Below are 72,089 nucleotides of genomic sequence, written 5' to 3'. Positions count from 1 at the left end.
TGTGTGTGTGTGTGTTCTTTTTTTTTTTAATCAAAAAGGATTGTGGAAATAGTATGGAAAGCTACAAAGGTAGCTGACTGGTTGTTTTCTCACTGGAAGGAGATTTGTGGGCAAACTTCCTCTGAGTGAACAGCCCTASATGTTGTTTCTTTCAGATCGTATTTTTGATAAGACTCCCAAGACAAGCAGATTTTGATTATAAATGTGCAATTAAGTCTAGTCCTAGCAAGTATGATTCAGACTATGGGTGAATTATGCAGATGAGATGCAATTCTAGCTTAAAATGGGGTCATGAAGACAGTGTAAAGAAGCTTCAATGATTCTAGGTTAAATGTACTTGGTTCTCCAGTTGTTTTGTAACTATTAGTCCTGCATATCCAAAGATCTTTTCTCTTTCAAACTCCAGAGTAGAAAGAATTAGAAACGGTGATATCCTGTCTGGTGCTTAGGTGATTTGGGGTTTTTTGTGCAYATGCCTGCTGACTTAAAACTTAGCAAGCAATCCTGTGAGCACAAGAATGGCTGGAGACCACCCAGCTTGGTGCTCTCCAAGTTGTTCTTCCTTATCTCTCCTGYGAGATTTATTTTACTATTTAATTGTAAAGGTATCTTAAATCAAACAAACTTCGTAATGCAAAGAATTTCTTTTGTGGATGGATTGTAAAAGYTTTGCTTGAAAGTTTTTTGAAACCCATGAATCACTGAAAAAGTAAGAACCTACCACGCAGGAAAATATCTTAAGCCATTAAAGAAAATCACAGTGAAATAATACTGTTTTCTTTGAGGCTCTGGGACTACAACTCATTTCTGTCACTGATGTATTTTGTTCATTGATACTAAAATGTACAAAAACAGTGTGTGGTGGATAAAATTGTATGTGTATATATGTAACAAAACATCTGTTTGAAATTTGTATCATGTTTTGGAGAAATGTGCACTTTTTAATGACTGATTGTACAGGATTTGGTTAAAGTATCACATGCTAGACTAACATTACAGCTGGTGGATGGGTTTTTTTTTTTTTTGAATGCTGGTTGTGGAACATCGTGTGTAACTGTAATTCACTCAATATAGTCAACATTTTCTGTTCTGTGTTCTGATGACTACTGCTTTGCTTGAGACCRACTCAAGCTAACTATTAAGTTGGTAATTTGTTTTAAGGAGAAACTCCATTTCCCTCTCTTGGAAGAGGAGGGGAATGCTGTATCCTTTATGAACCTATAACAAGCAATATGTCTTTATATATCTGCAAATGGGAGAGAGATTGGTACCAGGAGGGATGGACTGACAGTGTGCAGGGATCTAACGCTGGGCTAGCATTCCTCACTTCCCTTCAAGTTAAGGGGCTCTACAGTGAAAGATCTGAAAAACTTTAATGTTTAAATAACTGATAATGCTTCCTACGAAATGAAAACACGCTCCCCAAAAGGTTAAATTGAAAGAAACGTAGATCAGTAAAATTTGGATGGAATACTGGAGGTTGTTTTGGAAGGCTTGCAGAAGACTGGTAATATCCTCACTTATGAAGAGAGCAGAGAGTAAAGAGCAACTTCTAACATTTATGCAGCTGACTTCAAAAAAAAGTCTGATTTGTCTCATACAGGTTGCACAGCTGTTTGGAGTTAATCCAGAAAGCTTGGCAGTGTGTGTGTGTTTATAAAGTTAGCTTTTGGTGTGTCAAGGTGCTGAGCACTCTGGCTTTTGTCCAGAGGTGTCTTTAACCACATGCTTAATTTGGGGTATTGAAGTGTGGTTGGCTTCTGCTTTCCCAGGGTCAAGCTCAGGAAACCAAACTTGTCTAAAGTTATGCAAATACCTAAATGTTTTGCTGGGTCAGAATGCTTGGTATTTCGAGGGCTGTGTTACTACAGAGTACGGTCCAGGAGACTGCCTCAGAGAAAAGGAATATGCAGTGTAATATTGCTGCCAGTGAAACAATTACACTTGAATTTCTTGGATTGTAATCAAGGATGAGCCACAAAATAGAAGCCAGCACTGTSGAATTCAACTATTAGATGGTTTCACTTAACACACTGGAAAAGCAAGGCATCTACATTTCAAAGTAAATCACTTTTTTTTTTCTAGGATTCAATGCAASAGTTTTCTAGCAAATGCTGCTTATAGTTTTGTGTAGTAAGTAGCTCAGATGAAGGTCTGAAGGCCTTTTTGGGCACTGTTTTGTGGCAAGGGATTGGATTTTGTCTTATCACACTAAAATATTCTTCCTACAGTAAAATAAACGTGAGGTTTGTGTGTGTGTGCGCGCTCTAGAAGCRTTTTTAGAAGTGTAACTGGGAGACAGCAGATGGCGATCTTGGTCATACTTTCCTTCCAACTTGAGTTTTAAAAGGTAGAATTTAGCTGCAGGATCAGTTATGTAAAGGCAAGGCTGAATGAATGTGTTGCCCTATATTTACCACAAGCCACTTTAACTAGTGTGGAGTAGAAAATCTGAGTCTTAGTCAACAGTGTCTAATGTCTGGTAGCTGGCATAGATTGTAAACCCTTCTGGCTTGCACTTCATTTGAAAACTTAATGCGGTTGTTCGTGAAAATAATCTTTGTCAGTCATCACAACATGGTTTTTCACAGTATTGTATGGAAATAGAAATCTGGCCTGGAGAGGCTGCTGATGTTACTTCTAGTGTATTATTTTCAATTTAAAAGGCATACTTTGCTATACGTGCTCTATATTTAACAGAAAGATGGTGGTTCTTCCAACCTAAGTGGGAAAAGTATTCCTTTTTAGATAGGATCTGGATTGTGCAGTCTTCAAAATTCTTTATTTTCCTACTGTAGATGCTTCTACTTTTCTCCATGGATTAATACTTTTTTTTTTTTTTTTTTTTTTTTTTGCTATTCCATCTGACAAGCATCTTAAGCTTTGATAACTAAGGATCACTTCCTCTGTATTTCTCCAAACTTAATTTTCTGTTTCAAACAATAAAAAGGAAGGTGAAAGGCTTAGTCATTGCAAGGGAGCTCAGGAATGCTTCCAGGCCTCAGGAGGTGTTCTGACTTATTTTAAAGACCCTTACAGACAAGCTAATAACTTTGAAACAAAAATCTCATTAGAACTTTGCAACGCTATAGAAGGTAGACAGATCCGTAGTATATAGGTCTACAGCCATTCAAGTCTGTTATATCCTCAAGGCTGTTTCAGGTTGCRTCCTTGTATAAGGACTTCATTGTCTTTTATTATTTAAAACTTTATTTTTAAACTGTGGCTGCCTGCATGCCCTTTTGTGGCCAAATACTCTTTAGCAAGGTCATTAAAAGTAACAGAGGAAGATGTATGTGAAATAGCTGCTTTTCTTGTACTGTTTGTGGATAGTGGTTTAAACTCAGCAAATGTCTGATCATGTGCTCTCTTTCTAGGCTAAATTGGGGAATAAATCAATCACCTTATTTCTATCTATTTGATGTAGGCAGTGAGAGGGATTGGGAAAACTTAAGACTACTGCTGATAGTTGTGGCAGACTTTGACATGAAATACAGTGTATTTCTGTTTTTGTCTCTTAAGCAATTGGAGGAATTGTTTGTGGAAAGTGGAGTACTTTGAGGAGCTTATTATGTGTTTTTTTGTTCCTTACAGTTGTCTGGACATCCTAACCAATTCCAGCAGCACATGTAGTGAGAACTGGGATTGTCACCTGCCAAAGCACAGATGCTGGTTACTACAAGTACTGATGCTCTAAATAACAAAACTTTTTGTCACCTGCCAAAGCACAGATGCTGGTTACTGCAAGTACTGATGCTCTAAATAACAAAACTTCTCATATGCTGTCAGGTAAGGTCAGCCCCCAAGACCTAATTCCAAGAAGCAACTTAAAGCAAACAGTTAACCATTCATAATAGAAAAGAGTTGAGGTAGGGATCATCTGCACAAATCAGACCTATATAGTCTATGGGTTTTGTCYGAGCCAGCTGAGACTGTACCTCATTTTCACATGATAAGTAAGAAGTATCTGGTAGTTATAGGAACTCCCTCCCACAGCAGAGGGAGGCACCAGTCTGCTAACTTGACTTGATGTYTTGGGAGGCTGTTGAGGGACTGCTTTGCTTTTGGACTACTACTGCATGCTGCTCTTCCAGGTGGGCACCAGTGATGCTGCCAGGATTAATGTGGAGCATATTAAGAGTGGCTACAGAGCACTGGAGGCAAGAATGAAAGGGAGAGGAGTCAGGTAATGTCCTCTCCATCCTGCCAGTGAGGGGGGGAAAGACTCATGCAGAAGTGGACTCATCATGTGGGTCAAGGCTTGGCTGTGTGGCTGGTGTCACAGGCAAGGCTGTGACTTCTGTGGTCACATACTCCTCTTTGAGGAGTGAGGGCTATGGAGCAGATGGGAAATCCTTCACAAAGACACGCTTGCCACTTGGTCAAATAGACTTGCTAACCTAGTGAGGAGGGCTTTACAGTAGGTATGTGGGGGGAGGGTTACCATAACCCGAAGAGAAGTGAGAGCAAAAGGAGCAGAGCAGATATGTCTAGGAGACAGCATGACAGGGAAGGCTTTCACACTTCCCTGTAAAAGTAGCTTGACTTGGGGCCCATCTCAAGTGTCTGCACASAAATGTGTAGTGTGAGGAACAAGCAGGAGGAATTACAGTCCATACACAGTTGCAAAACTAAGACTTCACTGGGATTGTGGAGACATGGGGGGCTATCTTGTTACAGGAATGCTGCAATGGAGGGAGACAGGAAAGAAAGTGTGCAGATATGGGGTGGGGAGTAGAGCTGTACATGGAAGTTGCATGTATGGAGTTTGTCTTGGGACAGGTGATGGGTCCACCTGCAGAGAGCTTGTGGGTAGGAATCAGAAGGACAGGCCAGCACAGGTGATGCAGTAGAATGCATCTACTACAGACCMTTTGATCAAGAGGAGGGGATAGATGAAGCATTTCTTTAAGCAAGTGGAGAAAGTCTCACATTCACAGGCCCTGATGCTCATGGGGTGACTTTAACCACCCTGAAATCTGCTGGAAGAGTATTATGGCTGACTAACCAATCTAGAAAATTTTTGGAATGTGCTGAAGATGATTTCTTGATGCAAGTGATTAAGGAAGATACTCCATTGGCCTGCTACACATGAATGAGGAACAGCTGGTGCATGATGTGAAGGGTAAGAACAGCCTTGGTTGCAGTGATTGTGAAACTGGTGGATCTTAAGATCCTAAGAAAAGCGAGCAAGATTAACAGCAGRATTATAACCCTGGACTTCAAAAGAGCAGATCTTGGCTTCTTTAGGGACCTGCTTGGCAGATTATTGTGGGAAACTCTCCTGGAAGGAAAGGGGCCTGAGAAAGCTGGTTGATTTTTAAGGACAGTGTTCTCAGAGCACAGGAGTGATCTTTGTCAATGTACAGAGTTGAGCAAGCTGACAAAAGGCCAGCATGGGTGAACATGGAGCTACTGGCTGAGCTCAGGTATAAAAAGTGTGTACACAGAAGGTGGAAGCAGGGATGAGCTACCCAGGAAGAATGCAGAGACATTGTGCACATAAGAATGGAGACAGGAAAGCCAAAGCTTACCTGGAGTTGAAATATCAAGAGAGGTGAAGGGCAACAAGAAGAGATTTTTTTAAGAACATTGGTAGCAAAAAGAAAGGCTAAAGAGAAGGCAGGCCCATTGATCAATGGGGAAGGGAAACTAGTGACTGGCAACAGGGGAAAGGCTGAGTCATGCTGCCTTTTTGCCACCAAGCTGGTCAGATGGCTGGAGAACATGACATAAGAGGCCAGGCTGGGATTTGTTCAGGATTACAAAGAGAAGGCTCAGGGATACAGAGACAGTGGAGCTAGACTCTTCTCAGAGGTGCATGGTGGTAGGAGAAGAGGCAATGGACACAAGTTGGAACATGGGAAATTCTGATGAGGTGTTTGGAGTGGGGGGAAGATATCGTAAGGATGGTAAACACTGGAACAGGTTGCCCAGAGAGGTTCTGGAATTTCTTTGGAGGTGTTCAAGACTTGAATTTGCATGACCCTGAGCAGCCTGACTTGATTGGATCTGCTCCAAACAAGTGTTTGGACTAAATGACCTCTGGATCATGGGTGCATCCCATCTGGGCACATGGGGTTTGTGGATGTCTAACCTGMCCAGAAGGTCTCTAATCCTGTCCTCCTCAACCAAAGGAAAATTTTCCCYTCTCCAGACTTTCTTCCYCATGTCCAGCCTACRGGATTCTTGGGGGCTGCCCTTAGCAGTGAAGACTGAAGCAAAGAAGACATTCAGTAACTCTGCCTTCTCTGTATCCCTTGTCACCAGGGCCCCTGCCCCATACAGTAGCAGGCCCACATTTTCCCCGAGTTCTCCTYTTGCTGCTGACGTATTTGAAGAAGCCCTTCCTGTTGTCCTTGACATCCCTTGCCAGACTCAATTCCAGCTGGGCCTTAGCCTTCCTCGCCGCATCTCTACATACGCTGACTGCATTCCTATAATTCTCCCAAGTAGCSTGTCCCCTCTTCCRCAKTCTGTGTATTTTCTTCTTCYGTCTGAWTTTGGCCAGGAGCTCCTTGCTCACCCATGCAGGTCTCCTGCCCCTCTTGCTGCACTTCTTACTCATAGGGATGCACTGCTCTAGAGCTTGGAGGAAGTGATGTTTGAATACTAGTCAGCTCTCCTGGACCCCCCTTCCTTCTAGGGCCTTAACCCATGAGACTCCACCGATTAGGTCTCTGAAGAGCTCAAAGTCTGCTCTCCTGAAGYCCAGGGTTGCAATCCTGCTTGTTGCCTTCTTTCCTGCAGGATCCTGAACTCCACCATCTCATGGTCACTGCAGCCAAGGCTGCCCCCAACCTTCACACCTCTAACCAGTCCCTCTCTGTTGGTAASGACAAGGTCCAGCAGGACACCCTTCCTTGTAGGCTCCTCCACCATTTGTGACAAGAAGTTATCATCAATGCATTGCAGGAGCCTCCTGGACTGTTTGTGCCTTGCTGTGTAGTCCTTCCAGCAGATTATTATCTGGTAAGAGACAGTAGGGGATTCTTTATAAGGCCTGTATTATGTGATCAAACATTATTTGGTGGTAAACTAACTACAGTAAATGTCAAAACTTCTTTGAGTATTAGAAATGAATTCAAGACCACTGTTAGATATCTTCCTTCTACTGTGGAATAAGAGCATCCTTTGTTCTTTTTCCTCAGTTTGTCTGCCCCATTATGTGAAATCCAAGAATAAAAGGGATAAGGTCTGTATTATATGTTGGATTGTTCTAGGCAGGACTAGTGTCCTGAGCCTCTAATTCACATTCTTAATTACTCGGTTTTYCATTTAGACTCAGAATTACTGCTACTTGTTTGAATATGACATACCTCCTAGTATTTCAGCTTGAGATGCTAGTATAATGTTTTCACAGAGAGTTCGTGTGTCTAGTCTTCTAATTTCACGTACTATCAGCCTTTCTGCATTCTCTAACCTCCCAGTTTGTCAGGATCAAAGATGCATGCTGCTTTATTATAGCAGTAATGACAGGCCATTAGAGCAGTGGTCTTACACTGCTATGTTTGTAGTAATGCAAGGGGAAGTCCCCTGTTTACAGACACTATCAAAACAGMCAAATAAAGTCTACTAATACAGTTACCACTGCTCTAATTTTCTCACCAACTAGCCACAGTTCTGCATACAAGTCATCCCCTCTGCCTGCTTCAGGAACAAGACTGAAGAAAAAACTGTATTGGCTGCTATCAGACACAAAGCTTTGGACTTGGTTATTTGGTCTGAGTATATGCTTGCACAGGCGGCATGGGTGTTGTCTGAAATAGCTCTTTGCCTCTGGAATCTCCAGGGGCTGGGTGCGTGCCAGCTGCCTGCCACAGGATCCACKCTGGCATCTACTCCAAAAGAGAAAGTGTCCTCTTTAGTTCCCAGCAATGGTAGGTTTTCAAGGCTTTGTATTCAAGATGGATTGTGGGATGTGCCCTTCATGTTCAATTTTCTGAGTCCTAGACTATGCYTTGTTGTGAATTTCTATGTAGCTCAGGAGTTTGTGGGGTTCTCAGCTCCATGGGCCTTCATAAGATAGATGAAGAGATTAGGACTTCAGCCAGACCCATCAGAAAACGTTGCATCATAATAAAGTAGAAAACTATCCACATTCAGTCTTGCCTGTGTGGGGTAATTCAGGCTGACTACGATACCAGGAACAGGACTGTCTTGCAGCTGGAGACTTGCAATGATGCCACCTTAATGGAAAATTTTAGAAAGGAATAATGAAAAAGCTAACTTACTTGTAATGTTTGGAACTGCTAGGAAATGTAGTGCGATTTCCCAGGTATTCCAAAAACTTGTAAATTATTCTATATAGAACTTAACTTATAGGTACTGCAGCAGTTCTTTAGACATTATGGCAGTGAAGAGACCTTGCTTTGGATGGCAGGATTTTAATGATTTTTTTTAAATGGTGCTTGTTTAACCATTAGAAAGAGTGGTCCTGCATTCCTTTCAAGCACCATGCACTGCAGAGCTGGAGCTGGAGAGTTATAACTTGATAAAATAAGAAAAGAAATCAGTTCACATAATTTCATTCTGCCCAACTAACAATATATTTAAGAATTTTTTTAAGCATCGGCAAAAAATTCTCAGAAACTTCTCATCCCTGTTCTCTATAATACCATCACTTGGAAGGGGAAGAGGAAGGGAGGGAAAAAAAAGGAGAAATAAAAGGCAGAGACACTGTTGAGAACTTCTTCTTTGTGTTTGAAGTTTTATCAGTTCTCACATCAGAATGACAGAAAAAGAGAACTGTGATGGAGAAAGGATGATACATATACAAAATTGCCCTAGTGGTTAAGTAGTTTCAGGGGAAATTCAGACCACAGAATCTGCTCTGCTGCACTTCTACTACCCGTTAGAAGGATTTAAGATTTGTAAGTATTGACAAATGAAAGCTTTGAAGTCCCAAGTCTAATGCTATTGTAGGGTTGCGCTTAGTTTTTAGAAAAGAGCCTGCTGTGGCTATTATGCCAACATAGCTATTTATGGGCATCCCCCCCCCCCCCAAATAGAAACAACAGCCTGGCAAAGTCATTGCCCACCTTTCTCTGCTGCCAGTATCCAGGCAGAGTGGCTTGCTGCTGTGAAGAACGTGGTGGAAATAGTGTGGTACCTTGGCATATTTGTAGCACCAAAACTGTTTTTAGATGATATTTCGTTTTGTATATATTTGTAACCAAGTGGCACCTTTTGTCTTGGGTTGATTCTTTTTCCAAATGAATCGTAGAAGAACTTGCATTGGGAGAAATTCCTGGCAGCCACTTTGTCCCACTTCCCATTACATATCAGCAGAAAATAGCACTAAAATGTTAAGTTAGAGAAGGGAAATTGAAATCCTTGCTTCTGCAATTGTAGCCACATGGGTGAAGCTAAGCCTATTCCTTCATTTTTCATTCATTTTTAGCAGCCATCTATTTTCAGTGAATTGTGTTGCTTCATTTACCATTACCATTTGCTCTTGTTCCTGCCTACTCTGAAAATGACTGTTCTCCAGGTTCAGAAGACTGTTTTAAGCACAGATTCAGATCCTTCCTAAATCAGGGCCTGTACCTAGTAATTTTTTTTTTCTTGCTAAGCAGAGGTGCATAGAAATATCTTCTGATCTTCAGAAAGTGGAGCAAAGAAATGTGCTTCCACTGATGAATCTTTTTAAATATCTTGCTGCTGTAGCACCATTTGATTCACAGGCACTCTTTCTTACCTACTGGCTAAGTATAATTGGCTGTCATTTGCTACAGTGGAGCTTTCTTGTTAATTAACATATGATTAGAATTCTAATTTATTTTTAAAATGTCCTTTCTATACTTACATTGTTCTTTTAAATGCCTTTTCCTTAGGGTCAGAGCAGATGTACCACTTCCTGAACCAAATCAGCACTTAACRTGTTGCTCAGTTAATGTATCCCTACATAATTAGCTGTTTTAATCTCTTCTAAGTATTTGGAATGAGGTGGTAGTGATGTTTTTCCCAAGCACAGTTGTCTGAAGAGCTCTTGCCAAATCCTGCTGATGTACAGAAAAGGAATATCCAGATCATGGAAAGAGTTTGCCTTGTGGCAAAACAGAAGCAGCAATAAAAAGCAATGTCCCAGTATAGCCCCGATTATTCCTGTGTGAGATATATGTTGCGTAGAAGGCTTATGAGGAGTAGGACTTGCTATGCTGTCTCTTTTCCCTCACTCAGATTTGGATGCCCCATCTAAAGAGAGAGCTGCTGTCTTCCCAACGTGACCTTCAGCAGTCAGCTGTTCTGTGGTCCCAAAATGGTACATTGCAGTGTATTTATTTCTTTTCCTCAATTGTGCACACRTATGGAATCAGATGCGATTTTTTCCCCCATTGTGTTTTGATCTATTCTGTTCCTTTGCTACCRTTTGGCAAGAGGTGTAACACTTTGTGCTCAATTTGCCAATGAAATTATCATTCATGTTATTATACCATTTTGCTTGCATAAATGCTCAGTCTTCCTGTTAGCTGCAAGGACTAATTTGCACATGTGGTTTTTGTCTTATAAATATTCAAGGTCAGTCTTATAAATAGTGAATCAGGTCATTAGTGTGTGTTCTGAGCAAGACTGCTCATTTAATTAGGCTGGACAAATGTTCAGCCAGCCTTGAAGCTGCAAGTTATACTGTGATGTTTCTTTCATTTTTTAAAAAAAAAATTCTTAAACTTGCACATTCAGATAGAAACCTAGTGAAAATAAAGTCATGGGGAAGAGGAAGTGAGGACTGCACCTTCATGTCAGAGGAAAAAAAACCATCAGTGGATATTTACTTCAGCAGAGCTGCTTTTCCTATCCAGGATGCAGTCACAATTCTTATGTGAATTAGGACAAATCACAGGAATGCGGATGGGTAGTAGCAAATCAGCTGGTTCACAGGTACACTGAAAATGTTTTCCAGTTGTTTCAATACCTATGATATCCTATTAGATGGCTTAATATGCTTCTGATAAATATATTCTTAAAAAAAGAAAACATAYGATGACTGTAAGGTTGAGTTTGATTGAATCAGATTTAGTCTGCAATGCAATAGTTTAGGAAACTTTCCTGTAAATAGCATGAATGACTGGCATCTCTCTGCTTCTGAGCGTAAGTACAGATAGAGCCTTTGTATACTGCCGTGGTCATAATACAAAATTAGCATAAGAACTGAAATAGTTCCTTAGGACTGCATGAAATAATACAGCTGAGCTTTTTCCTGAGCTGCTAACCAGAAAGTCTGAGGGACTAAGAAATTACATTTATATAATGCAATTACTCCACTTACTTTAAAGTGACATACTTACGGTCAAATTTTTGGTATCTGCCTCCRTTTTGGAGAGCCTCTCTCTAGAAATGTAGAGAACTTTCAGATGCTATTTCATATGGACTTTCTGTGCTGCTATTTCATGTGGACTTTCAGCTCTGAGAATCATGTACAAGGTAGGATGTACCAGAAATGAGGCACCTCAGACTGCATGTCCTTTGTAAAAGCACTGCCTACAGCTTTTGCTGGCCCTTGTATGGGATTTCAGTGAATTCTAGCTGTGAATAGAATGTAATAGCTCCTGGCAGTCACRTGCCAGGTCTAAGTGATGTTAACCAAGCTGTCTTACTTCCACAACCCTTCCTAGTGCCAAAACTAGAGAGGAATATTCTGGGAAGTGACATGGTTTTATAATTTTCCTACACTCCAGGCAAATCTAAAGATCATGAAAACTTGAAAATTTTTCAATTCCAGCACAGTTAACCTTAGAAACATCATAGAACCCAAGGTGTTTGGATGATACAATAAAACTGGCTTTGATTTACAGTATAACTTTTCCGATTACAGCATTGCAATAGGCTATATTCAGATATGTGGAGCTCCTTGGATTCTGTRGAAACACACAATAATATAGAAGCCMGTACTCCACTGGTATAAGTTATCGTATGTCACTTAGCTTCAGCTGAACTAGGGTTATTTCTGCTATTAGAGTACTTTCTCTGGAACACCAGAGGTAAGCCATATCAAACGAGACTTTATAAATGTGGTTAAAAGKGCAGCACAGAGAATGCTGTTGTTTAAACAATGAGCAGAAACATAATAAGTGAGAATGCTTCCTGTTCCCCTAAATGACCTTAAGGGAAAAAATGAAGGTATAAAACTGAAAATGTCAGACATATTTTAAAAAAGAGCCCCCCCCCTTTTTTTTTTAGTAATAGAGCCAGATTCAGTCCATAAGTGTAGAAAAACCCACATCAGATTTGCAATTTATGGCACACCTATGTGTGCCACCTATTTTGGTGGTACACACCATGCACCTATTTTGGCCTTGTCTAATTTTTGTTCACTGTATGAATTTTTGTATGGTTTCTGTCTCATCATTGGCAAGGTTATTTTGCATAGGTGCACACCATGCACCTATTTTGGCCTTGTCTAATTTTTGTTCACTGTATGAATTTTTGTATGGTTTCTATCTCATCATTGGCAAGGTTATTTTGGTATTCCCTGACCTGCCAGTAAACCATTTGCCTTTTATTGATCTCGATCCATGCAGATGTATTTCTCTTTCTCTGGTAGTGCAGTATTGCTGCTGGGTAGCTAAGCATGCAGCTCATACTCTGCAAGGCAAGGTAAGAAGAAAAGCAGAGACCTTTTCCTTTGTTATAAACCTATCTATCTTTCTCCATCCGATCAATACTACTGCAACGATCTTTGCTGCTGCTGTTTTTACACTTATGCAATAAACCAAGAATCTGAATTTACCATTTCTACAGTGAACCAGTGACAAAAATGTCTTACTAAATCTGGACTCACCTATGTCATTTTGGTGAAGATAGAGTGGGACCGCAATTCTTTTCAGTGATGGATTAAAATGTTCGAAAACTATGAACTTGAAAGTAAGGTCAAAGAGCTTTCTGAGGAGAGAAAATGTTCTACTTGCATRGTGTATTGGAACTGAAAACCAGCTGGTATTTTGTGCACTTCCTCTCACTAATGATAAATGTGATACTGCACTCCTGGCATTGGACACATTTTTGTGTGCGTAAACTATGTATTGTAGCTGTAAGCTATAAATTTCAGCTGCATGGACAGAAACTGGGCAAATAAACAGAACAGTATTTTGCTGCTTCATAGGACCAGGTAGTCAYGTGCACTTGGAAGCAAGGCAAATGAAATAATGTGAGATTGGCTCAAAGTATTACAAAGCATTTATTGCTAGAATCAGACCTGGTATTACAGATGACTGTTGGTTCTCATCATGCTGAATAAGCAACTGCAGAAGACAAATGAAAGTGGGATAAAGCAAGAACTGTTCAAGCTTTACAAACAGAGCTGTATCTGAAATTCTAGTATGGTGAATATAGAGCCACAAATTCAAGCAAATTCTATGTACACAGGAGAAATCTTCTATAGCTGTAGATCTAAAGCACAGATGCCAGTTACGCTGGATATTCTACAAAAGAAATTCTGCAAATACTACATAAAAAATGAATGTACTGAATAAAATAAATTCCTTACACACTGTGGATGTAATGATGTGTTCAGTTAAAGTTTCTGTTGTATTAGAACAGCTGCAAGTTTGTCATTGACTGCAGAGGCATTATATTGCCTTAGATCCATCTACTTGCTTTGTTTTAGACACTTTCAACATAGTTTTACTCTATGTTCAATATCTACAAGACTGAATTTCTCTTCAGGATTCCTTCTAAGGAAATGACTTGATTCATACTGCATACTTGCTGAATTCTTTACTGTGCGTGCTGTCATTCTTATTTAGAACAAGTACCYGCTGGCTACACTGAAGTTGCATGTTTAAAAGATGTATTATTTCAACATTGTCACCATCTTTGCAAAAGTGACTYTCGTTTCAGCTGTCATACAGATAATATTAAGGAAACAGCTTGTTCTGCAAAATGCATTGTTCATAGAATTAAAATTTGTCTTATCGTGATAATGGTACAGTAAAGAAATATACCCTTTGTAATGACAGAGCATGAAATGCTGACTCTCAAGAGGTTCAAAAACTCTAATTCTATCAAAGTGATTGCATCCTTGGAATGGTTTCAAAGAATAATGGAAATACAGAATAATGCTAAATTTATTTATTTATGGAGGTCATGGCGACCTTCATCCATTCAATTCTACACATAAAAGAACAATTAAAAGAACTTTGTTGTGAAAGATATTTCACTGCACTACTTCTAACTCACATCATGTTTGGACAAATAATGCTAAATCAGAAACAAATACCTCACCATATTTATTAACAATGATGGCCTTTTTTTTTGAATGTATGTTAAATGTTTTTACATATACATTTACATATATATGTACAAATGCATTTACATACACAGGAAGAGTGTCTGTAAATGTATTTACATCATGAGCAAGGTGAATACATTTTGCCTTAAGATGTCTGTGAGCCATAGTGTTTTGAATCTATGTCACTTTGTACCAGGGCCCACATCTGTTTATCCTAAGTCACAGCTCACCTAAATGTACCCTAGTTATTTCACACATGTAATTGCAGAGTACAAAAATGACATCAAAGTAGGAAGGAATTGAGGGAGGAGTAAGGAACTTTATCTCCTCTAAGAAAAGAGAATTGTGTGGTATTGCTGTAGTGGTGCTAAGCAGTGAAGGATACTGCTCAGGCAAGGTAAAGTGAGAAGTGAGGCTCTTGTGTTTCACTGAGACTGACCTATCTTTGTGCACATGCTTGGTACCACTGTGTCATATGCAAGGGCCACATTTTATTTCTATTACTCCTTTTTCTCCTGAAATAAAGTTTTTAAACCTTGTCCTCTTAAAGTCATTCCTCTGGAGTATGTTGTTGGATGGAGTATGTTTTCACTGAAAATAAACAGCTATGCAAAATAAATAGCTATGCTTTTTCAAATAAAACACAAATAGGCATGTTGACTGAGTTCTGCTTGCATCCACAACAGAAAATCATAAAATTCTTTGTTATACCACAGAATTTTTAAAATAAACCTTGTTATACCCACAAATATTGTCTTTTCTCTTTTTTCCTAGTTTCCAGGCATGCTATCAGCTGTTTATTATACTATTTAGTAGAGATTACTAAGAGTGATTTCAGTTCTTTTGCAGCTAGTCAATAACATACTTCTGTTAYGTAGTCTTAAAATCAAGGTTTATTAGTGGGATTACAATGGACGAATTTCAGATCAATTTAGCGCACAGAATCCTAGAAATGTAAGCTGGAAGGGCCACCGGAGGTCATTTATTTCAGTCTCCTATTTGAAAAGAGACTATTGCCAGGACTAGGTTATGTCAGCCCTAACTTTTTCTAGCCAAGTCTCAAAAACCATCCATAGGCAGAGATCCTGTGAGCTCTCTGGGCAACCTGTTCCAGTGCTGCACTGATGTGCTGGCTGTGCCTAATGTAATCTAGCTGCGTTTGGCGCCTTTGCAACGGAGTGCTCTAAGCCAGTCCTTTTCCAGCCTGTACCCACCCGTGGGGTTCCTCCATCCTGGTGCAGAATTTTGTACTTTTCCTTTCTGAAACTCATACGCTATTCTTTGGACCAGTCCTTAAATTTATCAAGTSTCTCTGGACTAAATCTTTACAATGCATGTCAAAAACCCCCACAGCTCCGTCACTAGTGTTTAAGCCTCCTCCCATCCGTGTGGTATATTATCCTATATAGATAATCTTATATATAGGGAGACTGGATAAACAGAAACTTTAAACCATTTGTGCTATTGCTCTGCACTGATTTTGTCAGTGCTGGAGAAAGAAACTAAATAACATGTTTCCTATTAGGGAATTGAGTAAAATAGGAATTAGATGTAGACCACATGCAGAAAAGAACAGGTATCTGTAATTTATGGAAAAAAACTTTTGATACTGAGAGTTGGGTTTTTTCTATAGTAAACTCAGGCACATGCTAACTCATTTATTATGAATGTGTCTTTCCAATATACATTACTGTAACTTCCTTCATAATTTTTGAACTCCTTCACTTTTCCTATATGGGAAAACAATAGCAGGAAGGAGAAATATGTGTGTATTATTTAAACTAAGGAAGGGACAGGTGAAAACTAAGTGACTTCCAATTTAGTAGTGCAAAATGTTTATACAAATTCAAATGGGATATCTTCCTAGATATCTGCCAGGAAGATACTTGCGAGAACTGATGTTATATAAGGATAATGTTACATGAACTAGTTTTGCAGTGCTTTGACTTTAAGGGTACAAGGAAGTGGCTATGATATCCTGAGAAAGAATGTGTGGAGATTTGTTAGAGCACATCAGGCACTGACAAGGTCACGTGGATGTTGATGCGGACAAGGGAAACAGACAGCCGTAAAGCTCTGAGATCCAATGAATCAGAGACACTGGACAATTATTTTACTTGGTTCCCCAAACATCACACAATTATTGTTAACATTTGTACATATTTGTGGCTTGCTTTCCATTATAGATATGTGGTAAGGAAATAGAAATAGAATATCCACGCTATCCTACATGTTTTGTATGAATAATAAATTTATGTTACCAAGGCTGCTGCTGTTGTGTGCTCAGTTTGGGCAGTTAATTTGAATAATTTCAAAAAAATACTTGAATAGAGGTTGCAAACAGGCACTTTATTATTAGAGTGAATGTGATGAGTTTACAAAGTGTACATGAGTGTCCTTAGCTCTATCTCTACTCATTGAATGCCGGGACTTAATTTTCAGCTAGTTTCCAGTGACTCAGTACACCTAGTCTGAGCTGRCAGAATGGAAATATTTTCCAGCTAGACTGCTCTTCAGTAGAAAGCTAATTTTTTTGACTAATTTTTTTCCCTGCAGATTTTMTGATTTCCATGAAAAAGAACAAACTTTCTGTCAAAACATGGAATGCCTTAAAATTGGAATAGGTTTTCTTTGTGGCTAAGATTTAATATATTTCAGCTGAAATTAGGTATTTCTTTTCTGCAAGGTGTCTTTGTGAAGTGCTGTCTATCAGCAATGACTAAACTAAATCTTCTGTCATACCTCCTGGCCATGCAAGCACAGTACACAGCCTTCTCACTTGTCAGAGAAGGAAAGGCCATAGTGAATTCCCAGAGCACTGAGCCAGCTAGGGATCCTGGCCTGCAGAGAAAAATAGCATTCTGACTGAAAAATCTAGGTGTCAAATATGAGTGTGGTGTACTAGTTACCAAGAGGCTTAAGGTCTCCCTTTTTTTTGCCTCTTACCCCTCTCTTCACTCACTTCAGCTGCCATATAGTAATAGGTCAACTGACAAATGGAAATCAGAAGTTTTAACTGAGTAAAAATAGCAGGATAAAAACTACTAGATGATAAGACAATCACAAATCAACAAATCAATATGAATCTTTAGGAGCTCAGAAGTCACTAACACTAAACTAACTGACTTCTACAATGCAGAGGAGGGCACAGCCAGTGAACGAGGAGGGCAAAGCTTTGGATGTTGTTTACCTGGACTTTGCCTCCAGCATGGTCTCCCACAGTATCCTAACACACAGATTAGTGAGATATGGGTTGGATAAACAGATGATCAAGTAGATGGAAAGTTGACTAGGCTGATGGGCTCAAGAGGTTGTGTGATTGGAGGTATGAAGTTCGATTTTTGGCTGGTCACTAGCTGCATCCCTCAGGGACTAATACCGAGACCTTAATATCTTTATTGATGATCTGGACGATAAGAAAGAGTTCACCCTCAGCGTGTCTGCAGATGATACCAAACTGGGGGGAGTGGTTATTATGCTAGAGAAAAGGCTTCTATTCAGAGGGACCTCTATTTCTCAACAGGCTGGAGAAATAGGATGACAGAAGTCTCGTGAAGTTTAACAAAGACAGATTCAAAATCCTAGGATGAAATTAGCTCATGCAGCACTACAGACTGAGGGCTGAGTAGTTAGAAATGAGCTTTGCAGAGAAGATCTGACTGCTGTCTACAACTCTCTCATGGGATGGTATAGAGAAGACAGAGATAGATCCGTCCTGGAGATATACAGCAACAGGACAAGAGGCAAAGGACCTAAGTTGGAACATGGGAATAAGAAAAGATTTTTCACCTGTGGTCAAACACGGGAACAAGTTGCTCAGAGAGGCTCTAGAATCTACACCCTTGGAAATACTCAAAACTCAGCTGGTCAAACAACAGGTTGGACTAGATGACTGCCAGATATTCCTCCCAACCTTAGTTATTCTGTGATTTTCTGATTCTATCAATATTGTGTCCTCCCCTGCTGCCGAAGTTATTAATAAAACAAATCTATTTTCCTTTGTCAGTCTGCCAAGTTGAAATTTCCATGGTAACAAGGGAATTCCTCTTTCTCAATTTTTCCTACTTGTTAGATTAATTACCATATTAGTAAGAAGGAAGACCTAATTGAAGGTGGAGAAATCCCTCCATACACAGGATTATCTTTTCTTTACAGTGCTGTACCATTCAGTTACTCTATCAGACAGAGAAGACATTGACCATGAGACGATGGTCAGCAAGGTAACTGCACAGGGGCTATTAGTGTTGGAAAGAAATGTGAAGAGACATTTTATCTTCTGCTTGTTGACCAAAGAAAAGGAAAGTTCTCTCATCGGCTTTACCAGCCTCTAATTAACAACCTTGCACATTGGAACAATAACCCTACGTCAGATGAGTTATTTCTGGTTTACACCACAAGAAGACAATCAAGTTATATTCCTAGATCTGAAACTTCTAATAAGAAAGGCCTATAAACCAACCAATACTTAAACCTTTGAGATATCTTGCTGTGAAGAAGAGCAATTAGGTTTTAGATATCTCCTGAAATCTCAKACCCCATTGCTGTGACTTTGTGTTGCTTGTTAACTGATTTCAAAAGATACCCAGTTTGAGCAGAACATCTGCTGTGCTGTAAAATGAAGGCTTCACTAACTGCTATTTACCTTAATAGTTTTCAGATTGCATCCCACATGGCTACAAAAAGGGAAACATCAGCTATATTTACAATGTCAAGAAAGACAACATTTTTTTCCTTAAGCTTTCATCTTGTTTGCTCCCTTAAAAACACTAAAAATGAATAGAAAAGAATTTCCTGGGGAAAACTCTGAAACACTCAGATAAAATAGAAGGAAATGACAGTGAAAGAGAATGACAGGCCTGTGTGTCATGGATGGGGGTGGGAGACTTCGAATTATGAAGCAGAGGGTAAGAAGCAAAGTGTTCCTTAGTAGTCAGTGGCTTAAAAGTCATGACATTATTAATCATTTGTATAGGACAAGAAATGTGCATGGCCCTGTACTGTGAAAGATAAACAAATAGATGGATCTGTCATGAGTTTACATTTTAAAGGAAGGGGAAAAGCCAAAGGAACACAGTACGGCATATATAACYGTTAGAGCTTTCAAGTTTTAGAGAATAGCTGAAGTTTTTATAAGGTCAGGAGTAGCTACAGTTGGGAAACACTTTCTGAMTAACTTCTGTCAGAAAAAAAGCTACTTCAAGTCAAATTATTCCTTTCCTACACAGTTGTATTGACTTCAATTAAAATTTCTACCAACAAAAAGAGTTTCACTTCAGAAAAGTGGAATCTATTTGGAATCTATTCTAATTTTTTTTTTTTTAATTCTTTGCTCTTATTCGATGATATCGCATAAGTAAAGTAAGTTACATTTGCARATGTTTCTGGGCATTTGCTAGCTTGTATTTCTTGACTCTTCTAAGTCTTCATTTTTTTAGAGTAAAATAAGACTTAGGTTTTGGGTTATATGGAAACATTTTGGGGAGAAATTTGTATTTATACTATTAACCTTCACCCTGGTAATGTCGTTGCTCATTAGGAAACCAGTCTCCATGCATAGTCAGCAGGGAAGGAAAGGTAAGTGCATTTATTTTCTCTGAGGCTTAAGGATAGTGATGCTGAGAATAAGTAGAGTGAATTTGGAGGCTGAGCCCTCCACATGCTAAAAGGGAATGCTACAACAGCTTGAGTTCAGAAAGGGTTTTTCTCAGATAGTGCGATGAATTGCTTCTCAATAACATAGACAGGACTCATTACACTAAACAAAAAGTGTTTCGTACCACTAATAAGCAGATTTCATTCATTTTAAAAATTAAAAAGTAATATTTACAGTATTGTATCATAAAAATGTGAAAATATGATAACAGCACCATTCATGAAACAAGTAATGTMAAACAATGTTGTAACTGAAAAATAATTTCAGAAAATGCAGACAGTGAAAAAAAATTGGATTTTTTTTTTACAGGACCATGATTTCTATAGTTTTAATTCCACAAGTATTTGCTTTCCTTCAAATTAATAATAAAACAAATATCAACTTGTCATTCGAATTAAGCTGGGTTCTAAGCTTCAGCCAACCTTTGGGGCAACAGAGCAGTGTGCTCATGCCACTTTCCCATTGATGGATTAAGTGAAATCACCCATTGATTCCTAAACCTGACAAGGGATATGTCACTCTACCAAACAGCAAAGCATTTTCTAAATGGCAGCACACATGAGTCACATCTATCAAACACTGCTGCTAAAAGCAAATTTGGCAGAGGGACTGCATTGTTATACCCTACTGTTTTGTATATCATTATATCATCAGCTGGAGTTATTCTTCAGAACAATGTTGAATTCCTATTACATACTGCTTCAAGCATGTCGGTATATATTAATATTACACTGACCAGCCATTTTTCATTTTCATGGATGTCATGGAATGAGTCAGGGAGGTAATATTTATGTTTTAGGCATACAAGGTGACCCTCAAGAATGTTAAAACAAATTAATTTTAAAGTAGATTAGGTAAACTACATTTAACTTCTTTTTAGATAGCGTCTTTCAGAATTAAATTTTATGTAGCTTAATTCAAATTCTAAAGGAATTTAATCAGATTGAATTCAGGCTACCTTCGTACCTAACAATCTAATGCTGTTTGAATACTCCACTTTAAATGCACATCTTTAGTTAATTCAGATTCATTTTCTCAATTCMAATCACGTTATCAGCCTCCCAGCGGAATTCCTGCGTATCCTAACTTGTTTTCTTATAAAAAACACAACACTACTAGGCTGGGGGATGCTAGTAGCTGCAGTACTCTCAACTTTGATACATTAGTGATCTCAAACTTCACTATRCTGACCATCTGGCTAGTAAACTTCCACTTAACCTCATTAAGAAAATAATTAAATACCCTTTTGGTTAGCAATAAACGCCAACACTAGACACTGCTCCCAAAATCACAGACCAGTGAGGAAAACCTGGACTCTACCAATCAAGATTTCTCTGGGACACTTTGCAAAGGCAGAAGATGGGTTCCAATTAGACCACACGACTGTGTATGTGTGAGTGAGAAGTGAACATAAAAAAATTGCAGTTAAAAAAAAAAAACAGGGACATCCAAGGAAGTACTAGTAGCATGGCCCTGGAAAAAATCCAAAGAGAGGGAAAAAGAACTAATTTTGGACAGAATGCTGGCATAGAACWGGTTTGATTTTTTGAACAAAGAAACTGCCTCCTGTTGTTAATCCCCACTGTATTCAAGGAGACAGAATTCTATGTATGTTCTTTGTAAATATAGAGAAATACACCCCAAAATCCCAAACTCTTCAGATGTAACTTGCTTTATGTCAAGAGTCTTAACTGAACACAGAATTATACGCCTGGGGTACTTGATATTCAGTACATATCTTCTACTTTTGTAAAATCTGCTGCCTTTGTTAACTCTACTTCTCAGCTTCTTTTGCACAGATATAAATGAATATTGATCTTTGGGAGAAAAAACAGTCAATTCAAGAATCTAAACACTGCTTGCATTTCTCCTTGCATACTGTGCCCTGATGTAAATAGTAGAGTAAGTCACCTTAATTTTCTCTCTTTGTACCTCTCCCCGGCATGATACAGCACCCCTCAGGAAAAGCACGGCCAGCACAGAATCCTCACCGCCCCCTGGGAGAGGGGTGGCCACGCTGGGGGAGGCTCTCCAGGTGGTAACCTCTGAGGCCTGGACTGTTTTCAGGCAGTGTGAACTGATGTACTCCCCTGCAACAAGGCAGGTCCAGGAGAACAYTCCTTGTCTGAGCTTGCCTCTCGGCCCTCTTGGTCTTCTGGAAAACTAATACAAATGATCAGCAAGAGGTGTAAGATGCTCATGGGGACCTGACTTAAAAATGTTATGGTCTTAATGAAGAAGTAGCTTGCGGGATGAGGGGGCATGAATTATGCTATCTGAAGCATRGTATTCTTCTATGAATACTGTTAAACCATCCCTGTTGCAGATTACTTATCTCTCTGGCTTAGAAAAATGCTCTATACCATAGATCCTACAAATGGATTGCAACCAAGTTCTTGGGCTTTTAATTTCCCTAAGCACTTCTACTAGATCTCATCACTGACTTTGATTTCTAATTACCCAGTTGCATAGTACATTAGATTAGATTAGATTYGTACATTAGGTTAGAAGATTATCCCCGCAAAGGTGCATTCTAGCCAAGGGTTTCCAGATCATATACTTTGCATCTGTATGTGGGATGAGTGCTGGTATAGGAACTGTAATAGCAGTTCTCCACGGCAAGAAAGACAATTGCTTTCTGTGTTGCCAGGATTTGCCATGCACATTTTGCACTGCTGGGTAGCACAATGAAGCTGAAGAATAGCTTTGGGTCAAGACCCATATCTTCACAAGGTCAAATTGTTCTTTATCTAACTCAGCATCTTTGCTTGCCTGCACTGCTGCTCAGGCAGAAGAAGAAGGAAGTTTGCATGTCAGGAAGATTGCTTCCTATTGCAGCATGAATAACCCAACTGGTAGCAAATTGGCTGTGTGCCATTCAAAATTGAACAGCCAAGTCAAACTGGGTCAGATTTATGCTTTACTGGGGTAATGCTGTCTAGTCATACGCTGGTGCAGGAGCATTCTCAGATCAGAGTCAGCTCAGTCATGGGAGGGGGAAGAGAGAGCAAAGGAAGTTTGGCTGTCAGAAACCTTGTTTTATCTTCTATTGTAAATAGCCAGCTGGCAGCTGGTCAGGCATTCAAAGTTTAAAGGTCTAGTGACACCTGTTTTAGGTACATCCCTTTGTCAGTTAACGGGCCAAAAGTGTAAGCATCGGGCAGCAGCCTGAGCTGTTAGYTAAAGCTGTTTACAGTTTCAGCAGTGCAGTGGGCTCCACTGAACTGTAAGTTCTGCATGCATTTCTTGCCTACGGGCACACAGCTCAGGTTGATATTATCTCTGGTGGATAAGGCAACTGCTGTTCCTGCCATCAGCCCCGATCTGCTGCCTATTTAAGACCTGGGCTGCAGTTTATGCATGCTGAACTGCCTCCATGAGGTCCTCTTTCATCTCCTATGTGTCGCAGTTGGCTAGACTTTCACTTGAAAGGTAGCAAGTGTARTCAAACCTATCACAAATATGAAGCTACTATTATTTTCTTGCACAGTGAACCTGAACCTGTGCCTCAGCTGCACAGGTAGGGCAGCACGCAGTTTTGCACGACATTTTCGTTTGGCTTTATAGTCTGACTTGCATAATCACCTGCTACTTTCTGCCGGAGGAGGAGATGTTACAAAGGCATCTGCCTAGAGGAAAGAAGAATAAGTAAGTGGAGGGAGAAAAGGACAGAAGGAATAAAGATTGCAAGAAGAAGACACAGAGCACAGTATGATGGCAAATGAGGCGAGTGAACTGTWACTGTTCCTCCTCTCCCTGAGGAGAGGTCCACAGCGACACAACGGACACGCTAACAGGACCTAGCCCGGGTTGCAAAGTGAAACGCTGAAGTTAGCRGAAGGAAAAAAAAAGAAGAGCTGCGCTGAGGTGGGTTCTGACAGGGCAAGACAGGGCTCGAGCACCGCCATCAGCATGGAAACCGCGTGCCCGTGCCAGCTTGCCCAGGGAGACGGGTCAGCCAGTGGTCACAGGGGGGTCTGGAGGGAAGAAGTTCTGTTTCTGTAGTGCCTGGAGAAAAATTGTGCTTTAAACCCATAACGAAAAGCGAGCAGAGGAGCGTAGGCACTGGTTACCCTCGTCGGAGCGGTTCGTGGAGCCGTTAGGCCAAGGGCTCGCAGCTGGCAGCGGGAAGCACCTCAGCAAATGGAGGTAGTACCACGCSCGGGSAGAGGCTGTGGGAGRTGAGACACGGCCGTGTTTTAGTTAYGGCTGCRYCCTYCTCCTCCGGCCAGCTGGTACTCAACAGAGCTTTCCCGTCCTGAAACTACTTGTGCTCTCCTGAAAGGTGTGTTTATCTTTAAATAACTCCTCTTGACACCTAACGGTCCTAACAAATCCACCTGGGGTTAGCTTTGATGGAGGGGAGGCCAGTCAGTTACTGCCGGGAGAGCTGGCACACCAGTGTCCCTCTTCGCGACACGGGCAAAATATCGCAGCGCCTCAGTTGGGATTGGTGACAACTTTAAAATCTTGCCGAGGGGATTCCTCCCCCTCCCCAGCCGGGGCCTCGCCGCCCTCTGGTGCGCTGCGCTGCGCTGCGCCGCGCCGGCGGCCCCACAGGCCCCGAGAGAAAGCTGCCGCCCACGTTCGGCCCACGGGCGCGCCCAGCACCCGCCCAAGGGCGAGCAGGTGAGGCCGAGCACCCGCCCGGGGCCCTGGTGCGTCSGGGGGGCGGCGCGGGGCCTCGCGCCTCCCCTCTGCAGGGCCGAGGGGCCTTCGCTCCACAGAGCGAGGCCGGGGCAGTGCCTCGCTCCGCGGCCCCGGCGGCCGCCCCGCGGTGCGCCTTGAGACGCCCCGTGTTAAACCAAGCGTCCCTGMAGAGGTCTCAGATCCGGACAGTCTGAGGGAGCTTTCTAGCTGCTGGGGAACTGGGCCTCATCTGCGCGTTAACATCGTGAGGAGGCTCTCGAATCGAAAAGTTTAGGGAGGTTTAATTAACAGATAGGAAAATGCTTAATATGGRTGCAATGACCTATTTTTTTTAGGAACCTAGATGTCCAAAATAGCAATGCTGTCTTTCTTCTCACCCCCTAAAGTTGTTGTATGACTCAGGGCAATTCAGGTTGAAACTTTGAGGTAGAAAGCTGTCAACGGTGGAAAATGGAGACTCAAAATGGAGAAAATGCTCAGATGTACGAGGGAATGCTCCCTGCCTTTGACAGCGTTGTGACTGAAGTGCCTGAGCAGCAGGAAGGAGCAGGTGGCAGATTATTTTTAGGGAATGGAGCTTTAACTGCACTCACAAGCTCACACACACGTTTGCATAGCAAGAGCAAGTCCAGGTTTGCTGACTTTGCTGCTTCAAAGCTGTTGTTTTGGGATGAATGTGAACTGGATGAGACCATCCTTCGTAATCCTGATTGGCAGAATTTTATGGTTGCTGTCAATCTACTGTGATTTTTTTTTCAAGTGTCTTTGAAAAAAAAAAAAACCCATATGTGGAAACAGTTGCAGTATAAATATATTCTGTCTGACTAGACCATTAATTCCTGGGGTAGAAACACAGAAAGATAATAGAGAGGTTACCAATCTCTGTCCACCCTGAGTTAATCAAGGGATTCTCACTGTCTGCTAGTACTCATATGTTCTGTCTTTAATCTGAAAAAAAGTGCAGACCTCAAAACATGAAAACATTTTTTTAAGATTTACCTAAAAATGTTGAAGTCTTGCTTAGAAGTTAGGACAAACGTACTGTACTCCTGGTACTGGCTCTTGGAAATGTTATTAAGTGCACCTGGCTCTGTCGTTCTGCTCGCCTGTCTGTCCTTCTGGGCTATTCCCTTTCTGTTAAAGTATTTCACAAGAACAGACACGGCAGTGCAGCAGTAGTCTCAGAGCAGATCACCCTGAACAGTTACAGTCTCCTGTAAAAAGCCGCCTCAGTGTTCTGTGCATCGGGCTCCTAAAGAGTTAATCAGAGAAAGTGAAATGGAAAAAGAGGAAATATTTTTTTAAAATACAAAATAAAAAAGCAGAAGCATAAGAAAATATAATTTGCTAGTTTGCCACCATCTGTCAAAAATGCATGCAAGTAATCACTTTAGCTACTCACTTTCCTCAAGATGCATGGTAAGAGCTACATAAAAATTGCTTCTATGTGGGAGCATAAAAATACAGCACTAAAGCCTGGGACAAATCTACCTGAAAGTATGTCATTATAAGAAGCTGAAGAAATAGGTCAGCCCACCTGCAAGATTATTCGACTCCTACAGTGAGAGTGCTGGGGCAAAGAAAATGAAAAGTCTTGTATTATCCAACAAAGTATGAGTAGTAGGGTTGGTTCGTGCTGCAGAAGAATTGAATCTGTTTATATAATTCAGATAGAATCACTCACTGAACGTATAGCTGAACTCAAGGCTGTGAGTCTGTGTCCTCATCAGATGTTCAGTACTGAAATGAGTGCAGCCACTTAAAACATTTTGTGCCACAGCTGCTTGTTACAGAAGCATGAGTTGAACAGGCTGCCTGAGTACTCCTCGTCCACTTCAGTGTGAAATTAGACATGTTCACTTAACCAGGAGAGGATATAACCAAAATAGACTAACTTTGCATTGGAGTGGATCACCCTTGCACAATCCCTTTGTGTGGTCTGTTTTGATGGTTAGTGGTGGGGTGGCTGCCTCCCACAGGATGATGATAGCAAGCAGATATGGGCTACTGTTACTGTAAGCAACTTCGGCCGTTTCTGTAGCAATTACTGGACAGTGCTAGGAGTTTTGCTAGTGCCTAGTCCCAACTAGTTGCTCATATGAAGTCTGACTCATACTTAACCGTAGAGTCAGAGTAGAACTTGGAGTGTAGTTAATCAGGGTTTAATGAAAGTTCTCATTGGGGATAACTTTTAATTTTTTTCCCCTCGAATAAGATCACATTTCTTTTCAAGCTCCCAAGTGGTATTTGCATGTCCATTTATGAGACCTATATTATCTTGGACCTTGCTTGCCTTGGTGCTGCTCTCATAGATTTCCAAGTACTAGGCACAATCCTGTTTAAATTTTACTGTAGCTCTTTTCACAGCAGGACTTTGTCATTGTTGTCAGTTTTCATTATATTCATGTAGCTGGCTGACGAGTTAATTCTCCGTCTTGTGCAAATGCTTTATATACTGATTTTAAGAAATCATCTTGTCCTATAAATAAAAGATCAATAGTTACATGCTTATAGAAAAGTCCTATACTATGTAGTAGAAAATGGCAAGGTTTGTGAAGAATTAACTAGTCTGCAGAATTCTGTGGAAATATATCATTCTGTACTGACTGGTATTTTTCTGAGATCCTATCTGCCACTTATCTCACTAAATTATCTATATTTCTTTTGGACTCATTTCTGTGATACCCTGTCATCTTTATACTGGGTTCATCTCTATTAAATTATACAGTAACTTTCCATCAAGTAGAAACACATTTCTTGTTTTCAGACAGCTGCATCATTCTCATTTTATTACATTCTGTCTCTTAGTAGTTTAATTAGTGTTTTGATCATGGTTTATTCTTATTTTCCATTGAGAACTGTAAGGGTACTTAAGTACATAAAACGAGTACAATGTAAATAAACCATCCCTTTTCCAAAAACATAGGCCCACATTCTCCACTGGTATAAATTGGCAGAAATCTGTTGAACTCAAGTGCTCACACTATCAGAGATTTTTTAATCCAGGAAGTAATTCACTGAAAGAGAATGGTGCCTGGTTCCATCTGAATTAGATTTGTGGGAATGAACTGAATAGACAATATTTTTTCATACAGAATAAACAGAATGATTGGACAGCAGAAGATTTGTTTGCAAAGTGGATGTTCTCTGTTCAGTTGTACTGTGTAGGCTGATCAGTAGGGAAATTTACGGAATATGATCCAACACTCCATTGTATCTGAGAACAGCCTTAACAGTGATATCTATTTAGTGTTTCATCTTTGCCCAATGCTGAAATGACTGCCATGTGTTTTGGATGAGATCTTTGCATCATGAGTCAGTGGGTGAACACAGTTAGCTGCATCACACAACACAAACCACAGGGTGTATGAATTGGACAAATCTGGCTTTGGACTGTGTATGCAATGTTGGTATTTCAACTAGGATTTTTATCTGTTGAAGATCTAACACATTGCAGTTTGACTGTGTTGGTATTCATTGCTCCTGTCAGAGATGTCCCATCTCACTTGTAGCTAACTGAGGTTGTTTTTTTTTTCCTTTTTAATGATCCTTCTTTTTTTTGCAAAGCATCTGTATGCATCTGACAGTACTGTAGATACACTGAGCCTCTCTCCACATTTTGCTACAGGCTCAGCAATTCCTGCAGAACTATCTGAGAGACTCTCCTTCTACTTCCTTTCTATTTGCTTGAAGACTTAAGTGAGCACAGTTCAGTTTTCAACAAAAATGAAAAGGAAAATTGTGAGAAGGACAAAGCATTTTTTTTCTAATATATATTGTTGCAATCAGCAAAGAGGAAATGTTGAGAGTCACTGATACTGAGTCACATGGGAATGAATTAGGTCACTCCCCAGCTAAAGTAGTATATCTTCCTCCTCATGTAGGACTAGTTTATAATATTCATAGCGGTTGCTACCTGCAATCAAAAAGGGAGAAGGCAAAGAAAAAGGAGAAAACCGAAAAGGTTTACTTCTGTTCAGTCTCTTACATGCATTTCTTGTATGTGTATATATAAGCATTCTAGTGTTTGTTAAGGTATAGCCCTCTGAGAATTAGAAACTATGTATCTTTATTTTATTTATTACTTGAAATATTTTATAGCCAGTATTCCAGATGTTTTCTTTATGTGTTTCAACTTTAAATGGGGTCTGTGAAGCTTGATTATGCCAGTTCCATCAGGATCTCGTTAAAACAAACAAACAATCTAAGAACTTACTCATCACTTAAAAGTGATGCTCTCCATTAGAAAAATAAACTTTGAACATTCAAGTTCTGGATCTTTTGTGTAATAAGAACCCAAAATTACAAAGGTATCTCTACATTCTTAATTACAAAGGTATCTCTACATTCTTAACTTTAGTTTTATAAAACGTCTGTTTTTTTTTTTTTTAACTGGATGCAGCTCTTTCTTTGAAATTTACTTGAGATAGAAGTTGTATCTTTCTTTTTTAGCTTGGGTGAGGCTATATTAACAAATTCCATAATCACTCCAGGGCATTTTTTATCTCCTTGCTGCAGTCTCTCTATCTCAGAGAACCTGGCAGCGCTTTTCCCCTTGTCTCCTAAGCAGTCTTCTACCACTCCTTCAGGCTTCCTTTTACGAGAACTACTCTTCAGTGATGCTGAGTGAAGTATGACCTTGTCTGACCAACCCCATGCATTTATTATGTAAAATAGTTAGGATGTCAAGAACTTCTGATCCATTTCAATAGAAGGTAAGGAACATCTCTAGTATATGTTTATTTGTTTAAATTAATACAATACATCATATGTACTAGTTTCAGGAGAACTGCTTTTACTACTGAGATAGAAAGCCAGAAACTAAATATTCACAAATAGGTTGGTCCATTTTTTGAGTTGGGGTTTTAAATAGGAACCCAGTGTTCTGTGTGAAATAAATATATACAACATCATTGGCAAAATCTGTTAGGAGTACAAAATGTTAGCTCTGTTACATCTTGTTCAGCTAAGCAGACACGACTTATTTTCMAACTGTTAATAATTATTATTAAATACTTCTTGGAATAATAAATATAGTACTTATATTACTTCTTAACTGTACACACATAACAGCAGAGTCCAGCAGCACCTTATGAAGAGAAAAATCAGAGAAAAGCCTCTAGACCAACAAGGAATTATAAAAGGAGGAGTACGGCAACACTGCTTCATCTTTCTGATAAATAACCGTCTAAGAGCGTAGCAAATTGAACACAGCACAGGATGAACCTCTGTTACAATATTATCATAAAACATTCTATCCTTTGAGTTACTGAGCACATAGCACCTATCTTTGCCATCACAGACTGGAAGCTGCCTCGCAGGCAGGAGAACACAGGTTCACAAGAAGGTGGCTGAGTCCTGGTAGCCAAACTCAAATCATACCAGGGTTACCTACAACACAGGACACAGGCAATATCTCTGTAGGACTTCTGGGCCTCTGCTCAAAGCAAAATAAGAAAGCTGATTCCTTGAAAATTAGAAATGGGAAATAACTTAGTTAAGAGAACAAATTTCTATAAAGCATTTTCAAAGTTATTAAAAAGCAAAGGCTGTTACTGTCTCTTCCCAAAACAGTGCCAATGTAAATAGTGTGAAAATGACTTACGTTGGAAAAGCAAGGTGCTTCACAATGAAGACGGTTATTTCACAATTAATTTGTCCCTTAGGGCCTATATATAACACGTCTCTTGGACCTAGCTATACTATGTTCTGCAGTAGAGAGATGATCATTCTCGTAATCCCTTTGCTTGTGTCACTTGGTACTCATTACTTTTCTCAATAATAATTTTGTTTGCAGTTCTTCTGACTGGTGACTTATGGTGGTTTTTAGATGCATTCTTTACAGCTCTAAAATGAATTACCTTTGTTATGTTTGAGTTAGGTTTGTGACACTATGTGACTAGTAGTGTCCAAGCTTCATTGTAATGGAGTATCCTCTGCTTTCTAAGAAGAATTCAAGAAAAGGGAGTTACACTGGAACTAGCATTGCCATTCTGGGGACATCTACTCCTTCCAGCCTGGCTGTAGGTGTCTGGCTATTGCTTTTGCTGCAATGAGAAGTGGGACTGTACAAGCAGATAAATCAGCTGCAGTGAAGGTGTGGTTGAAAGTGTTTTGGTTAACAGTTCAGACAACCAGATTTGTCTGCAGTGATTTCCTTTCCTGATGACGCCTCTCGCGTTTTCCCTTACATGGTCTATAAGGGAATTCTGGAGAGCCAGTAATTCTCCTGCATACTTTTAGTAGACATTGTCTTAGTGGTTATGATATTATCTACTGCAGATGGATTTTCCACAGAACTTAGGACCAGGACCTCAGATGTATAGTACTCTCAACTGGAGGCAGACTATTCAACTATACTGAGCATTTCTGAAAACTCTGCTTGGTAGTTTGGATCCCAAACGGGACCTGATATCTGCTGAAAATCTCTCCTCTGTTGCAGAGGATTGCTCTGTCTTTTTGTCTGGGATGTTTTTGATATGTAACCATTTGTCTCTGTCTTGATAAAACTCTCTCTCTCACCCATAACACTCTCAAATTTACAGACCAGATCTTTTCCCCTCTAATCTGAGAAGGAATACAGTTACTCTTGAAAGAATACATTACTCTTGGAAGTTTTCTGATTCTTCTACTTAACCACCTTGACTGCCTTCCTTGAAAGATGGCTTCTTTTCCAACGGAAGATATCTTGCAGTAGAAGCAAGGGACAAATTATATGTACGTGATAAAATAGTCCATCATTGAAAACATAAGGTCTGTGAACCTCTGAAATATACCTCACGTTGAGGGACGCCGTTCATTTTAGTCCCAGTGACCTACATTGCACTTCAGCTTGGTATACCCTCTTTATTGTAAAAAAGTACATACATCAGCTGTGCAGCAAATTACATTTAGAAGAACGACCCGTATGTTTAAGCTTCTTATGTCAACAATTTTTCTGCTCTGCATTCAGCATCTTCCTTACCTATTATGCTCTGTGTTTGAACCCTGAAAAGTGAAACACCTTCTGCAATCTCAGACTGCACAAATGTGGTTTTATGTGATGAGTAAGGAATGTTGTCCTGTGGATGCTGATTCACTGGCAGGTGTGAGAATTATTTCTACTGTAAGGTGAGAGGTTTCTTATAATAGCAGAGAGCTGCAGCTACAGGCCTTTAGCCTTAGCAAGCCATAAGTATGTGACTTTATATTTGGTAAAAACTTATTATATATTGAACATGATAACAAGGTATTTTAAATCAAGATCATGTCAAGTAAATAAAGAAGGTAGTAATATTTGGAAATGATGTACATATATACGGAGTTTAACCTGTTGAGCTGGGGTATCAAAATGGAATAGGAATATTTAAAAGACCTTTTAAATCTTTATTTCCTTCTGAGGCAGTGGAATGGCAGCAGAATGGCTTGGGGCTGTTTGTCATATATCTTGAAGATGCAGGAACCAAGACCTTGATCAAATAATTCATGTAATTAATGGAATGTGCTTAATGAAGTGTGCTTTTAGCAACTTATGTCACGAACATATGCTTGTATGGGAACCAAAGGATGAAAAGCTGGGAAAATAGCATTAGTAGAACTCTCTTTTCTTTAATTATTTTTCTGAAAGGCCCAGACCTTACTAGTCAGGGGAAGGAAAATATGCGATGCCGATAATAGGAAGTCTAAAGGCTAGTTTTCTCTGTGAGGTATTGCTCACCTTGTAAGGGCTCTTTTTTGGTGTTCCTTCTAAGATAAAATCAGACTTTGGAATTTCAAAATCATTCTTGCTAGCCAAGACTAACTGAAGAGATAAATGGCAAAATTATATCATTTTCTCAATGAAATGACTCATTGCTTTATGTGCAATTACAAGAAGACTTGCAAATGCTATGTGCTGCTGCTGCTCATTAAATGTATTGATCTGAACAGAGAGTAGAACAAAATGTGAACACAGTCCAGCATATTTCACTTGAAGAATTGTTAAATACTCTCATACTGATAGAAATGTAACAAAACATGAGCATCCCTTGTGCCAGAGGAAAAGATTCTTTGACCATAACCAATTCCAGTCTTTTCAAAGTCTTACAGAGTTGCACCTTGCCATCTCACAAGACATTTCCTCTTACTGTTTTTCCTATTTCTCGTTGTAAGTGGTTGAACTAACACAGTCATTTCAGTAAACAAAATATTTGGATTGCGTTAGTTCTGAGACTGACAGCGCTTTCATGCGTGCCGTATTTAACAGTACTCTTGCGTATATTGTGAAATGCTTAGTATTTTCAGATTTTTCTGAGCCTATGGTTAGAAGTGCTCTTACGTATTTAGTCAGATAATAAATCGAATGCTAAAGTATGTTGCTTTTTTGATAACTAGAAAACTGCGTATAACTCTCTGCCACCCCAGATAAAGGAAAATAATGTTCTGAACCCACCCCATTGTCTCCTTATACATCAAATGAATAAGTATCAAAATGTTATTGTTCCATACCTATTGCATTTCTTGGTGCCCTTGGACTGCTTTAGTCTTTGAATACACATGTTTTACCTTAAATTATCTTTATTGATTTGGCTTGTTCATCTCTAAAGACTACTACCAACTTCCAGTCTCTGGTAAATTACAGTTCTTGCTAAAAGATGTCTGGTTCCCATTTTCCAGCTGTTTTAAAATGTTGTCCATTTAAATGCCTATAAGCATTGCTTGTTTTTCCATTTTTCTTTCCAGTAATTCTTTCAAACTCTTGTTCCTGTGCTTGAAATACAAGTAGTCAGAGAGAGAATGGCCAAGCCTGCCCTTTTCAAAGGAACAAAGGCTGAGGTGTTCTTTGTTGTTCACAAGGTCTCTCTCTCCCTGGCTCTCCTGCTTGTCTGAATTTCCAGTGATTTTCTCTAGTCCTCCTTCACTTATCATTTCCTCCTTCTCATTGCAGTAGGACTCTCTGAAGTCCTTCATCACACACTCTGGTTTGCCGGACAGATCTTGAGGCACGTACAGCTTGCTGTTGTCATGATGGTACATGCTGGGGCTGTACCGCTCTGCCTCGTAGCAGTTGTCTTCCTCTTCTTCCTGGCACGAGCTTCCCTTGGCACTCTCGCCATCTGAATGAAATGAGATTCCCTTCCCTTGGCTTTTCTGGGAAAGATCAAAGGGCTCTTCCTGTTCCAAACTTCTTAAGACATTTGTCTGGGACAGAGCAATTCTTCCTCTTCCAAAACCTTGTAGTGGTTTAAGCAGGGAGAAAAGGTAAAATTTATATATAGCAAATTTTACTATATAATATATGGTTAAAAAATAAAAAGTGAGATGGCCTTCTATTTAATATTTTACCTTTGTCTTCCATCCAGCTATCTCCAAGCACTTTAATGTTTACAGCTTATGACATCTCCTTTGAAACACTGTTGAAAGGAGTACTATGGTATCCACTTTACGGCCAGGTCAGGAACAAAACATGTGTTATACATGCCAGACGCTTGACGAGAAAGCTAGGAATAAAAGTGAAGTGTCCTGGCCTCTTGCAAACTATTTTTGTCGGCGAACCTACCCGCTTCCTCTTGTTTCCTATTTTTTTTAAAAATCAACACTTTGATCTGTGTGATTCTGTGTGTGTGATCTAAATCATCACACGCCATAATCAAAGTCCTAGTTTTTGTCCACTTTTTTCCAGGGGAGTGGAAAAGATTAAACATGTTAACATGTTTGTTCTGGGGACACTCTAGGGCAAAGTTGCTTCTTTAAAAATAAAGATACAATCATATCTGATCGTTCTGCAATCTCCATTCTCCCTGATTTTTACTTTTTCATCTAGTGCCTCTGCAGAGCTCTATATACTAGTTAGTAATAGTGCAACAGCTTGAGGAAATCATTAAAACCAAATGATGATTTTGGGCTGTTCAATGTAGGTCTGAGTGTGGTCCTGGACCTAGTTTGTCCTAATATTTAGCACAGCGTCTGCTCTCTATTTGTCTTCTATTCGCTGGAAACCCAGGAGGCCTCCATGGGCTCAGATAGACCCTAACCATCAGGATGCACAGAGAAAGATTCAGACACAGTTCATATTAATTAAAAGAATAATGGCAATACTGGGGTGAGGATTTCATCCAATAGCAAAAATCTATTAGGGCCACTATTTTAGTTGTGTCCCACCCTCCACCTGTTTTTTTCCTCTCAATAATTGGATCCAATTTCTGCAGGATTTATGCAGCCTGACTAGATACAGCTGCTACACTGCAACAGGTTGTGTTTGTTAAAATGCTTTATGAGCAGGTGGCAGGCCTTAGAAGTTGTCTGTGTCTGATGAGCCTCAGGGGCTGAAGAATCTGTGTACACTGAAAAGCATTTAGCCTGCCTTCAATTACGAGTAATTGTGTAGCAAGCATAGTACTGTAGGAGGTTTACAGGAAGAAAAAAAAAATCATATTATTACCTTTTAGGAACCATGTAAATTTTATCCCAAGTGTCATTCAAAGACATCTCCATTCGTGCTAGGCTGCCTCAAAGCCTGAATTTGAGGAACACCAAGATATCTTACCCATGAAAGAGTTACTTATCCAGAAAGTCTTAGCAAACAAAATCTCCTCGATATTCAAACTCTCAAAACAATCCTCCCTAATTCCTCCACTTCTTTAGATAGCATTGGCATGTGTGCACACATGAGGCTGATTTTAGGAAGTATATATGGTGGGCAGAAGATAGGAAATGCTTTGCAGGATATTCTGAGGGATCAAAAATCCATATACTTTGAGATGGGGGAGGAGTGTCTCCCCTCATCTACTTGCTTCTTTGTAAACTGGGTCTTGAGTTCATGGTCTTTGTCTAAAGTCAGCTATGTCAATATGACATAGAATAAATGTATCTTGAGCAGAAAGGCTCCTGAACTTGTAGTCATTTGGGCTTATGCTCCAATTCCAGACTGGAATCCAGTAAGTAGTGAGCAAGATTGCTGGTATCTCATGATTGCTGTGAAATTTTCTAGTTCTTTTTGCTTCTTTCAGCTCTGAATGGATTTAAGAGTTATCCTCGTGTCTAAAATCATTTTATTAATCTAATCTTGAAATGGCAAAGATATAGAACATGATAACATGCCTCAAGAATGAGAGGAAAAACTATGAACTCCTAACCAGGAGAGGGGGATCAGGGGAAGGAAGCCTGCTTATCCATGGTTGCTAGGCTGTGGCCTGCCAGCGTCTGGAACTGAATCTCCCCAGACTGTTGAATTTATTTAATAGAAGTAAAATTACATGCTTAGTCGAGAAGATCAATGCATTTTCATCCACATCCTCCAATAGTTTTCCTCATCTGCTACAAGTGCCACAGTCCTTCTAAGGCTGAGTCTCCACTGGCTCGCTTCTGTTTGCGTTTCAGAGTTACCACACGTCAGGAGAAGTTCCTCAGTGCTGAGGATATTGCATGTTCCCTACAGTGAGGGGATACAGAGGCCTGAGCTAAAGTACAGGGATATTTGTACAGCTTGATAAGTCCTCTGCTACCACACTACCACGTGTGTCTTCTAAAACTTGACAACAATGAGTCCCTGTGCTAGAATTACTGTCCCTTGTGCTCACAAGTACTGTCTCATTTTGTTTTCTTCTACTACTCTACTTTGGTCTGTCCCTCTGTGCCAGAAGATACCTGACCTGAAATATCTCTGCGATAAAGGCCAATACCTTGGGGATCTCTGATCTATAGCACTAGAGTAATACAGATAGTGAATACAACCTCCCAGGCTTATGAGATTCAACCTCTTCCAGTATCATTGGATCTGTGGCACAAGATCATAGATCTGTGGTACAAAGCCCGTTAAGGTGGTACTGATGCACATTGTAAAGCCTCTCAGAGAAGAACATTACTGATGAATATTACCTTGAGAATGAAATCCTCTTTCCATGACTCCGTGTTTGACTTTCATGTGCCTGGTTAGGTTTCCCTTCAGGGTGAATTTGCTGGGACAGTAGAGGCACTTGAAAGGCTTACTGTCTGAGTGCAAGTGCATGTGTCCCATTAAATTGTGCATTCTGTTAAATTCCTTTCCACACAGCTGTCAAAAGCAGTAAAAATGAAAATTATTTGTAGAGGTACTTTCAAGGTGAACATTTTAGAAGAAAATAGAACCTACCCTTCTAACTTAAGCCCTGGCAGATTTCTGTTGAAATTTATTTTTCTATCATAGACACAAAGAAAATCATACAGACAAGAATATATGGTTGAGTTTGTCCTATCTAGGTCCTTCTGCACAGCTGCCAWTTTAAAAAATTTGTAGGCTAACAGAAGACATACAATCAAGAATCCCACCCCCCCACTCCGAGATCAGGGAATGTTATTGTAGGGAGAGGAAAGACATAATTATGTAACCTGAGGAGTTCTTAACTTGAATGAAATCCAAAGTATATAACTTACTGCTCAGGTGAACCACTTACTTTATAAATCTAACCTTTAATCAAGAGGAATGCTGGGCAGAGATGGAGGTACAAGATACAACCAATGAAAGTTATCTGTGAAAGCACAATATCACTTCTCCTTAAGTGGAATTGAAATGACTGCACATTCTGCTTAAAGCTAGAAAAAGCAATTCCTTTTTAATATGTTTTTTTGCTGCCCTCTTTTTCTGTGCTTCTCATCTTCTGTTTATGAACTTCTGTGTTTTAGTGTCTCTGGTGAGCTAGCTGGAATTTAAAAGTCATGGGACTGCGACAGTGACTCAGCTCTCCCAGGAGCATGTTCCTGCCAGCTTGAGCCATTGATCCTGTGGGTTTCCCTTTGCTGAAACAATAAGGGTTTTTTTTCATTGTTGTTTTTCTAGATGAGTCCTTTTATAGTCTCATCCCTTATAAATAAAATGTATTCTCTAGACATGAAAGTTTGACATCACTAATATAAGCGTTTAGTCTTACTCGTCTTCTGCTCTTTCCTTATCAGGAATTATAATTTTCTTCACGTTCAAGTGGCTATATCCACCCTCTGTAAACTTCTGTGTTTGCTTTCTATTTCAGCTCCTCTTTGGAATAACTTTAGACAAATACTTCTGGCATCAGAATTATTTTATTACAATCTTCACTATTAAAAGAGCCAGAATCACCATTACTGAGTAGTTGAAAATTACATCAAGCAGTGTAACTCATCTGGGAGAAAATGCTGAAAAAACAATTTCTGAGGTTTGACCAAAGTTTTGGTCTAATCTGACTTTTCATTGAATTTATTTTGGTAATAGAGAAGATGTACTACATTTATTTCTGATTGAAATTCACAAAGCCATCAACTGGAATATCGGGATGAGATTTAGATTGTGGGACTGATCCCAGGTGAAATAGTACCATACCCTTTTCTGCTTAAACCATATCTTGAGGGGAAAACGGAAGCAGTTAATTAATGTAAAAACTTACAGGGATATCATTTTTAAATAAAAAATGAGCTGGGTGAATGCTTCAACAAGAAAAAAAATATTCTCTTGCTTTTTAAAAATTATTTATTTGAACTGCATTTTTTTTCTTCTGTGATTTTTTTGTCTATACTTTTGCTAGAATGAACATTCTAGCAAATGAATTTGTCAGCAAAAGTGTTCATAGAAAAAGTAAAGAAAAAAGAAAGGTCATGGAAAATGAGTTATTAACTTGTAAAGTATTCATGAAAGCCATTTGATTCCAAGGGTCATCCATCCACTTAGGAAAGAGGATCGTCTCTCCTCTGTATTCAGAGAAAGCTAACCTGCCTGGTGACTTATATTCAGTGAAATGAATGCATGAGAAAACATTCTGAAAGTGCTGGGAGGAAACAAAGAGGAGAAGAAGCACTGATGAGCACAGTAAACTCACAGGGAAGAACAGCAGCTGATTATATCTTGACAGCAGCTGGAATGCACTATGGTGTATCAATATTTCTCTGTCTATAAGAATACCAAATCGTCCCTCACTAATATGCTCTCTAATACCTCCTGGCAGGAGGCTTCTGGTTATCTACTTGTATTATGGCTTATCTGTGTCCTCACCATTTTTTGCTTTCTGATAGCTCTGTCTTTACCTCTCTATCGAAACTGATAATCAAAGAAAATTAGGCTGAATAGTTGAATGGTTAGAGGACTTCATCCAAATCTGTATCTTTGTAAGGTACTGAGCATTAAAGTGGACTGGCAAGATCATTTCTTTCTGGCAAGACAACGTTTTATTTCTCTTTCATCATAAAAAAAAGAGATAGGACACCTAAAGGATTGTTCCATACAGTGTAGCACAATTTTTATTCTCCGAGTGAAGAGCTAGGTTTTCCATTTCCCAAAGTCATGCACAGTCTTAGGGTTGTATGATGTGTTCCTGTCCTGAAGTCTCCTTGGGGGGACATGAGAAAATGGTACCAGAGTGGAGGGGTGTGCCAGGAAAGTTAAAGAAATGCAGATATGAAAACTCTTTTTCAGCATGATGACTCTGTGTGGCATGGTCTCTGGGTAAGCTCCCCTTTCAGAAGGCAAAAGCCGAGTTTCAGATGAGTCTCTGTGATTCGGGGGGTGAGGGGAGTTGGTCCCAGGCTCATGTTCTGGAAGATAAAAGGCTCAGAAGTAGCTGGGGTGCAAAGCTAGTGCTCAAAAAGTAGCCTGAGTCTGGGGAGCAAACTAGGACTAGGAAGGCATTTGGGATTTTCTTCCTCTCTGACAGGACAGGGGTGCGAGCACTGACGGAGCTGACTGGGAAAGATGACCCAGAGCCCAGGTGCATGAGAGAGCGCTCCAGCGGAAGTCAGCAGAGAGGGTCTTAGCACCTAGGAAGGTGGAAAGCTCATGCAAGAGATGTAGAGACAGCAGGAATGACATGGTTCACATGTGGACCTTTTATTAGGCTCTGTAATTTAGACAAAATTGAATTCAAGCCCTGAAGATAACAACCTCAGCTGTAAGTCTGCTGAACATACTCTGATGCACTAGCTGGTGAACAAGACTTGGTGAATTGGACTTCAGCACAATTTCTTAGGGCAATTCTTAATAGCTCTGCACTAGATTGTGTCTTCCCAAGCCACTGCATGGAGTATCACCCTTCTAGATTGGTCAGTCTGTTCCGTTTTTTCCCAGAGTACTTATAGCTCAGTTTCTTTTTTTTTGGACTCCTGATCAAAACCATGATTTTATGTGCAATGGGAAAAGTGGTGTAAATTGGCATTGCTGTGAGGAAAAAACAGTGCCAAATGGACATGGAGACTGCATTTATGTCATAGGATCTTCTACACAGTAGCAGGGCCCAGTTCATCAATAGTATGTAAGCACATTCCTACATGGCAAAGGACCTCCAGAAGAGCCTTTGACGAGCAATCATAAACCAAAGCTGTTTAGATCCACTTTGAACTGTGTATTTGCAGGAGCAAGGGAGTTCAGATCATCTGCTGCAAAGTGCATTAGGCTGGGCTGGAGAAAACATYGTTATGCTCTCTGTTACTAGTCTGAAACACTATTGACTTCAGCACTAAGAGCAACTATAAATTTCAGTAGGAGCTTTCTCTACAAATCAGAACTACACTGGTAGTGCACCAAATGGTGCAGCTCCTTCAGAACTCTCCAGTGTTTTTGTTTAAAACAAAATTAAACAAGGAAGCATGGGCTCCGGCCTTTAAAAGCTGCAGAGGTGTTCACTGTTCAGAGAAAAATCTAATGCAGCTCCAGGCTGCAGCTGGATGAGGAAACAGAAGGGACAACTATTTGCTACTCACTCACTTCAGATAGTCTGTGCTTAGCTGTGATTAGACACATAGGAAAGCCTCATGTTTTCTTTTGCTGTGAGAAAAAGGTAAAGAAAACCGTGGCATGTGGTGAAGTAGAAAGGCTACTGCTGTGCTCCCTTTCCCTTGCATTCTTCTTCTTCTTTTTATTTTTTCTTCATAAGAAGGGTGTTCCTTTCCTCAAAGAGAGAGGGAGAGGGAGAAAGACTGTAAACTGTCCAAAAGGACCGTGAGAAAACAGGAAGCTTTGAAAAGTACAAGAGAAAGCAAGATGAAATCTATTTGCAGGCGGTTCCCCAGGGACATGTGAGCCATTGTTAAGCAGCCTGTTCATACAGCTATATCCTTCCTTCTGCTGAGGAGGAGCCTGGTGCCAAAAGGCTGCTATCTGGTCATTGCCTTAACCCTCTGAATACCAGGCAGAGAAGCTCGCTCGAGTCTTTGAAGGACCCCGTCGGACAGGCAAAGGAGCTTCCGAACACCAACGCGCGATTCCTGATTCTCCTTTTGCTGACACCTGGGATCCCCGCTCAGTTCAGGGGTTCAGTAATATGTTGATTCATACCCGTCACGCACAGGAGATGCTGGTTCACTGGGCTTACTTGTTTCTGTTCTCCTTGGGTGGGGTGGGGACAGAGAAGAAAAAAAATAAGAAAAACRGGTGTTCCAGTAGAGCTTTACCGGCTGGAAAACATACTGTTGGCAGTCAGTGCCTGGCTTACACTGTTGGCATCTCAAAGTTTTAATAGTCTGTCATCATCAAATCTTATCCTGAATATGAACTGCCAGCTAATTGGAACATATCTCAAAAGCAATGTGGGTCCAGATATGGCATCCAGAATGGCTGATCAAATGACTGACTTTATTTTCTGAAATTTCAGGAGTCAGAGGAGGACTTTGTCTAAACGGGAGCAAAAACACAAGTTTGCAGGTATTCTCAAAGAATCAAAGCCTCCAGCAGACTTGATGTGGAAATACCCAAGCATTTCAATAATACAAATTATTTACCTATATAGAATAATGTAAGCACTAGTATATGAAATAATATTTTACTAAGACATAGATGAAAAAGAAACAAAACGCTAAAACTGAAAGCCTTTGCTTTTTTTTTTCGAAGTGAAAAGCTTCAATGTTATCAAAGCAAAATGAAGTCAAGAGGATTCATTTTGACATTTTCCTAAAAAAAATTTATCAGTGAAAGCCACACTTTCCTATGAGATTTTGAAGTCTTACATTTTCCAAGAGAAAGTAATTCCATTTTAAAATTTTCATCCAGCTCTACTTCTCGKTGAAAGGTTCTTTTTAAGAAAATATTTAATTCTATGAAGATGTTGGATGAAAGAGTTCTAGAAATTGCTTCCAGATCAATCTTCAATTACTTATGCATAAACTGGATAATATGCTGCACTCCATATTTATAGTCCTCTTAGAGCAGATCAAAGTGGGGAAAAAACTACAACCTTTGGCTTCACAAGGTATGACTGCACTAATGAGCCACATAGGCAGCAAAAAGAGCAGATGTAGTGCCCAGCACTGGGTAAGAAAATGAACATTAATGATTCATAAGGAAGAGGCTGGAGATGAGCAGAGTCAGGAAAGCCAAAGTTTATGGGGAGGGGAGAGAAGAGGGGACGGAAGGAGAATGTCAGCCTCTGCTGTGCGAGAGGGAGGGAGCAATCCTGCATTCCCGGGGGATCCTAAAAAGGCAGGATACATTTCTCAGAAAGCCATTTTGTTAGGATACTAATGTCTTGCCCTGAATTTCAGTCTGGTAATTACATTCAGCCCATTCAAATCCCTTCTGCAGTTCCATTTTGCTGCGGCTCTCTCCGAGTCCTTCCCCGAACGGCTGCACGGCATCACTGCGTGAAGTCGGGGCTGCTGCTGTTCCCCTGTTGCGCTCTGTGGGGTGCCCAGACTGATCTATGTGTTTAGTCAGTGTTTCAACCTATTAAGCACTTAGATTTCTGTTTGGATGGATGTACTAAGCAAATGTCAGGTATGTTTGTTGTCCTCAAACGACAGTGGCATTTAAATGCTCGCCAAGCAGAGAAAGTATTTCAAGATGAAAGTTACTGATATTCAAGGGGAAGGGAGTAAATCACAGATATTACCTCCCTTCTTTTGGGCTGAGAGAAACCTAGACTAAGAAAAGAAGCCAGACTACTATTTTGTGCTATTTTAAATACAATTTTAGAATGCGTTTTGTGTTTCTAGTCCTACTATATCACAGATGATAACATCATGGAAATATCCAGGRGGCTTATGACTGCCACCAAAGGAGATTCACTTACCTTGCACTTAAAGGGTTTGACATCAGAGTGAACAATCATGTGGGCCTTGAGAGTCTGCTTTTGCACAAAGCTCTTGAAGCACAAATGACATTGATAGGCTCTGATATTGGTGTGGATGAGGACGTGTCGCTTCATGTTGGCCAGCAGAGTAAATTCCCGGCCACAAATTCCACATTTGTGCTCTTTCACGCCCTGTAAGGGAAGAAAGAATAAAAAAAACTCAATAAAGAGAATGATTTCCTAATCCATTTCATCTTGAGTGTAGCCGTATATATTCTGCACTGCAAAAGCAGGTAATAACTTATTTTGGTTATAGCATCATTTGCTCAACCAATAGATATTTTTGTATTTTTTTCTTGGCAATTTCTCCTAAGAATCTGAGAAGCAGAAAAGGCAAACAAAATGTAAGCTTAATGAAAGAATGAGTTTTATTTCCATCAGTATCTTTACAAAGCAACACAACACAGTCAGTAACATTCTCTGTTGATGACCTGGCATCCTCTCTCTTCTACTGTATTGCTTATGTAAAGGATTGGTCAAAGGTGTACACTTCTTGACCAAGAATGAAAGTTAACTGGTTAAGAGACTAAGGCAGGACTTGCTAAGGTAATTGAACCTCACAGGCTTCAGTGGTATTCTAACAAAGTCCTGTCCCTGTTCTGAAGAAAACTATAGAAAAAAATCTGAACTAACCAAAAATTATATCACATAGTTAAGCAATGACACCAAGTAAGAACATACATGATATATTCAGTGAAAAAAAAAATCCTATTTATTCTTAGTGGGATTTGAGCTAACCCTAGAGGAGTGACTCCGCTTTATCTAGTGTTTGCAGAGCATGTCTAGTATTCCGTATGCCATCCTGTCAATTTACTAACACCTATTTCAACGTACTCATCACACCCACATGGTCTAACAGCCAGCTACTCAAAAAGTCATTTAAATGCTGTGAAAATCAATGAGTTTGCCACCAAAACACTTCAGGCATTTGAGTGTAAGTTGCTGCAGGTAATGAAGATGTTCTAGTTAACTGCCAATAACAATAACGCCTCCTGTGGGCCCCATTTACAAAGACGACTGGTAAGGATCTCTCCTTCTGGGCCAGTCCGTTGTTTTCATGGGGTTCATTGCGCCATACAACTGTGAACACCACCAGCAGCTTCTAAGTGCCTACCTGTCCGATCTGAGGCTGCGTTTGGGCAGCTGAGTACTGTTAATTATGTTCACAGCTGAATCCACCTGCAGGTGTGGACAAAGAAGCAGAAGCTCTTTAAGGGCTTGAAGGCATTGCATTTCCTCTGACAAAAAAAATTAGCAGGTTTTAAGCTGGCAGAATTTTGTATGGTAAATCCAAACACCAGGGAATCTCCAGAAAGAGCAGAAATGATAGTAGTGTAAAGGGAAGAAAAAGTGAATATGGAAGTAGAGGCTGTGTTTTTCTTAAAAAAAAATTAAAAATATATAAAAAAAAGGAAAATGCTGTAGCTTTCTTTATTCTTAACACTTTTAATATAAAGGCAAAAATTCAAGCATTAAAGGAAAAATAGGCAAAATTGGAAGAATTTTTACTAAAGCTTGGATTGATTTTGTTTATTTGATTTGTGTTTGTAATATTTTTTGAAAATGGATAAACTTATTTCAGATGATCTTGAATGAAACTCTAGTAATTTCCTGTTTTGCAGTGATCTTTTGCATGCGCTTCACAGTCTGCCCCTAGTCTGAAACTTACAGATCGCAATGATGAGATTGCCACTTGATATGAAAGTTATGGTCCTGTTTGTCCAGTTCTACTAACAGATATTCTGGATAACTTATGCAGAAAAGGGAAATTTTGTTGTTTTTTTTTTYCCTAAATATCACATTATAATGATTCTTCAGAAGCTGATGACTAATAATATATTTTCTTTTACTGCATATATACAGCCTTCTGCGTATCAACCTGCTTTCCAGTTAAGGGAAGCAAAGGAATAGATTTGCTCTTCAGTAGAAAATTCTTGTTGCTACTTCAGAGGGTTTAGACAGTTCTACAAAATTATGTTATTTTACAGAAGGTTATTCTGAAGACAAAACCCAGAAACAAAGAGTCGTGATTACAGTTTTGGAAGGAATGCAGGTGGTGTAGTGGAACTCCTGTTTCTAATAAAATGTTTGTGTGTGTACTTTCTTAAAACTGACGGAGACCTCTACTTTCGACTATTGCCAGTACCACTGGGGCTTTTGCTTTGGGTAAGATTCTCCCGCTGGCAAAGGGCCAGCACAATGCTCTGTAGGCTGATGACCTTCTTTTTGAGGACCTGTGCTTATTCTTAATGGCCTGTGATCCTTGGTCTGCCTTTTGCTGCAAGGACCAGCGCGATGCGTCACGGCTTACCTTGTGCGTCAGGGAGTGTTGTTTGAGGTGGTGGGGCTGCACAAACTCCATGCCGCATTCAGTGCAGATGTAGGGACGAATGTCTTTGTGCTTCATCATGTGGTTTTGCAGCTGGCTGGGGTACTGGAAGGTCTTATCGCATTCGGTGCAGTTGTACTGTATAGGGCCACGGTGGGTTGTTAAATGTCTTTTCAGCTGGGCCAGGGTTGGGAAATCCAGCCCACACTCCACACAGATGTTCTCTCGGCCACTYTCATGCTTAGACTCATGAGCCTTCAGCTCACTGGGATAAGCAAAACCTCTGCCACAGATCCTGCAGTTGTAAGGCTTTATGTCACTGTGTTGCATCATGTGTCTCTTAAGGTGACTGGTTTGAGTGAAAGCCTTATGGCACACTTGGCACTTGTGTGGCCTAGTGCCCTGGTGTGTCAGCATATGTGTGTGCAAATGGCTCAGCTGCTTGAAAAGCTTGCCACAGCGAGTGCAAGCGTGTGGCTTAATGCCACTGTGCCCCAGGATATGGGTGACCAGATTGTACTTGGATGTGTAGGACTTCTCGCACATTGGACATTGCCAGCGTTTCTGTTCACCCCCGACGTCAACATAATAGCTGTCATCTATCTGAAGGTTGACATCTACTCTTTCCACTTTCTGTTTATTTTCACCATTTTCTCTTACTTCAGCCCTCCTGAGGGGTGGCTCTGGAGGTCTTTTCATTTGAAAGGGGTTCCTGAAATGAAAGTTTGGGGGCACAATGAAAGGAAACATTAAGCCAGGATGGACTTTAGGATAATAAGAGTAAGGAGCCTGCATGAATGGCGGGCTACTGGGCCACACCATGTTAGGCTTTACAGGTTCTTGCTTGATGGGTTTGGCTCCAAAGTGCTCCAGTGTTCTGTAGAACTGAAAACCAAAGTTGCAGAGGTCAATCATCTGGGAATTGTATTTGGGTTGTGCTGGCTGTTGAAACACCAAAGGGAGACTGGAAGAGCCTATATCATGATGGTCTTCAGGTCTGCGGGGTGGTGATGAGGAACCTTCAAGAGTGATAGAAGGAGGCATTTTTGTTGGCATGCTCTTGCGTTTCCGAGACCCTCCTTCCAAGGACCCCTGGAAAGTTTCCATGTCTCCAAGAGGAGGTGGACCATAGCGGAAATGTGACAGGTGTGGTCTGAATTCCTCACGAAATGGAGTTGTTCTGTGGGGTTTTGTAACAGGGCTCAGTGGTGGCAGGCAGCGGGAAAAGGGAGATGCTCGTGTACTGTCCGCATTAAAACTTGTTTCTTTAGTCTTCATCATATTTAATTTCTTCTGTGTTGTCCAAGTTCCTTTAAACAGACAAACAAATCTCTTTTATTTCTTCCTATTCTCTTGGGATTAAGACTTCTACTCTACAGCTTTCAAGGATTTTTTTTTTTAGTTCAGTGGAACTAAGGAGGTATTAGGCCCGTGCACGATGTAGGCCTTTTAAAGCAGAAATAAATTATAAATTGGCTGGCAGAGAACAAAGAAGCTTTGGTCTTCCTATGGTAGAACTGGTGTTTTATTTCAAATTTGACTCCTACAGCAGTTTTGCAATATAAACATGCTGTACCTGAACACACTACTTAGCAGCTGAATCTGTATGGCAACAYTTGTGCTTAATTTAATTCAGCCGGGCTATTTGTGGGCAAAATCCTGTCCTTGACTGTGCCTGCACAGGCTCTAGAAATTGGCGTTGCATCTGAAGGATATGGCAATACAAACAATAACGTGCACATTTATTATGGTTGTGACATAAAAAGTCAAAGCCAAAAAAATTTAAACTTCTTTGTATCATTAACATGTGCTGCTGTGAGAGAAAACAATGGCCAAGTGATCTAAGGACACTGTGTACCATCAGGTTTTGCGCCGTGTTTCCTGGCTTCTCTCACTCTGTATTGTAATAAGAAGGTGGAGATTAGTTTATTTTCTTTGTTTTAAGCCCAGAGATATTTACCTGGTAGATTTGGGGAAGGAAAGGCCTTTAACCACTCTCTGAACTCCATTCAGTTTTTTAGACATAATCTAAAAAGGGGGAAAAAAATCACTGCAAAACTAAATATAGAATCATTTCAACAACCTCTCAGCTCTCCAGTGTAATTAACACCTGAGAAGTCCTGGATCCTTTCTAGTGATATCCTGTGACAAGGCTGAGTAATAAAGACCTCTAGCAAAATTTTGTGTTCTGCTGATCRTACAGGGAACTTCTGCTGAATTTGGGGTTCACCAGTCCTGAAGTATTGATTAYAAATTTTGTTTCATCTTAAATAAGGCTTCTGCCTTTTGCCTTGGCTCTCCAGTGTGTGCACATCTCTGTGTACATGCATCTGTGCAACTGGGAGGAGGTTGGGTTGGAAAACTAGGCATATTTTCCCTCTGTCACCTGTGACATATTGGTGCTATTTATAACATCATTCTTGGAAAAATTGGGTGGAGAGCTTGAAGATGGTTAGAATACTAAAGACACTCCTGTTTCTTTTTGCAGGAAGCACCATGCTGGATAGACCTGCTTCTAAAGATAGATAAAAGAAGATCTCTGCACCCTAGTTAGGCTGTGGGCAAGAGAAGGGACCTTAAAAACCTACTTGCARACAGATTACTCCCATTCAGTAAGATAGATTCTGGAATTGCCTTTGAGATGCTGTGTAAAGCCGAGGGTTCAGTGACAAAACTTTAAGATGGAAGCTTTTAGGCAAAGGAATAGTAATAGGAATCAATCAATGCACAAAAACAGAATAATAATTGGAGGGAAAATTGTAGGATCTCCAAAATTATGATTCCAAAGCATTTGTGATAGTGCAAAAGCCTAAAAAAACCTCACTTAAAACTGAGATAATTGTCTAATAATTATGTCAGGACGTGACTTTCATTCCCTAGCTCAATGATTGGCAGTAGTAGTTATATATATGTGTGTGTGTGTGTGTATACGTACATATACACACATATGTATATATTTATATACTCATAAATACACACATACATAGGAATATGTATATACATATATATAYACACACACACACACGCACACATACATATATATACGCATACACATTTTTATGTATKTTCCATTAGGAAGAATCATTTCAGAGTATGCATTCTGCTATATTTCCCTGTCACTCTAACTTTCAGGCAAAGTAAGGAGCAGTTAGGTCTTGAAAACTGAGGAAGAAGGCTTGGCTTATTAAAATGAGTAGAGGGGAAGGGAATCCTTTGACTAGCAAAAAAGACTTCCGTTCTTTCCAAAAGGGAAAAAGCTTTTTTCAAAATTAATTTTAAGCAATGTTAAACTTGGACAATCTGGATGTAAAATGTACCTGTATGTCCAAATCCTCCCTTAACAATATGGTCCTGTCCCTCAAATGTCTTTCATCTTATGTATTTGATTCTTTCTCAGCAAAATGAGTGTGAAATGCTTCAGAAAGCCCACAGCAATTGAGAGACAGGCTATGTTTTTTACTGGCTTTGTTAGATTATTGAAATGCTGCCAAAATACACAGAAGTGACAGTGAGTTGTGGCTAATTGCTCTGTTGTCCCTTAGCTGCTGGTTCCTCCCTTCTTCCACAACCCGCTTTATGCAAGATTTCAATCTCTGTGGAGCCTGGAGTCATGGCAGAGGCTGTAGAACTGCTTGAAATTGCCAGAAAGAAATAATTTCCTTGCAGCACTAACCTTTGGTTGTTTTTATTCCACTGTCCTCGGCTACTCACATCGTGGTACTGAGCCTGCAAGGGAAAGAAAATGTTAAATAGTCAGTGACCAGCACAATCTCAGAGCTGCTGTATAATCAGACTAAAGAGAACCTAAACCGAGGGAAAGTTTAGATTTACCATCTAAATATGGATCACCTTGCTGCTTTTTATCTTTTCTTCAGTCTGTCAAACCCAATAGTATAGAAGTTAATTGAGGAAGGTTAAATCTAGCCTCTCTTCTAATCTGCTTTCATGTTGGTATCAAACCTGTGATAATTTCAGTGGAGGCACGATCTTCGCCTTGATCATAACTTTATTCCATAAAAAGAATGAGTCCTGAGAAAACTGTAGGAGAGACTCTGGGTTTGACCAACATGCATGAAATAGTTCCCTGATATATAAGTAGTCCCTTCTGCTTTAAATAACTTCAGTAGAGAACTTTAACACTTTTAATAGCACAGATCCCTATTAGTTTTGTTCCATCTGACTCTGGAGTAGCTGGTCTCTTASTACTCAGTCATAAGTGAGGAGGGGAGAAAGTGAAGAATTTTTATATTAAATCTCTCCCAGGGACATTTTGCCTTTTTTCTATAAGACCTTTAAATTTTTCCTTTTCCAGTACCTAGTTATTTAAGATGGAAATGGAGAGCAGTAGTGTGTGATTCTGAACACTGAGTCTACTTGAAATCTGGATAGACATTAAAAATTTTGGCTTTCATCAGATTTATTTCAGCTTTTCAGTTTTGAAAACTTGGTCTAGAAAGCTCACTGAGACAGAACTTTCCACACTATTTTGGCACTTAAACWGAAAAAAAATCCTAAACCCAGCACTCCAAAGGTTATAAAAAGGTTAATTTCTTCAGAGCAGACAGGCATCCCCCAGTTTCTTTCCCTTTATGTAAATAAGTATATTTGGAATATGGACTGAGTTATGTCAAAAATATAGAACACAAACTCTCTCCCTCTCCTTTCAGGAAAGAAAAGAAAGACTATAGTTAGTTCAGATAGTTTCTGAAGTATTTCCAGAATAGAATCTTTATGCAGCAGCTAATAATTGTATAGAATTAACTTCCATGAAAGAGGAAGAGAGTTTAACACAGAATATGATTCACCATCAACTTTCTCATTTCCAGTCATCACATTTCATGTTCGTAAGTATAAATAAAACATGCTCTTCACTCCATGAGCATTCACATTGTTCAAGTTTCCTGTTAGCATTCCCTACTAAAGTCAATGGCAAAATTTCTTTAGACTTCAGCAGCACCAAGATTCTGCTTCATGTATGGAAGTGGACTGAATAATAATAATAAGTGCAGCAATATGAACATGAGGTTACTCTTTAGCTCCAGCTGAAACACCAGCCCTGCTGATTCTGCTCTTGGGCAACACAAAGGTGAAAACAGAAATGAGACTAAAGTGTGAAAGCGATATGCACCCTCCGACAAGGGGAAACAGGCTAATTCAGTACGAGATTTGCGCTTGTGTTTGCTRTTTCAGAAGAACATGAAATAAAAGTATCAGCTGAGCAGTTCAGGTGGAARAGAAATTCCACGTTTAAATGACCGTATATGACCTCAGAAACATAGCTATTTGCACTGTAAGACTGCATTTCTGCTCTCCTCTTGGGGCCTGAAATATTGGCATCTGTACGGAAAGAATTTATGTTTCTTTATTGCAGCAATTGCTTATTTCTGTGTAGGATATGCTGAGGACCAGTGACAAATGGCATACTATTACACTTCTTGAGCCAAAGCTGAGAGGTTGGAAAGCTTCACTGTCTTACTGAACAACCAGCTGCTTTTTCAATAGCTGACTTCTATGAACTGTTTAGAGGTAGTTATGGTTGTCTTTAATAGGTTTTATGGGATCTCCTTCATTCAATTCATCCTTCAGTTCAGTTTTTGTTTTCAATTATGTTCAGTCATACAGCTGTTGAGTTAAACACTGAAGTCTATACTTAGTTTTTATTCATTCATTGTTTATGGGAAACTTGCATCAGTCTGAAGATCTGACTGAAGGGGCTTTATTATGCTGAATTTGTCTCATTTTAGTAGTGAAGCACTGCTCCCTACAGAATCCAGACTGTTTTGAAGTATTTGTCAGACTTTGAAAATCCCAGGAATAGCTATACAAATATGAATGTATCTATTGCTGGTAACAAAACAATTTTCAGTTAATTCGTATCTGATACTTTCCTTCAATGGCAACATGAGCCCTCTGTAAGTTCCTTTTTTTCCCCCTTCCTCCTCTTTTCAAGTCTTCTTTCATGCTACCTCCTACATTAGAGTGAAGTCCCACAATGTTACCGTTCCTCATTTCCTTTTCTTTGGGGAGTTCCATAATTTCAGACTGTTGGAAAATAATAAAGGGGGCTTCTTTTTTATACCTCTAGTTTTCAAGTGTATCTTGTCTGACTTGCTGGCTTTATAGCCTGTCTTGAATAAGAAGTTAATGATAATGATCACATAATGATAACAGATAATGATAACATCTGTAAAATCCATGCATCTGCCTGTTATTTTTACTGTCAGGCTTCTGTTTTRTTTGTTTTGTTTTTGTTTGTTTTGCTTTCTAAATATTGATTACAACTGAAATTGTTGTTCAATACCTGATTTTTTTTTCAAATTGAAACATTTGATTTTCTTTAGACTTGAGTGCCTTGAGCTATTAGACGAGGGCAGGAGGCACAAAGATCCCATTCAAATCCAAACCAGAATGTCTCTAAAATCAGTGTCAACCCGACTGCCTTATTCTTTAGAGAAGCCTATRCAAAAAAAAATTGTTTTCCATCCATGTTCTCCAGCCATCAGTAGCCACATTTTCAAGCATATGAATTTGAAAAGAGCAGTCCATTAACATATACTTATGATTTCCAAATCAACCTTTAAGTCCTTATTCTGTATTGTTTGAAGTTGACCTGAGATCTGATTTACATTTTAAATGAAGAAAACACTTTCTCTCCCACAATGTGGAGCTGGTAGCAGGCAGAAATGCAACTACCTTGCAAAAATAAGCATGKATTTAGGGAAAGCATCCAAAATCAATGGCTGTAGATACTGATTAGGGAGACACAAATGTTAGAGAAGCCTTATAAAAAAAATAGGTCAGAGCTGGAACTTTGTGGAGATTAGTCAAATCTTTTTCAGTATCACTTCTACAAGCAATCTTTTCTGTCTCACATGCATGTAGACCTGTGTCAAATGAAGTCTATGTCTTAAGCATCAGCCTAGTTGCCTTCTCAGATAAAGCCTCTTGTCTCCTATCTTTATGAGACAGATGTGTCTCATAAAGAAATAATGGAGAACATTATCAAGCTAAACATATTGCCATATATTTCTCTCTTCCCCTTTTTGGATTACCATCATAAACAGAATTGGAATTGGCAACAAGTAAACAATTATTTGTGGAAATGATCTGGAATGACTGAAATTGAGAACTAGACAAGATCAGGTTTTTTCTCCCTGCATTAGTATGGTAGTACTGAGGAGCTGGGTGTCTTTTCACTTCTCCCTGGGAAATTACCTTTATATGTTGATATCAGGCTTCAGGATAAAACTTCTTCTTTCCAACAAAAAACGTTTTTTCTCAGCAAATATGTAGTGAAGTTGATAACACTGGTAACATTACTAAGGGCATAATTCAGAGCTCATTAAAAAATATGTAAAGTCACCCATTAGAGTCTGAAACAAACCCTACATGATTTTCCATGTAATTTGTTATGGGCTTGGTTGTCCAATGAGATATAACCCCATCTGAGCCATAATTTGATACTTTGGACAGATTTATTGTACACATATGGAAAAAAAAATCTGATATCCTGGGACAGTAAGTTAACAGATGGTAAACTTTGTAGACAAACTTAATCAAAAACATAGAATTAGACTCCTAGTAAGCTTAATTGATTAAAAAATCTGATAGATTTAAACAGCTTAACATGACGCAATAAAACAGTTGCAACAATGARCTTTCAAATATCTCATATTGTTAAATAACCCTTTCACTGTGTCTGTTTTGAACACATGCTTTCCTTGCTTCAYGTTCAAATATTAAGCATTTTGGATATTCCTTGTGCTCTGCGGACTTCTTATAGCAGTGTAGCTGCAATTTTATGATCTGAGAGATGATACCAATATGAAGAAATGGGTAAGAAATCTTTCCAAGAGAAATACCCTCCCACTGCATTGTATGAGCCCCATCTTTGCTATTCTCAAGTTTTAACATTTTACCTTGTATCTTTTTTTTTTGTTTGTTTTATTTTAACTGGGAGATAAAAATGTTTGGGAAACCCACCCACTTGCCTGTATTGTCTGTAGAGTTAGCTTGATTTGGGGGTCACCCTGGATCTATGTGAAACTTCTATTTTTACACATTTTTCAGGGAGCAAGTATATAGGGGGCAGGTTTAGCTCAGTTGGTTAGAGTGTGGTGCTGCTAATGGGTTCAATCCATGTATGGGCTATGCTAAGGGTAGGACTAGATGACCTTCAGAGGTCCCGTCCAACCTTACCATTCTATGATTTTTTTTCTCGTGACAGAGAAAATGCGTAAAACAGTATCAAAATGAATGCATAGCCACCTTTCCATTACTTAAACATCCTTTTCATTTTGATAATTATTGGAAATGTTAAACCAGACTCTGAGATTTCTTCTCTTGAAAGTCTAGAGCCATCTTAACACCTTCCCTAACAAACTTGGGACACTATTGGCTGCATTGGATGTGTTTATGGAAAGGATTATGGCATAATTTGCTTTTGCAAAGTGACATTGATTAGGTGTAAAGAAAATTGTCTGGCAGCATAGTCAGGTAACTTTAGATTGTTTTGTCTCCTCCACTATGAATGATCTGTCCTCGTGTTAAGTAAAATGGTTTGCTACCACTCTCATTGTTTGTGTGCATCCTAACAAGACGGTTGGGTGGTGATCGCGTGGGACATCTGCAGCAAGGCTTTATTGGAACTGCCCCAAACACTATTTTGCCCTCATGGACCATCTCTAAGATTTCAGTATAGGTTTGACATGACCTTTGAGTGCAGTGTAAGGTTGCTGCTTTTTGGCTCTTTATTTCTCCTCATCCTCCCTTTTCTCTCTTTTTTTCTTCCTCTTTGTGAGTTTCTTAGTTCTTCTCTTATGTTCCCTTCCCTCTTCACTTCTCTGTTCTATCTGTGGTTCTCTCCCTCTCTGCTTCCCTATTCTATCTGCTAAAATGATCAGCAACACAATAGTTAACCTGAATAATGAAGTGTCACTGTAGGTCCTCTTTGAAACCCCACGGAAGTCTAGGTGCTTAGAAGGATTTTCCAGAGGCTCTGAAATGTTATCTCTTTATGCAGACTTACTCCCAAATCGCGGCTCCTTATGGAGGGAGCCTGCAAGGCACAGCAGRCAACCTGGCCTTGCAGTATCTAAGGGGACAAGGATTACGTGTCTTYGGCTGAACATCTCCACCTCCTATGTTCTCTGCTACCACCAGGCAATTCAAGGCTACTTCAGGTTGGGGAGGAAGKCGATAGCCATTTGCTGGCAGATGTTTACCTCTGGGTCTGCATCCCAGCCCTGCCCTATCTCTTCCCATGAGCATAGGCTCAGCTCCAGCCTCTTGCCTCTCTCTCTCTCCCCAGCAACCTGTTAGGTGCAGCCTGAACAGGCACTGCCAGTGAGGTCAGGAGGATGTAAAACCAGCCTTATCAGCTCAGGCTGTCATCTTTCTTGGCCAAGATACTGTCTGTGGCAAGTTACGAATGGAGGCCTTGAGGAGAATACAAGAACTAGGCAAGAGTATAGTTATAACTTTCTGGACTGGTTTTCAGACCCCAGCTGTCTGTGGCTCCGGGGTTTCCARAGTCAAAGATGTAGTCTTCTGGTTTCTTTTTCTTTTCTTCCATAAAGGATGGACTTAGATAAAAGGTAGGTTATATAAAAATCCAAGAAGGTTGAGGGGTGTGCACAGATAGGTAGCTGTGCCTAGGGGAAGTGAGGTATCTTTGAGAGCTGTCATGAACAGGTCTTGTACCTCCAGAGATGAAGAGGGAAGTCAGAGCAGTGAGAGCTGTACTGTGGAGGAGCAGAGGGAAGAGAAATGCCCATCTACACACTTCCCAATCTACTTCACCCTGAAACCTTTCTATTTCCTCTCCTTAAAGTCCCCTGAAACTTGTGTTTACTCTGAGCCATTTCACTCATGCACAGTCCCCTGAAATCTCACTACTTCCTCACTGTCCCCTTTCCATCTCTCTTCCACTCTCCGAAGAGCTGACCGTGCCCTGCCTCTCTTTCTCCTTTCTCTACAAACTGATATTTTGCCACTGTAAAACTGCATAATCTTTGCTGAGAACCCTTGAATTGGTTAGGTTTGTTTTTAACTTACAGTAACTGTCCTTTTGTTTACCAAAACAAGAAAACTAACTACGGTCATACTCTAAACAAAAGCTCTGGGTGTTTGCAGTCTGAGAGTCTCCTTTGGGTAGTGGACTGTTGCCTGAAGCAGGCTAAATAATGTGAGATATTCAGCCCTTTTGGGAGGCACTCTCGTATTTACATCAAGAAAAAGTCATCATTGGTATACTGAATTAGTTTTGTGTGTTTTAAAAAGAAAACAAAAATGTAAGGCTGAGCGCTGAGAGCTGTCATCTTGGTTGTGCGTATAGGTCTGAGTTTAGGCTCAGGATGTTCTGGTCCTAAAAAAGTCCCTTAACRGATTGCACTCACCCATACTAGACCTTGAGTCCCTTCTTCCGGAGCTTTATCACTGCAGAAGAAGGTTTATCAGGGAGAATAAACTGAAAGGAGCCTGACTGTAGTCCAGTGGTAAGYACAGTCACTCAGGAGGGTGAAGCACCTTTAACTTGGTATTTTTCAATAAACCTGTAACAACAACATTTGGAGGAGAGACCAGATCTCCAGACCTGTCTCTAGAGTGGTTGGAGTTTACAGCCTCTAACTACCCCATCTAACTTTGATCTGCTTGCTTTCCTTTAGGCCCCTTGGCACTTGTGTTCTTGGCTGCATGATGGCCCAGCTCTAGCTGAGGAAACAGGGTTATCTGCACTGCCTTGGGTGAAGGCAGGCTCTTGAGCTGCTGGAGATGTGAGTTTGAATCCCTTCAGGGGAGGAGGAAATGAATCAGTCTCCCACTTTGTGGCTGTTATTTTTTGCACTGAATTTGATGCTATTCAGCTTCATATAAATACACTTGCAGGACTGGGTTCCCAGGAGCATTTGGGCATAGGTATACCGAGCATCTAGACCTTGCCCAGGCTTTAGGGCTGGTAAGACCAGATCAGCCAGGAGCACATATGGTATCAGAGCTTCAAACATGCAAGCTTAACTGGTGCTAGCAGACCAGCTGGAAATGCAACCWGGTCTGCCCTTATTAGAAATAATGATGGGTCCTAACATCTGATTTAGTAATTTAAACAATAGCAGTTAAACAATGGCAGTGATTCATCCTAAGTAACTGTCCTCTGTTCCTGTTCTGTTCCTGGTATCATCCACCTTGTTCTACTGAAACTGTCATGGGGAATCTGGGGGGTAGCTGAGAACAGGATCTGGAATTTGGCTATTATGAAGTGATGTCAATAAGATACATTTCTTCCTTTTCTTAAGTGGAAGAAATGAGCTCTCGTGTCAGAGCGTGGAACCATGAATCTGCCCCTGCCTTTATGAAGAATGCAGAGTCTCTTTAATCATTGTTTATAGAAGTCCTATCACTCCATCCCTGTTTCCTGTCTACTTCCATATCTGCTACTGCATTTTAAAATAATGTATTTTTGGCATCATAGGAATCGCATGTATTAAATATTTTTTTGCTCTGGAAAATTATCAGATTAGACTAGTGTAGTTTTAGGAATTTGTTTTTCTCAYCTTCCAGATATTACAAGAGAGAGGGTGAACAGAAGAAAAAATAAACAGTATAGATATAAGGAGGGATCTAATGGTAAAATAGCAACACTTGAATAGTATGGAGTCTTTGAAAGAACACTTTGGGCAGTGTCTCTCTACCTCCAAAGCACAACCATTAAACAGTAAACGGTGAAGTAGGGAGAGAAGGGTATTGAGCTGTGTAGTAGTATTATTTTTAAACAAATAATGGAGCTTTACAGAACCTCCAGAATTAGAACAAACAAAGATACCCTTCCATAACCCTCATACTGTCCTGCCTGGGGTGTTGTTTTGAAAGTAAACCTTTCACTGGCATTCATTTCCTTTAAAAAGGAAATAGATTGAGTTTTCCTTCCTATTGTAGCCCCAACATCGTTATCACCTCTTTGGAGGCTAGAGAGATGGCTTGGTCTCCTCCCATCTCTCTATTGTCTTAAAGGGTAGCTGAGGGGCACCTTCAGCCTTGGTTCTTCAAGCTGGCCCACTGGCACACTTCCAGATCATTAGCAATTGATGTATGAGGAAGCAATTGCACCCCCTAAACAATGTATATGTAAAGCAACAGGTATCTCAGAAAGAAACTATCAAGTAAAATATGTGCATATGCTTTGAGAAGTGCAGAGAAGACCATTGTATGGGAGAGTTTTCATATAAAGTCTCCAAAAAATATTAGGTTTTTAACGAAACTCTAGTTTTATTTTAACATGGGAAGTATTGTTAGCCTGCAGCAGGATCAAAATTTTGCTTTTTGTTCTTTTTGTATTTTGAATTTTTTGGTTCACATAGTTCAAAACTCATAGTGAAATTGAAGGTTGCTAAAATGGTAGGTGCCATGTGTGCCAGTAAGAGACGTTCTATACCACAGGAACTGGAAGAAGAGGATTTAATCCAGAAATTGGCAGAATTAGGAAAAATGTGTCTGCCATCATCTATCTTGGTGTGCAGTTCCTTAAAAGTTATTACCTGATGATACTTTCCTAGACATTTATGAAATCCAAGTAAATTTGGTTCTGTATAATATGTTAGTCAGGAGTACAAGGCTGAAGTCTGAGCAGGCTTCTTCTTGCTACAAAATCTGCTTGGCTGAAAAGACGTTAATCCCTATTAACTTCTCTTCTTGTATATTTGCGATTAATTATATTTGCACTTGCAATTACCTGGCTCAGTAATAACTTGGCCATTTCCCTCTCAACAAATGTTCCACAGCAGAGGAGCCAGAGATGGCAGCACCGTTCCTGGGACACTGCTGTGTTTAGTCCCACTGGCACCCAAAGAGCAGGAGAAAACCTAAGGTTCAGGCACAGTGAGACAAGCTCTGAAGGCAAATTTTGGGGGCACTGAGAGGAAATGCTTTTGGTATGTCTGCATTACAGTTAGGGAGCTCTGCTTTCCAGACTGCCAGAGCACAAAATGTGTGTTAAAGCATTCATCTTGGGCTAAACTAAAATATTTATTCGTTATTCAGAAAAAGATCACCTTCAGATTCATCTCACAATTGCATTCAAATGAGGGGGCTCATCTGATAATCAGTTTAGTTGATTTTGTTTAAAGAGCAATGTGCTTAGTTCTTTAGATCCAGCTTAAAATGGTATTTTTGACTGATCATATGAAATGCCCGCAAGGAAGTAATTTAAGATAACTTCCGCTCTGGCTTTGCACTTCCCCTGCAATGCCAGACTTGAACTCTGTCTTTGACTTAAAAGCAAGAGAAGCAAATACTTTCCCTCTCTGACCCCCTAAATGCATCCTGCATATGCACTTAATTATTTTGCTGACTTCCAGAAGGTTCGAAAAATGGGTGCTGGTTAGTTGCTATGAATAAATGAAATCTGAAATTTGCTCAAAGTTTATATGGCTTCTGTGCTTTTGATCACTTGGAGAGCAAACCTCTATGTAAGTTAACTAATAGGGAAAAATTCTTGAGGTCAATTATTTTAAACTGAAACAGATTTAAAATGCTAGCTTTACTGAATTCAATAAACCAGCCTAAGGAGTGGGAATGCCAGGTCAGACTTAGCCAAACATCATCAGCAGATACTGGAACAGGGAAAAGAGCTACAAACAAATAAGAAATTATTTTTGATGGAAAAAAAAAGAAGGAAAAAACTCATCATTTTTTGTAATCCAGAATTCTGAACATTTCTCAAATCTCTGCTGAAATAATCTTTCTCTGTTAGTGATGCCAAAGGCTTGTTTTGAATACTAACTCTATTATTATTTTAATTCTAAGAAAAAAGAAACAAAAAAAAATCAAACCACAGATTCTACCCCATGTTTAAGAATGCCCAACTAGCATTATAAAATAGTTTTGTAAGAGACACCTTGTATATTTATATGTCCCTCTCTGTCAAAAATCCCTACCTAAATAAATATCGAAAAAGTCATTCCATGCAGAGATTTTACCCAGAAGGATGCCAAGTCCCCTATGCAAAAGCCTAGAAGATTAGATAGAAGTTATTGTTTTGTTTTGGGGAGGCATAGCAGCGAACGCCGCTCTGTGCTCGGGGGACAGCGTCCAAGGTTAATCGCTTGTGTGGATGCTGTTCTGACTCCCTGGACTAACTGCCTTCGCTGCCTTCACAGGGGTGCTTGTTCATGCAGTTTTTTTCTGTTTTCAGCAGCAAATGAGCTAGTGAAAATCTTTACTGCAGCCAGCACAGGGAATCCCAAGTCCTGACTCTTTGCCTATAGAATCCCGCGGCTTCTATTTGACTGCATTTCCTCACCTGTGATTTAAGCTTGYGAGGGTTTCTCCTCGTGTGGCACAGGAAAGAAGAAATTAATATATTTAGGGTGAAATGGCTTTGATTAATGTTTTGATGTTTTTGGTGGGAAAAGAGAGGTATGGAGGAGAGGGCTGTCAGCACTATTTCTCTGACACCTGGGACTACATCCATAGCATCTTGATAAAATGCTACCTACAGGCATGTAGTGGTTCTGGGAACCTTAGTGGCTTCCTATTGAGTTGAGCATTACACAGAAAAGCTGTTTGGTAAAACTCGTGCTGCTGTGATTCCCTGCTGTGGTGCTGCCGAAGAGTTTTATGTTCCTGCATCTTATACACATGGATGTTTTATTTTCTGGTATATCTAAGAGCACATTGTTGGCAGCTTATTCACCCAGGCAGTTCTCTATAGATTTCTGTGATTCCTTGGACAGCGCAATCGACCTGGGCTGAATACCGGAGACTCTTCATGGCTTCAGAAAGCTGCACTGGGGAACCAACTCGGTGTGGGTTGGGCCCACCAGATAGTTCAAATAGTTATTTAGAAGCTAAGAAATGCTCTGAAAATACATCACTTTCCTTTTCATCTCCTGATACTATTTTCCTTATGCTTTTATTCTAAATATTTATAAGAAAAAGGATACAGGTAGAAAAGTATCCTGTTACCTGAAAGTGTTATATGAAAGACACATCCTTTCATATAATGCTTCCAAATAATTTTTTTCTGGATCCAAAACACCAAGGGAATAACTGCCTTAGAACGCACCTCAGAAGGATGACTAAACCTGAAATAGTGGTATCAGTGTGTTTCTCTTTGATATCTTTAAAGTAGGTAGGTTTAAGTTTGGTTTAAATCTAGTGTATTGGATGTTAGAGCATAGATTCCTTCCAATTTAGAAAGACCCTTGAAAACCTTTGGATTTTAATGATTGATTTCCAGAGGAGTAGTAACAAGTCCAGCACGGAGCCCTTCAAAAAATGATAGATCTTTCATTGCAGCAAAAGAGTCCAATAACTATACTGCAACTTTGGCCACAGAAGGCTAAAACATAAGTGACTTGCACATCATTGGGGAATAGCAATGAGTTGGTGAAGAGGAAGCCTGGAGTCATCTTGTCACTCCAGCCGACCCACTCACTGCTTTTGGGAGCACCCAGCCTCTACCCGGGGAAGACCGAACTGCTCAGAAAAGGGGTACGGCAGTTTGCTCCCGTCCTAGAGCTGCTGCACCTGCCTCTCTTAGTTCCTCCACACYGGGAATGCCACGCTGTCAAATTCTGTCTATGCAGAGAAAGTAGATAGCTTATGTTCTGCACCAGGTCTCTGAACACAGGACTGTGTAGTTAATGCCTGTTTGCTGTAAGTTAGTATTTCTTGTAGCACAGCATCACCTAAAAATACAGCTAAAAATGTATGACCCTTCTCAAAGCCTTGCTTTCAATTTTAAATCATAGAATCATAGAATCAGTAAGATCAGTTGTATCTTTTTCTAATTCATTAGAGAAAAGTGATGTTATCAATATACGAGACTTGGGTTAGCATGTAGATTTTTGTAACTGAATGCTATGAACCTTCAGATTCAATGAAATTTGCATTTCTCAGTGTGCCCCAAATTCTTACATTTCTAAGAAGCACAAGCAACTGGCAAGTTGGATGTTTTTGGTTTTAATTTTTATGAATATTGATAAGTGGACCGTAGGTTTTCAGGAAATGTACTTCTTATCCTACCTGAGATTTTATGACTTCTTTAGACCAAACCAGAATTCATGCACATGAATTCACGCATATCCATAAAGTGGAAGAAAAATGTGTTGCTGTTTTAGTTTTCATAGTTGGAGAGAGAAGGGAGAAAAGTAAGAATTTCTCTTCRATTCAAATAATTAATAATACTGTGTCTTTCTAGCTTGTGAAGCGGGAAATAGGGAGGGAAAGTTAAAAAAAATACAAATACAAATTACCATTTAGGCAAATATTCACATAGTTTCTTCCATAATTTCTTCAGAGCAAGAAAATATCTTATTTTAACATATGRTTATCTAGCATAATTGTTTCCTGTGTCATTGGAAATCTTTGTAATATACTAAATGTTGTTGGTTCAGAAGGAATATGCTTTATTTTGCTTATGGAGATTAGGGTAACACTAGTGTAAACCCATTTGTTTTATGAAAACAAATCACAAAGTTATTAAGTTTGGTAGGAATTAAACAAAAATTAAGTAATATTTCTCCTTAGATCATTGGTATTTTATAAGCCAGGCAAGAAAGATTGATCCTTACTAGACAGATATAAAGAAAAATCAGTCATCCAGCATGGAGCTCAATACATGTTTTAAATAATTCCTGAATATTAACTTAGACCTCTTGGTTGGCTGAAAATCTGAATATCATCCATAAAATTCCACCGAAACTTTCACAGAAGCGAGAGCTGCATTTTTCATTTCAGAATATCAGCTTTTCAACAGGAAAGAGAATAGCCCTGGGTCATCTTTTTTTCAGACTAACTTTTTTTTTTTTTTTTTTTTTTTTTTAAGGCTTTACATTATTTTCCCCACTGTAATTCTTTCTTCTCCAGGCTGATATTCTTTATTTCTTTCTTTTTAAAGGCTTTACATTATTTTCCCCACTGTAATTCTTTCTTCTCCAGGCTGATATTCTTTCCTTTTCAGTGGTCTTCTGGGATGGGAAATAAGAACACATAATAATAATAACTACTGCATTTGAGAAGAAACAGTTAGCTAATTTAAAAAAAATGGAGTATAAAATTTTTAGTTCAGTAAATAAATGAATAATATTACTGCTATCTGTAGCAACCTACCAGGAACCTACAACGTCTTTCGGAAAGAGCAGTTTTTTTCATTAAACCAATTGCTACTGGTAAACATGCATTAGCACTCAGAAGCTGGCTAGTTTCTGAACAACTGAATAAGAGGCTATTTCTCCTTACAAACCTTTCCCTRACTTGTATCCTTGAACCATCATAGCCCCCAAAGCCTATTACATTATGCAGTATTTACTGCTTTTGTTTCTCGGGGTAAAATTCTGCTGCCTGCCTGTGGGAGTGGGGTGGTCCATTCCTATAGAAGCCTTTCTACATCGTCGAGGTTTTGCAATATCAACGGCTGAGGCCAATAGAAGCTCTGTTCAAGGCAATCAGTAGTCCTGTGTATGAGGCTTGTCTTGGGTTGTTAACGTGATTCAGACACCTAGGCTTCTTCCATTCTAAATACTGGTATAGCTATCTGGCACCGCTAGAAACGGCATCTAAAAGACGTGCTGATCYATGCAGCTGCCAAATGCACGTGGTGCCTCTCCGTCCGCCAGGATCTGCTTTACCTTCCAGGCAGTACTAAGGCAAGGCTGGTATTGACATGTGTCTTTGAAAGAATGAGCAAACAACACTAAGAAACTCATTAAAATTCAAAGACTAAATTATCTCATGGTCAAAAATCTATATTAGAATTATCRGTGGGAATGTAATCAACTCTAGAATTCAGGATCTAAAACTCAGATTCTCAACAACTGTAAATCACTTTTCACCATTGAAGGATCTGTTCCTAAGTACAGAAAGACATTTGACTTTTACCAGAAAACTTCTATTGCTTTCTGTGCTTTTTTGGATCAGACACATTAACTTTGGGTTTCCATGGGCTACAAGTGATTTCCGTATCATCCACAACACCACTGGTACAGTTTTAATTTTATTTTTCAGAACAGAAGCATAATCTGTCTATAATTTGATTCGTCATGATTCATAACAAAGCAAATGGAAATAATGGCTTCAAATAAGCCTTTGGGAAAATGATAGCCAATATAAAATAATCAGAGATGCATATACTGCCTGACATTTACTTATTTATGCTATGTATATGAAGAAAGCTTTYAGTGCTAGGAGTAGTAAGCTTTTAAGCAAAATAGACAAGCGCCTCTCTCTATAGTCCTGGTTTATGGCATCGATGAATTTTATTTTTTTAATAACTTTGGAGTGAATAACTGAAAAGCCATTTCACATACAGTTTGTGCCCTAAGCTGTAGGTGGATCTGTAGTCAAACCAGACATCAGAATGTACCCTTTTCTGCTTGTAAATATCTCAGCAGTGTGAGAGCAGGGTAACACACCAGCCAAAAATTGCCTCTTCCTGACCTCTCTAGCGAGGTGTTAGTTGTTTTATTTACCACTCCATTAAACCATGTTACAGTTATCCTAACAAAAAATACGCTRTGTGAAAAGAAATAAGCTCCAAATGACTGCAAAAAAAGTATTATTTGAAGAAAAAATGAAACTGAAAGGTCAAATCCAAGAATCAAGTTCAACGCTCAAGGTCTGTTTTTACTACCACCAGTTTTATTACACACTGATTTTAAAATGCATTTTCTGCATGCACATTGTTGGGGAATGAATTTAGAAAAAGTATATACTACTTTTATCCACCTACTATGCGTACGAGCACATATGTTATTATTTATGTACTCAGATTATCCCCTCCTTTTTACAATCTCTCAATGAAAGAATTTATCATATACGTGGTCTAAATAAAGAATGYGTTTATGTTTAGTATCTTCAAAAATGCAATCTGTACCTAAACGGCAAACTGAACTGCACTAACCAGATCAGAACTTATAAGCGATTGCAATCCAGAAGAATGCTTTGCTGTTTGAGCAAAATACCACAACGGAGTAATTTAGTGACTTGCAAAGACYGGGCTTAAATATTTTCAGATGTTTAAAAGACTTCTCAGTTTCTCACCTCAAGTAAAAAGTGGTTTTCCAGATGTTTGCCATGTAACTTTCAAGTAGCTGTCCTAATTCTCTATTTAGTTTGAATCAGTACTTAGTCAGGTAAAGCATAAACCCGTGTGTCCTAAGTAGATGAGTGRTTTTCATGGCAACATCTGGCATTTTCTGGCTATGAGCAGACAATTCTTTGCGGGTAAATATCATCAGGTAGACCTAATCATTTATACGAAACTTGACTCAACTGCAGCATTAAGCTCCAGGGCTGCAGAAGTAGGTTCATCTCCTTTGACAGAATCCATCTGCTGCTCTTAAAGCGAAGGGAACCTACAGCTTCCCCCGAAATCGGGCTCAGTTTGGGGTAAATTACTCCTTCCTACGGAAAAACTTGCAGAAAGGTACCAGTCAGAGTGGGTAAAAAGCCTGTGCGGGTGGTTTGCTCAGCGAGGGGGTCAGAGCTGGGGGGCAGGAGCCCTGCCCGGGAGCGGGTGGGAGCGCCCGGGGCGGCTGGGGCTGCCTGCCGGCCCCTGCGCCGCCTGCCTGCCGCCGGGCACGGCCCGGCCGGGGCGCTGCGCAGCCCGCCGGGCAGCCCGCCCTTCCCAGAGCTGCGGCTTGAAGCAAATATCGGTCCAGGTGATGACCAAGCTGATTCTCAGATGATCAGGATGATCATTTCTTCTGCAGAGGAACGATCACCTGTTCTGCTTCTTGGCCCCTCTGCATTCGGCTTTACAGAAGCGTGGGGTTTTTCTCTTCAGGTGTGTGAAACATACTGCAATGTTCAGCCATTCATTGTACGCACCACTTGTGACAGTGTTGGTGCGTTTATGCCTGACATGGAAGATATTATGGGTATAGACAGTAAATAACATTTGAGTTCATCCTATTAACTGCTGCTGATGATCAGCCTTGGTTGCGTACTATGCAACATGAACTTTTTTTTTCCAAGTGAAAACCTGGAACTGTCTTAAATGTCACKGTTTCCAGGCTAGTCATATACACGGATGAGCAGAGATAAACACATGTGCAATCATAAACACAATACCATTTCAAGAGAAAATACTCTAGTAACTCTTTTCCCACCGCAGCCTAGGTTGGTAAGTTGGTGCAAATTTCAATAGTGACAGATGATATATGAAATACATCAATTTGCATATGACACAGCTTCTTTCTTTATTTCAGCATTGGCCCAGTGGAGGTTGCTGAAACATTCACAGTAAAGTTAGTGAAGCCCGTAACAGGATTCTGGTAAGTGAAATTCTATATGCAAAATTCACAGCGTATTGTATCATGAATTTTATCAATCTCTTGGAACACATTTTCTTGTCTGCATTGGTTAAATCACATACTGTTATCGCTAGTATCCAAAAACCCAACTATAGATATCTATATGATAAATATACTGCTTGTTAATGCATATGATTAGCTTTTTACCAATTAACCGTGTATCTGATAAAATGCCTTTCCTGAATATAAAAACATATATATTGCACTTCTAAAGATTTAACCATAAAAGCATTTTTACTTAACTTACCAGTTGTTGAAGCTGGAAGGAATCTTGCCCTAAACTCTCTACCTGCTCTCATGTTGGTAATCTCTCTCTCTCTCCCTCTCTCTCTCTCTCTCCCCCTGCGCAGAGATTGCAGTAAACTTAGAAAACTAGCAGGGACAGTGTTTCAAATGACTTAAGAAAGAGAACAGGAACAATCATTTCGTTCTCTTTTTTTCAGATGAGTACAGTACCTTCAGAAAGAAGGAAGGAAGGGAGGGGAGAGGAAGTCAACAACCCTTTGCTTTCCTGCAAAAAAATAAGGAAACAGCAGATAGCAATCTCGTTTTCTCTCAAACAAAATGTTTGGAAAAATAAATATAACCAAACCAAAAGGAATTCCTCAAGTATTATATGTACATTATTGGCTTCATAAAAGCTACTTTACAGCTTGCTATATGCAACTACATTAAAACAAATGAATTTCCGAGGTAGCAACTAGGAATAGGACACCCATATCTTATGCAGAACAGTTAGCRAAAAGCTTGTACAGATAATGCAGGCTTTTACAAGGAGCAATCATACATGTATACACATGTATCTTGTATATATGCTCAAAAATCCCTGAAACTACTATTTTCTGTGATCTCAAGAAGATAGATTGAGTACTTACWGAATGCTTGCAAATAAAAAGGAGGGAGTTAAGGGGAACTTCACAAAAATGGTAAGGATTATAGCTTGATAATAATTTATCTCAAAGATCTGCAATACATGGAAGACATCCTGATTCATCCAAATGAAAAATGTGCGCTCTGCACTCTAGAACACATTTTATACTTCATAATGTTTCTTTCTTTCCCCATTAAACAAATTTTGACAAGCAGACACTGGCCAGCTGGTTAGAGTTATACTTGGAATAATTTTAGTCTATTGTGCTCCACTGTGTTTTGTTTGCTTGTATGTTTTCCTCCAGCTTACTCTATCATTTGAAGTCTTCTTATAGCAAATAGTCACTTTTTTCCCCCACAGATTTCTCTTTGTTCTAGTCTTTTTTCCAGTAAAGGCCTTCTCTCTGTCATGAGGGCCGTTTTCATTTAGCCTRGTGATGTGGTACCTAAGACAGTGCAGCTCATCAGTGAGTGATTCAGTATTCAGCTCTGTGAAAGATGGTAAAAAAAAAAAAAAATGCTGTTTCAAATGACCTCCCCTGTAAACTGAGAGTCCACACTCTGCTGTGGGAGTAGTAGCTAGATGAATGCTGCTGAAGTGAATTGACTTATTGCTACAAATCCATTGTTAGCGCAGAGACAAGCTGGTACACTGTCCCATAAAACCAGATTGTTATTTCCTTTATTGTACAATAATGAGAATTGATAAGCTGGCAAACCAACATAGAAAGTAGCTCTCTGGCATCAGTGTTCCTTCATGCAGTTCCTGGTACTATTTCCTGAAGAGGTCTAGCTATGACTTGACTGCAGAGGCTTTCATTTTATATTCAACCTTGAAAGCTTTGATTATGGACATCAGTAGTTGACAGAGCACAGCAGGTGCTACAAGTGATTTCTGGAGATAAGACATAACCGCTGTTACCTGCAATGAGTGAAGGCTTAACATGTTGCACAGATTTAAAAAGCAAAAGAATGCAATGAACTTAGGGAATATACCATAAACGAAGAACTTGTTGATTCTTCCTCAGGAATGGAGAGTTCAGTTAAATGGAGTTCTAGTGCATATGAAACACAGAGAAAGTAAAGAGGCATTGGAAGCAATCAAACAAGTGTATCGTGCTCTGGAATTAGTCCAACAGCTGAAGGAAATGTCTGACTTTGTTTTGAAATAGATTTTCCAGTATCACCACAAATTCTTAAAAATGATAGCAGCTTCCAATTTTTCAAGTTTGTTTTATTTCCATTTATCAGATGAGCCGGGTTAATAAGACCCTAAATACTGTGATSAGATATCTTTTTTTTTCTCTCTCCATTGGGAATACATTGGAGAAGCTTAGTTGAAAACCTAGACTGCCCAAGTTAGAATTGTTCTTACATAGGTCACTGCAGGTCTATGCTAGTCTTTGTAGTCCTCTTTGAAGAACTGGATCTTCATTGTCACAGATGTCTCTCTATTTCTCCAGAGAGCAGATTTCACTTGCTTACTAAGGTATTGCAAAGCTAGGAAGCTGGCCACTTCTATCCATGTAACAGCTGGTTATAAACTGGCTTTAGTATAGAGCCATTTTCCTTCAGTGAGCAGAGTGCGAGCTGTAAGGTCTTTGCTAATCTGCCTGATACTGCATTGACAGCAGCCTTTCCACCGCTCAAAGCTGGAGCAGCTTGTGTCCTTGGCCAACTACTTTTTCCACTGTCCCAGACCATGCTATGATGAAACAGGAGGACAACGAGTTACTGCTTCCATCCAGTACTCCTGCTGGTGGAACAGTAGTTCTACAGTGGGCCAAGTGCTCAGAATGTACACGGTTGCTCTGTCCAAGGCCATGTAGAGTAATCTTGCTTCCCAGGCTGCAAGGGTGGTAGTGCCTCATTTCTGCTCATCCTTCATCGCTGCTGCTAGTTGTAGCCTAAGGAGGAAAAAATATTAAAACGTGAAAGATCATTGCTTATGCRATTTCTGACTTTGGAGAAATAGAAGTATGGCCAAAATCATTGGTCTCTAGAGTCACGCACAGTAAGCCATGATGGATATTATTATTTATGATATTTAACAAAGCTTTCAAGGACCTGTTCATCTGTTTTTATAAGTGTTTCTGGAAGATGTTTTATCATTCTTTTTTTCATCTTTTTTCACTGTTTGTTCTCTTATCAAAATGAACCATGGGTACAAATTGAGAAAATCATAGTCTGAGCCTCCGTGAAGATAACTGAACAACTCAAGTGTGGATGCTTCCCAGGTCCACTAGACAGTCTCTGTAAGGCAGAATTGTGTCTAAAAAAAAAAATACATTTATGATCACGGTCAGAGTGGAGATGGAAGAATTTACTATTGCCAGTCTGTGTGATCTGGCTGGATCTTCAGTAAGACTAACATTATCTATGATGTTGTTTAAGACTTGATTTCTTTTTTTTTTTTTTTCCAATAGGGGGTAAATTCTGTTTCACAGGCTCTTTCTGATGATGACAGAGATGTTCTCTTATGTAAAAAATAAGACTGAAATAGAACGTGTTCAGCATGATAGAAACAAGGAGGGAAGGGTATCAAACAGCAGTCTTTGTACAACTGTCCAACATAGATACAGGAGGATGTAGAGGTAATTGAAACAGTGACAGTGTTTTACTTTAACCTGAGAGAATGAGTCCACATGCAAAAAAAGAGACAATTACTAGTCTGTTTGATTATTTTAGGACAACAACCATATACCTCTGAATTGCATGCCAAAAAAAGGGAGAAAAAAGAATTTTTCCTTCCAATCTACTGTATGGCAAGGGTATTTTAACAAAGCAAAAATTGTGCAGTTCTCACTTAGAGATATAAAAACTATAAGGAGATGTAATTGTTTTCCATAAGTCACTCTCTGCTATGCCTTCTTGGCTTCTTTTCTGCATTGCATGTTTACTGTAGACTGTTCAGGAATGAGCTGGCAGAATGCTAATGGGATCAGAGACGTGCGGAGATGAATCTAAAGAGCTTTCCTTCTGTGCTGCAGTGTGGGAAGAATGTGGCTCTGGTTACCAATATTCAGTTATTGTAATGCCATTTGCTGTATGGTTTTGCATTAAGCCTTCGTATACTGTTGTAAGTAATATATTTCGGGGGGGGTTATTATTGCAGTCATACTGTAAGTAATTCAGTTAGTTTCTCTGGTTAGAAAATACTAGAATATTGGAAAATATTGAAAGTTTTATACTACTGCCTGTCTTTCATGATCATTATATGATCAGAGTATTCTCAGGGTTATGTGCCTGTGCAAATAGATTTAACATTCTGTGTTAAATCTGTGATAATCTTTTTTGATTTTTGACTCAGATAGTATCTAATTGACTTTTTAATTAGTTAGTAGCATTTGCAGACTATAACMTTCAGATCAGCCACATTTGCTTATTGTTTTGGGGAGAGAGAAGTGGAAATRTGTTTTAAAAATGATTTAAAGAGAGGAGTTTTCCTGGCAATAAACACCCTAATATAATTTAAAGTGCCCTTTATAATCCATCTTGGGCCAAATTCATTTCTTGTAAATGACATTGGCTGCAGTCATTTAAAGACAGGCTTTTCCTGTACCTTGTATGTAATCATCACAACTACCTTTATTAAAACAATACCATCAAAAGCTGTTTTAAAATAAGATGGTATGATTAAGAGGATGTGTTTTCATCTTTTAACATACATAAAGCTATGTATGCCAGACTGTGAGCCCTGCTCAGGTCAGAGGTAAAAGAGAACTTGGCTCTGATCGGTATGTTTGCATTTGGTGTCATGTTTGAAGATCTGTAATGTGGAAAGTTGCCAAGCTATCCATAAAGTTTTTTGGTGGTACCTTAAAACTAGCCATCTGGCTGCAGTAAGCACTGCAGTTTTATCTGTACTTAGACTGGGAAATTAATGTAGCATTTGCTGTGGTCTGTCTTGGTGATCTTACTCGTTTAAAGGTGTTCATGTACTCCGATGCCCGTAAGTTTACCGTAACACCTGAAATAACTTACTATATTTACAAGTTTAGGCTAGGCATGTAATGTTGTAAAATGTGTTGCTCTTCAGAAACTTTCAAAAATATCAGGAAAAGCATGTTTGTATGCTTTTCCCTATGCAATGATGCTTCTTACCTTGTTAGCTCTGATAATACAATAGTATTTCCCCTGGAAGCCTGACAGTAAATTTCAAGATGAATTTCAAGTGAATATGAATATTTATCCAATCATTATCATTTTGCAACCACAATCTTGTCCATTTTAGGTTTGTTTAGTCACCAGGCCTGGCTAATGTAGACTTTTGTTTTATATGAAATAAAATAGTAGTAATAGTGATAAAAAATACAKTAGTGAAATAAAGTGGTAGTGATGACTTTGTGAGAAATACTTTTGTCCTTTAGCTTGTGATATTATTCCAAAGTATTTGATGTTAGACAGATTTTGCTTCTGTTGAAATGCAATTGGCACTTCACAAGTGCCCTTTCTGAGAGCAAATTCCAGCTACTGAGGGGCACCCTTGAAAACCTACCACCAGTGCTAGGAGGCAGCGCGTTTCTGATTTATAGCCGATAGGCTATAGATACAAGGCAATGTTCCACCCTTGGGAAATCAGTACTCCACACCTGTGTGAATGATGATAAGTCGTGGCGCTTAGTCTTTTTTAACCATTCCRTGCTTTAGAGAAGGAACAGGGAATCCTCCTATTCATGGCTGGATTGCTGGGCCTTTTTGGTTTGAGGTTTTTTTTGGAGGAGGATATACTGTGCCTTGAAACTTGAGAAATACTCGGCAGAGCAAACACTGTACTTACTCCTGCGTTCACTGTTCGTCCAGTGCTCCCACTGACTGCTCTATGACTTCCCCATAACAGAAGGTAAGTGTCGTAGGTCCTACTACGCTACAGGCAGCAGTGAGACAATGTAAACTAATTGACTGTATATGACAAGAGTATATGGCTTGACACATGAGCCCACAGGAGTTCAAAGAAGCTATCAATAAATAAAAAGTGAGTGTTAAGACAGCTAGCCAAGAATAATTAAGGGAAAAGAAAAGCAGAGCTCTTAGGTCTGTTAGATTTCCTCTGCTCTTCAAAAAGTTTTAAAGGGTTTTGGGTTTGGTCATTTTTCTATTTTAACAAAACGCTTGCTGGGACTGCTATTGTTCTGTAGAAGAGCGTTCGGTTATAACTTCAAGCACAGGAAAAAACCCCATTTACAGGAAAAACCTCAGACTGCACTAGAGGTCTTGCCATTGGGATTTCTTTAGCTATACATTTCCCTTTTGCTCATCAAGGGTCCTTGTCTTGGTGTATACAGCACGAGGATACGCTGATGCAACATTGCTGGTGGTCATTCTGTATATGCATAACACCAGAATACCCCTTTTAAGATGTTATTACTCAGCAAGCAGTATTCCACACTTCCTGGACATTTCTGGAGAAGCTCTGTATGTGTGTGTGTGTGTGTGTGTGTGTTGTGGCTGATTACAGGGCTATTTTGTGCTTGGTTTATTTATTTTTTTAAAGTCAGTTGAGATATTTGACTAGCAGCATTTGATCTTAGACAGCTGACTTCCCAGAGAGGAGAATGGAAGGAAAATGGACAGAACTGGAAAGGGCAGTTACAGAACAAGTATCATCTCTGGACTGTTAGGCTTGCATGATTCTGTGTCAAATTTTCTGCACTTTTAGCCTCCTGGCAATGGTGTAGACTTGAACTCTGGATGTTTTGTCTTGCTGCTGGAGGTTGGAGCTTTGGAAATGGCCTGCAGCTGAAGCTTTGTTCAGAGTCAGTGTCCACATACCGTTTGCTGCCTTTCACTTCCAAGAAGAAATCCTTCATATAAGTTGTTGTTAAGCCTGATTACTTTATCCAGCTGCACGTCTTCTAACTTCAAGGGACTGACTCTTTCTTTCTCACTAATGGATATCACAGTCAGGCCCTTTCCATAGTGATAGGTTAGCCCACTAAAGCAACACTGCTAATAGTGCTGCTGCGTGGTTTCCTCCTCCATTGGTCTGTCCTGTTGAGAGACTTGTACAAAGTGAGTCTAAAACACT

General features: G+C 39.6%; 1 protein-coding gene across 1 annotated transcript; it reads right to left on the bottom strand.

Annotated features, from left to right (window-relative positions):
- Window positions 1-29,242: 29,242 nt before the first annotated feature.
- On the bottom strand, window positions 29,243-65,581 carry ZNF366 (zinc finger protein 366). Its single transcript, XM_085322007.1, has 6 exons — window positions 65,439-65,581; window positions 48,553-48,605; window positions 44,862-46,189; window positions 42,491-42,682; window positions 36,369-36,543; window positions 29,243-33,724 (listed from the first exon to the last, which is right to left on the bottom strand). The coding sequence occupies exons 3-6, from the start codon at window positions 46,158-46,160 to the stop codon at window positions 33,189-33,191; spliced, it is 2,202 nt and encodes a 733-aa protein (XP_085178133.1). The 5' UTR covers window positions 46,161-46,189; window positions 48,553-48,605; window positions 65,439-65,581; the 3' UTR covers window positions 29,243-33,188.
- Window positions 65,582-72,089: the final 6,508 nt, after the last annotated feature.

Source organism: Rhea americana, unplaced genomic scaffold (assembly GCF_003343005.1).
Source record: "Rhea americana isolate MKP2758 unplaced genomic scaffold, rheAme1 scaffold_74, whole genome shotgun sequence".
NCBI lineage: Eukaryota > Metazoa > Chordata > Aves > Rheiformes > Rheidae > Rhea > Rhea americana.
This window is presented reverse-complemented; position numbering and strand designations above follow the sequence as displayed.